Source organism: Salvelinus namaycush, chromosome 8 (assembly GCF_016432855.1).
Source record: "Salvelinus namaycush isolate Seneca chromosome 8, SaNama_1.0, whole genome shotgun sequence".
NCBI lineage: Eukaryota > Metazoa > Chordata > Actinopteri > Salmoniformes > Salmonidae > Salvelinus > Salvelinus namaycush.
Window position 1 is genome coordinate 17477679 of NC_052314.1, and position 72089 is coordinate 17549767.

Consider the following 72089-nt stretch of genomic DNA (forward strand, 5'->3'; position numbering starts at 1 on the left):
CATGTGACAAAGTTGAATTTGATAAACTCCCCAAATACAGGTGTGCCAAGCTTGTAGCGTCATACCCAAGAAGGCTGTAATAGTTGTCAAAGGTGCTTCAACAAAGTACCGAGTAAAGGGTCTGAATACTTATGTAAATATGATATTTCAGTAGTTTTTTAAAATACATTTGCCAACATTTCTAAAAATCTGTTTTTGCTTTGTCATTATGGGGTATGGTGTGTAGATTGATGAGGGGAAAAAACGACTTAATCAATTTTAGCATAAGGCTGTTACATAACAAAATGTGGAAAAAGTCAAGGGGTCTGAATAGTTTCAGAATGCACTGTATGTTCCACTGATGATGATACTGATGAACTACTGTAGCTTTGGACTGGCTATAGCCCTACTACCGCAGAGACACATCAATACTGTGAATGCTGTATGGCTCAGTTCCACTGACTTAATTTACTTTAGTTTGGTAAATATTTTCTTAAATCTTTCTTGAATCGCACTGTTGGTTAAGGGCTTGTAAGTAAGCATTTCACGGTAAGGTCTACAGTTCTGTACATTATTAGGGTATCATGCTTCCCACATATACATGTATTATGCCTGCACACTTTTTTGAAACTAATGTGAAAGTGAAACAAATAGTTTGCATTCTAGGCAAAGTCCTGCATACAGAAGAGCAACACAGAGAAAAGGGTACTTGATGCAGCAACGTGCATGATTAGTTGATTGATTGATTGATTGATTTCTTTATTTCAGTGTATTTCACACACACATTCCCACTATCCTTATTTGACAACAATCTTATTTTTTTTGCCGTGTAGAATTTACTCATGCAGCTGATTGATTAAATGGAGCAATGCATGGTCACCACTGCCGTAGGCTAATAAAGTTGATCCAGGTGACACCATGTGGACAATAAAGGTAATTGCACATTTTTGGGATGTACTGTTCTTCAAAGACAACCTAACATTTCACCTATCTGACAGAAAGAGTGAGCGCTTGGTTTCAACCCTATTGCCTTTATTTAACTGATAGTGTCAGTTCACTGATAACCTTAAAGAAGTAGCCTTACATCATGTAATGGTATATTTAAACAATGTACAGTACCAGTCAAAAGTTTGGACACAGCTACTCATTCAAGGGTTTTTCTTTATTTTTACTATTTTCTACATTGTAGGATAATAGTGAAGACATCAAAACTATGAAATAACACATATGGTATCATGTAGTAACCACAAAAGTGTTAAACAAATCAAAATATATTTTATATTTGAGCTTCTTCAAAGTAGCCACCCTTTGCCTTGATGACAGCTTTGCACATCTTGGCATTCTCTCAACCAGCTTCACGAGGTAGTCACCTGGTGGAAATCTGTCCTTTAGTCTGATGAGTCCAAATTTGAGATTTTTGGTTCCAACCACCGTGTCTTTGTGAGACACAGAGTAGGTGAACGGGTGATCTCCGCATGTGTGGTTCCCACCGCGAAGCATGGAGATGAAGGTGTGATGGTGTGGGGGTGCTTTGCTGGTGACATTGTCTGTGATTTATTTAGAATTCAAGGCACACTTAACCAACATGGCTACCACAGCATTCTGCAGTGTTACTCCATCCCATCTGGTTTGCACTTAGTGGAACTATCAGTTGTTTTTCAACAGGACAATGACCCAACACACCTCCAAGCTGTGTAAGTGATATTTGACCAAGAAGGAGAGTGATGGAGTGCTGCATCAGATGACCTGGCCTCCACAATCACTCGACCTCAACCCAAATTGAGATGGATTGGGATGAGTTGGCCCGCAGAGTGAAGGAAAAGCAGCCAACAAGTGCTCAGCATATGTGGAAACTCCTTCAAGACTTTTGGAAAAGTATTCCAAGTGAAGCTGGTTGAGAGAATGCTAAGGGTGTGCAAAGCTGTCATCAAGGGTAGCTACTTTGAAGAATCTAAAATCTAAAATATATTTAGATTTGTTTAACACTTTTTGGTTTACTACATGATTCCATATGTGTTATTTCGTAGTTTTGATGTCTTCACTATTATTGTACAATGTCGAGTACAGTAAAAATAAAGAAAAACCCTTGAATGAGTAGCTGTGTCCAAACTTTTGACACACTTACTAGCACTATTTTCGAAAAGCATGATTTGCTAAACTATCACATATGTTCATACAGTATTACGTTTTAAAAACAAATGAAATGTTCCATTTCAAATGCATAAATGAATGCATATTTTATTGTTTTCACAACATGCCTTAACATAACCTTATTCTGTTGTCATCAATCTCCTCACCTGTGTGGAAGGACTCCACTCAATACACAGGGTGGGGCGGAGCAAGTAGAGGGCAACAAAGCAAAGTTGAACCATAGGTAAACAGGCATAGTAGAACAGTAGGGTAGGCTGCTATGCAATAGCAACATAGATTGCAGACAGAGGCAGGTGCAACATCCATGAAATACCAGATGATTTGTTCTGGGATTAATCATTGATAATGCCTTGTATTGGCTACCTCATTCCATTTTCCACAGATAGGGAGGATAGGTTGGGCAGCTCCCCTGGGCTGTACCTCATACTGCCTCAGCTGAGCTTCCTCTTCCATGTACTCATCCCTGTCTTTGGATTATCACCTAATTTACTGTATTTGGCAGAAAGAAGGGAACTTTCCTTTTACTGTCCATTCACCATATCGTTCTCACTTCCCCTCCCTTTCTCAACAGTGGCTTACCACACCTTGTTCCCAAGGCAATGTGGAGCTCAGGCAATCTTAATATCTGATACCTGTTGGAGAGTGCATTAAAGTCCTGACTAACCGGTTCTGCCTGCTGAGACAAAAGATTGACATACAGAAAGTTGGATAGGGAGAGGAGTGACCGATACCTGTTGTGCCATTAATTTCACACCAAAAACACCTTTAGAATGATTCATATGTCTATTGACACTGTAATTATACATAAGAAATGTTAGTTTGAAATAGAAAAAATGATGAGTAACCTACTCCAAAAAAGTCTGAAAGTATTTATTCTAGGTTATGTCCCCGAGGGACTTCTCAATTTGGTGTTCTCCACTGACTGAGAGTGTTTCATCAAACTATATACTCTGCATATTCTACGGAACGCGTAGACCTATTCACGGATCTGCTTACTTGTTTTAGATGAACAGTTATTGAAACCTGGAAATACTCTGTCATGCTTCAACGGAAACTTCATGCAGTTAAACGAAATATATTAGAGACACGGGAAGAATGGATCAGGCGCAACGAAAGTCTGGTGTAGGCCTATCTGCTTTACAAGGCGTGTGACACATTGAAGGTAAATCATTTTGATTAAAACATATGACTTATTTGTTTTTAATAACTTCCATGTTTGTTCGTGACAAGAATTGTCATAGGTTTTCTAACGGGAAAGTTAATTGTGATTTAACGACCATAATAAAAAAGGCAATAAAAAAGTAGAGTAAAATCAATCTGTGTTTGATGATTGAGACTCATTTGTGTGTTTCAATGGTATAAAGAAGCAGTTTGAGAAACATGCAATGATCACTTTTCTGATTCTGAGGAAAAAAACACCACTCGTAATTTCCCAGTGCACAGGTGAACGACTATATTCGGTGCACTTGTCTGCCAACTTTATTGGGTTTAGCCTGAGAAATATAGAATGCCTATTTATAAATATATAAATGCCTATTTGCCAGCAGCATACCACCCTGCATACCACTGCTGGCTTGCTTCTGAAGCTAAGCAGGGTTGGTCCTGGTCAGTCCCTGGATGGGAGACCAGATGCTGCTGGAAGTGGTGTTGGAGGGCCAGTAGGAGGCACTCTTTCCTCTGGTCTAAACAAAGATCCCAATGCCCCGGGGCAGTGATTGGGGACACTGCTCTGTGTAGGGTGCCGTCTTTCGGATGGGACGTTAAACGGGTGTCCTGACTCTGAGGTCATTAAAGATCCCATGGCACTTGTCGTAAGAGTAGGGGTGTTAACCCCGGTGTCCTGGCTAAATTCCCAATCTGGCCCTCAACCATCACGGTCACCTAATAATCCCCAGTTTACAATTGGCTCATTCATCCCCCTCCTCTCCCCTGTAACTATTCCCCAGGTCGTTGCTGCAAATGAGAACGTGTTCTCAGTCAACTTACCTAGTAAAATAACAGATAAATAGATGTGTTTTTTTATTTTTATTTATCTACCTATTTTAGTGAGTTTGACATGGCGTGCTGGCAATGGTGCCGTCGGACCTGCGTTTGTTTCCTGGATGATGAAGAGAGGCAGACTATTGCTATTGACAAGGAGATTCAGAGGATTCTCCGAAAGCAGAAGAAGAGAGAACGCACAGAAATCAAAGTTCTTTTACTTGGTTAGTAGCTCCACCTTCTGTCTTCCTTTCTATGGACTTGAAATCTATTATGTTTATTATAGCCCACAGAACGGTCATTGCTCACCAGTATCATTGCTGTCATCACAAAATGTGAAGTTTTTCTTCCTTCACTCTTTGGTCTAATAACGTATTATTGTTGAATAAGGACAGACAAAATGAACAGGAATTTGAAGCCTTCTTTTCACCCATTTAAACCCATGATGAGAACAGCCAAATTAGGCATTTAACTACAAAAACAAACAATGTTTTGAGAAAGAATGTATTATATTAGATAGGCTACTGAGGACACCATGAATGGGAGTACAAAATCCATTTAGTGGGTAGGAATGTATGAGGTGTACACTTAGACCTAGATTTAATCAGATTAAATGTTAACCTGCGATAGAAGACACCTGCATAGCTGATGTTTTCAGGCAGGTCACTCAGGTGAGTACTGACTTGTATCACACAAGTCAGTATTAGACAGCCATCCATGTCTGAGGATGTCTGGAGATGACTTGGGAACCAGCCACAAGGGGCAACAGTGAGCGGTGTTACCTTCAAGTTGGCTTTGGTTTTGCTAGGGAGTAAAGCATCTGCCTATGGTTCCAAATGTTGTATGTTCGAATCCAGCAATAGAAAGTTGTTTTAAAATATTTGAGTTTTAAGCCTATCCCCAACCTTAACCCTTACCTTAACCATTCTGAGTCAATGCCTAACCTTAAGAATTCTGAGTTAATGCCTAAACTTAAGAATTCGGAGTTAATGCCTAAATGTAACTTTGGAACGATACAGAGAAGTAACCAAACACTTCGAAATTTGAAGTTTGGAACAACTTTGAAATCTTACATTTGAGAAACATTCTTCTTACCAAACCACATTACCTTTGTTTTTTAGGTGTTCAGAACAAGGTTAAGAGTAGAGAAAGCTTGTTGGACACTAAGAAAGCTTTGTTGTAGAGCATTTAACACAAAATCCGGGGAGGGGCCAGCTGAGTATAAGACTGTGTCATCTGCATATAAATGGATGAGAGAGCTTCCTACTGCCTGAGCTATGTTGTTGATGTGAATTGAAAAGAGTGTGGAGCCTAGGATCGAGCCTTGGGGTACTCCCTTGTTGACAGGCAGTGGCTGAGATAGCAGATCTTCTGACTTTATACACTGCACTCTTTGAGAGAGGTAGTTAGTAAACCAGGCCAAAGACCCCTCAGAGACACCAATACTCCTTAGCTGGCCCACAAGAATGGAATGGTCTACTGTATCAAAAGCTTTGACCACGTCAATAAAAATAGCAGCACAATATTGCTTAGAATCAAGGGCAATGGTGACATCATTGAGGACCTTTAAGGTTGCAGTGATACATCCATAACTTGAGCAGAAACAGATTGCGTACCCGAGAGAATACTATAGACATGAAGAAAGCCAGTCAGTTGTTTATTGACATGTTTTTCCAACACTTTTGATAAACAGGGCAAAATAGAAATAGGCCTATAACAGTTAGGATCAGCTTGATCTCCCCTTTTAAATTAAGGATGAACGTGGCTGCCTTCCAAGCAATGGGAACCTCCACAGAAAGGAGAGACAGGTTAAAAATGTTGGAGATAGGCTTGGCGATGATAGGGGCAGCAACCTTAAAGAAGAAAGGGTCTAAACCATTTGATCCAGATGTATTTTTGGAGTCAAGTTTAAGGAGCTCCTTTAGCACCTCGGACTCAGTGACTGCCTGCAGGGAGAAACTTTGTAGCGGGGCAGGGGAAAAAGAGGTAAAGCATCAGGGATAGTAGCATTAGAAAGGGTAGGAGATGAGGAAATGTTGGACGGGCAAGGAGGCATGGCTGAGTCAAATAGGAATCCTGACTTAATGAAGTGGTGATTAAAGAGCTCAGTCATGTGCTTCTTGTCAGTAACAACCACATCATCAACATTAAGGGACATGGGCAGGTGTGAGGAGGAGGGTTTATTCTCCATGTCTTTAACCGTTTTCCAAAACTTCTTGGGGTTAGACCCACAGAGAGAGAACTTAAAGTAAATAACTTTGGCCTTCCGGATAGCCTGAGTGCACTTATTTCTCATTTGCCTGAACGAGAGCCAGTCAGCCTGAGTATGCGTGTGCCGAGCCTTTCGCCAAATGCAATTCTTGAGGTGGAGTAACTCTGCAAGATCACGGTCGAACCAGGGGCTGAACCTGTTTTTAATTATCATTTTCTTTATGGGGGTGTGTTTGTTAACAATACCACTGAAAATATCAAAAAAGAAGGTCCAAGTGTCCTCGACAGAGGGAATCAAACTAATTCTATACCATTTTACAGAGGCAAGTTTATGAAGGCAGGCTTGCTCATTAAAGTTTTTTAGCAAGCGTCTATGCCAAATCAGGACAGGTATCACGCCCTGACCATAGATTGCTTTGTATGTTTCTATGTTTTGTTTGGTCAGGGTGTGATGTGGGTGGGCATTCTATGTTGTATGTCTAGGTTGTCTGTTTCTATGTGTTTGGCCTAGTATGGTTCTCAATCAGAGGCAGGTGTCAGTCGTTGTCTCTGATTGGGAGCCATATTTAGGTAGCCTGTTTTTCTTTGTGTTTTGTGGGTGGTTATTTTCTGTGTCTGTGCTTCACCATATGGAACTGTCTCGGTCGTTTGTCAGTTTATTGTTTTTGTTCATTGTTCACGTATTCTTATTAAAATGGATACTTACCACGCTGCGCATTGGTCCTCTTCTCATTCCAACGACGAGTGTTACAACAGGTCGTTTCACTGAGCAGCTATTACAAACACAGGCTGTAAAATCACTAAGGTCATTGCAGAAAACACAAGACTGATACCTATCAGGATTATTTGTGAGGATAACATAGGCTGCATGGGATTTCCATAGCCATTAAAACACGGGGGATTTATCATAATGCGAATCCATGTAGCCAATGGCAAATGTCCTCTTTAGATATAATAATGCATAGATATTCCCCAGCAAACCAGGAACATTCCCAGAACATTAGCTAAGATTCCCATTATATTCAAGTTAGGGTTTTATCTAACATTAGGATTATAACATCCCAAAAACATTCAGAGAATTCAGAGAATGTTTTTGATCAAATCTAATTATTTATCAAAAATGTTTTATATGAAATATCCTTGGAATGTTCTTGTAACATTCACAAAAATGTTGTAACAACCACCACAGAACATTCCCCAAAAGGGAGATTTGTTGTATAAAACATCTGCCTAATGTTGCAAGAACGTTCTTATAACACATTTAATCTGTTCGTTAAATGTTCCCGGAATGTGTCATTAGGTTGTGGAAACAGTCTGGTGGGAACATTGTGGTAACATCACAAAAGATATGTTCCCAAACCGTTGAGAAACAGACGCCTCACAAGTCCTGAACTGGCAGCTTCATTAAATAGTACCCGCAAAACACCAGTCTCAACGTCAACAGTGAAGAGGCAACTCCGGGATGCTGGCCTTCTAGGCAGAATTCCTCTGTCCAGTGTCTGTGTTCTTTTGCCCATCTTAATCTTTCATTTTTATTGGCCAGTCTGAGATATGGCTTTTTATTTGCAACTCTGCCTTGAAGGCCAGCATCCCGGAGTCGCCTCTTCACTGTTTTTTAGTTTATTTTACCTTTATTTAACTAGGCAAGTCCGTTAAGAACAAATTCTTGTTTTCAATGACGGCCTAGGAACAGTGGGTTAACTGCCTTGTTCAGGGGCAGAACGGCAGATTTTTTTACCTTGTCAGCTCAGGGATTCAATCTTGCAACCTTTCGGTTACTAGTCCACTCTAACCACTAGGCTACCTGCGTTTTGTGGGTACTATTTAATGAAGCTGCCAGTTGTGGACTTGTGAGGTGTCTGTTTCTCAAACTAGACACTCTAATGTACTTGTCCTCTTGCTCAGTTGTGTACCTGGGCCTCCCACTCCTCTTTCTATTCTGGTTAGAGCCAGTTTGCGCTGTTCTGTGAAGGGAGTAGTACACAGCGTTGTACGAGATCTTCAGTTTCTTGGCAATTTCTCACATAGAATAGCCTTCATTTCTCAGAACAAGAATAGACTGACGAGTTTCAGAAGAAAGTTCTTTGTTTCTGGCCTGTAATCGAACCCACAAATGCTGATGCTCCAGATACTCAACTAGTCTAAAGAAGGCCAGTTTTATTGCTTCTTTAATCAGAACAACAGTTTTCAGCTGTGCTAACATAATTGCAAAAGGGTTTTCTAATGATCAATTAGCCTTTTAAAATTATAAACGTGGATTAGCTAACACAATGTGCTATTGGAACACAGGAGTGATGGTTGCTGATAATGGGCTTCTGTACACCTATGTAGATACTCCATAAAAAAATCTGCTGTTTCCAGCTACAATAGTCATTTACAACATTACCAATGTCTACACTGTATTGCTGATACATTTTATGTTATTTTAATGGACAAAAAATGTGCTTTTCTTTCAAAAACAAGGACATTTCTAAGTGAACGGTAGCCTTTGAACGGTAGTGCAATTAGGTTGTGGGAACAGTGTGGGTACATTAACATTTTGTGTTTAGGTTCACAAAACACAAAATATGCTCAGTTGTGATGACATTCATACAATGTTTAAGTTACGTTACACAGGACATTACCTTTAATGTTGTAAGAATGAAATAGATCAGTTTTTATAATGTTCATAGCATAGTTGTTTTAGGTTTAACATAATATTCCATTGATGTTCACACAATATTCATTTTACCTTGTCTTGGACGTCCTCAGAACATTTCAAGAACATTTAGAAAATCTCATATGTAAGTTTTACCCAATATTACCACAACATGAAAATGATGACCATTATGTTTCTCTCCAGATTTAATGGCAATATGCATTTGAGGACTGTGTTTTAGAGACACGATGCATTTTAATTTAATTCATAGGACATTTTAACAGCATTTAATCATACAAACACAACCATGTTTTATGTTGATGATCTGCACATGTAGGGTTTGAACCTGCAATGTTTGGATCCTATGCCAGGTATTTTATCCTCTCCACCACCAGGGAATCTCTCTTTCCTTCTATTCTTTCAGTATATACAGTACATTATGAAAGTATTCAGAGCCCTTGACTTTTTCCACAGTTACGGCCTTATTCTACAATTGATTAAATAGTTTTTTCCCCTCGTCAATCTACACACAATACCCCATAATGACAAAGCAAAGCAGGTTTATAGAAATGTTTTTTAAAAATAAACAAAGAAAAAACGGAAATATCACATTTACATAAGTATTCAGACCCTTTACTCTGTACTTTGTTGAAGCACCTTTGGCAGCGATTACAGCCTCGAGCATTCTTTGGTATGATGCTACAAGCTTGGCACACCTGAATTTGGGGAGTTTCTCCCATTCTTCTCTGCAGATCCTCTCAAGCTCTGTCAGGTTAGATGGGGAGCGTCGCTGCACAGCTATTTTCAGGTCTCTCCAGAGATGTTCAATTGGGTTCAAGTCCGGGCTCAGGCTGGGCCACTCGGGCATTCAGAGGCATGTCTTGAAGTCAGTCCTACGTTGTCTTGGCTGTGAGCTTAGGGTCGTTGTCCTGTTGGAAGGTGAACCTTCACCCCAGTCTGAGGTCCTGAGCGCTCTGGAGCAGGTTTTCATCACGGCTATCTCTGTACTTTGCTCCGTTCATCTTTCCTTCAATCCTGTCTCCCAGTCCTTGCTGCTGAAAAACATCCCTACAGCATAATTCTGCCACCCCCATGCTTCACCGTAGGGATGGTGTCAAGTTTCCTCCAGATGTGACGCTAGGCATTCAGGCCAAAGAGTGCAATCTTGGTTTCATCAGACCAGAGAATCTTGTTTCTCATGGTCTGAGAGTCCTTCGGGTGCCTTTTGGCAAACTCCAAGCGGGCTGTTGTGCCTTTTACTGAGGAATGTCTTCCGTATGGCCACTCTATCATAAAGTCCTGATTGGTGGAGTGCTGCAGAGATGGTTGTCCTTCTGGAAGGTTCTCCCATCTCCACAGAGGAACTCTGGAGCTCTGTCAGTGTCCATCGGGTTCTTGTAAATCTTTTGTTGATCCTTGTAAATCCTTGTAAATTATATCATAAATTGGACTGGTGGAGATGGCACACATGCAACTAACAAAAATATATGGAAATGTCTGCTCTAGCCAAAATTACAACCAATTAATTGCAGCATTACCGTAAAAATGGAAGAGGCAAGTGGAAGTGGGAAAAAGTAAGAGCTTGTCTGTTGGCCCTGCATTAAAGACAAAAATGGGTTAAAGAAAATTGTGATAAATGCAAAAAGTATATCAGCTTAAACATAAGGACCAAAACATTGACAGCTGTGCCATATAGATTGCAAAATAGTTTGGCAGAGATTTTTGAGGTACTGAGTTCACGGCACATGGTTTATGAACTGATACACAAAACGAGGCCGGATTTAAAAAATGTAATTAAAACGTAAATGATTGTACAATGTTATACACTACATTCGTAAAGTATTCAGACCCCTGCCCTTTTTCCACATTTTGTATCATGGCTAAGGCAAAGACCCAGATGCAGACACAGGAGGTGGATAGTACGAGTCTCAGAGTTGATTATTTATTTTATTTATTTTATTTCACCTTTATTGAACCAGGTAGCTAGTTGAGAACAAGTTCTCATTTGCAACTGCGACCTGGCCAAGATAAAGCAAAGCAGTTCGACACATACAACAACACAGAGTTCTTTCCAGTCATTGGCAGCAGAGAACTGGAAGGAGAGGCGGCCAAAGAAAGAATTGGCTTTGGGGGTGACCAGTGAGATATACCTGCTGGAGCGTGTGCTACGTGTGGGTGCTGCTATGGTGACCAGTGAGCTGAGATAAGGTGGGGCTTTACCTAGCAGAGACTTGTAGATAACCTGGAGCCAGTGGGTTTGGCGATGAGTATGAAGCGAGGGCCAGCCAATGAGAGCATACAGGTCGCAGTGGTGGGTAGTATATGGGGCTTTGGTGACAAAACGGATGGCACTGTGATAGACTGCATCCAATTTGTTGAGTAGAGTGTTGGAGGCTATTTTGTAAATGACATCGCCGAAGTCGAGGATCGGTAGGATGGTCAGTTTTACGAGGGTATGTTTGGCAGCATGAGTGAAGGATGCTTTGTTGCGAAATAGGAAGCCGATTCTAGATTTAATTTTGGATTGGAGATGCTTAATGTGAGTCTGTAAGGAGAGTCTACAGTCTAACCAGAGACCTAGGTATTTGTAGTTGTCCACATATTCTAAGTCAGAACCATCCAGAGTAGTGATGCTGGACGGGCGGGCAGGTGCGGGCAGCGATCGGTTGAAGAGCATGCATTTAGTTTTGCTTGCATTTAAGAGCAGTTGGAGGCCACGGAAGGAGAGTTGTATGGCATTGAAGCTCATCTGGAGGTTAGTTAACACAGTGTCCAAAGAAGGGCCAGAGGTATACAGAATGGTGTCGTCTGCGTAGAGGTGGATCAAAGAATCACCTGCAGCAAGAGCGACATCATTGATGTAGACAGAGAAGAGAGTCGGCCCGAGAATTGAACCCTGTGGCACCCCCATAGAGACTGCCAGAGGTCCGGACAACAGGCCCTCCGATTTGACACACTGAACTCTATCGGAGAAATAGTTGGTGAACCAAACAAGGCAATCATTTGAGAAACCAAGACTGTTGAATCTGCCAATAAGAATGTTGTGATTGACAGAGTCGAAAGCCTTGTCCAGGTCGATGAATACGGCGGCACAGTAATGTCTCTTATCGATGGCGCTTATGATATTGTTTAGGACCTTGAGCGTGGCTGAGGTGCACCCATGACCAGCTCTGAAACCAGATTGCATAGCGGAGAAGGTACGGTGAGATTCGAATGGTCGGTAATCTGTTTGTTAACTTGGCTTTCAAAGACCTTAGAAAGGCAGGGTAGAATAGATATACAGTGGGGCAAAAAAGTATTTAGTCAGCCACCAATTGTGCAAGTTCTCCCACTTAAAAAGATGAGAGAGGCCTGTAATTTTCATCATAGTCTGTCAACTATGACAGACCAAAAAATCCAGAAAATCACATTGTAGGATTTTTTATGAATTTATTTGCAAATTATGGTGGAAAATAAGTATTTGGTCACCTACAAACAAGATTTCTGGCTCTCACAGACCTGTAACTTCTTCTTTAAGAGGCTCCTCTGTCTTCCACTCGTTACCTGTATTAATGGCACCTGTTTGAACTTGTTATCAGTATAAAAGACACCTGTCCACAACCTCAAACAGTCACACTCCAAACTCCACTATGGCCAAGACCAAAGAGCTGTCAAAGGACACCAGAAACAAAATTGTAGACCTGCACCAGGCTGGGAAGACTGAATCTGCAATAGGTAAGCAGCTTGGTTTGAAGAAATCAACTGTGGGAGCAATTATTAGGAAATGGAAGACATACAAGACCACTGATAATCTCCCTCGATCTGGGGCTCCACGCAAGATCTCACCCCGTGGGGTCAAAATGATCACAAGAACGGTGAGCAAAAATCCCAGAACCACACGGGGGGACCTAGTGAATGACCTGCAGAGAGCTGGGACCAAAGTAACAAAGCCTACCATCAGTAACACACTACGCCGCCAGGGACTCAAATCCTGCAGTGCCAGACGTGTCCCCCTGCTTAAGCCAGTACATGTCCAGGCCTGTCTGAAGTTTTCTAGAGAGCATTTGGATGATCCAGAAGAAGATTGGGAGAATGTCAGATGAAACCAAAATATAACTTTTTGGTAAAAACTCAACTCGTCGTGTTTGGAGGACAAAGAATGCTGAGTTGCATCCAAAGAACACCATACCTACTGTGAAGCATGGGGGTGGAAACATCATGCTTTGGGGCTGTTTTTCTGCAAAGGGACCAGGACGACTGATCCGTGTAAAGGACAGAATGAATGGGGCCATGTATCGTGAGATTTTGAGTGAAAACCTCCTTCCATCAGCAAGGGCATTGAAGATGAAACGTGGCTGGGTCTTTCAGCATGACAATGATCCCAAACACACCGCCCGGGCAACGAAGGAGTGGCTTCGTAAGAAGCATTTCAAGGTCCTGGAGTGGCCTAGCCAGTCTCCAGATCTCAACCCCATAGAAAATCTTTGGAGGGAGTTGAAAGTCCATGTTGCCCAGCAACAGCCCCAAAACATCACTGCTCTAGAGGAGATCTGCATGGAGAACTGGGCCAAAATACCAGCATCAGTGTGTGAAAACCTTGTGAAGACTTACAGAAAACGTTTGACCTCTGTCATTGCCAACAAAGGGTATATAACAAAGTATTGAGATACACTTTTGTTATTGACCAACTACTTATTTTCCACCATAATTTGCAAATAAATTCATTAAAAATCCTACAATGTGATTTTCTGGATTTTGTTTTCTAATTTTGTCTGTCATAGTTGAAGTGTACCTATGATGAAAATTACAGGCCTCTCTCATCTTTTTAAGTGGGAGAACTTGCACAATTGGTGGCTGACTAAATACTTTTTTGCCCCACTGTAGGTCTGTAGCAGTTTGGGTCTAGTGTGTCTCCCCCTTTGAAGAGGGGGATGACCGCGGCAGCTTTCCAATCTATGGGAATCTCAGACGATACGAAAGAGAGGTTGAACAGGCTAGTAATAGGGGTTGCAATAGTTTCGGCAGATAATTTTAGAAAGAGAGGGTCCAGATTGTCTAGCCCAGCTGATTTGTAGGGGTCCAGATTTTGCAGCTCTTTCAGAACATCAGCTATCTGGATTTGGGTGAAGGAGAAGTGGGGGAGGTTTGGGCGATTTGCTGTGGGGAGCGGAGGGCTATTGACCGGGGTAGGGGTAGCCAGGTGGAAAGAATGGCCAGCCGTAGAAAAATGCTTATTGAAATTCTCAATTATTGTGGATTTATCTGTAGTGACAGTGTTTCCTATCCTCAGTGCAGTGGGCAGCTGGGAGGAGGTACTCTTATTCTCCATCGACTTTACAGTGTCCCAGAACTTTTTGTAGTTTGTGCTACAGGATGCAAATTTCTGTTTGAAAATGCTAGCCTTAGCTTTCCTAACTGCCTGTGTATATTGGTTCCTAACTTCCCTAAAAAGTTTCATATCACGGGGGCTATTCGATGCTAATACAGAACGCCACAGGATGTTTTTGTGCTGGTCAACGGCAGACAGGTCTGGAGTGAACTAAGGGCTATATCTATTCCTAGTTCTACATTTTTTGAATGGAGCATGCTTATTTAAGATGGTGAGGAAGGCACTTTTAAAGAATAACCAGGCATCCTCTACTGACGGGATGAGGTCAATGTCATTCCAGGATACCCCAGCCAGGTCAATTAGAAAGGCCTGTTCGCAGAAGGGTTTTAGGGAGCATTTGACAGTGATGAGGGGTGGTCGTTTGACCGCAGAACCATTACGGATGCAGGCAATGAGGCAGTGATTGCTGAGATCTTGGTTGAAGACAGCAGAGGTGTATTTGGAGGGCGAGTTAGTTAGGATGACATCTATGAGGGTGCCCGTGTTTACGGATTTGGGGTTTTACCTGGTAGGTTCATTGATAATTTGTGTAAGATTGAGGGCATCAAGCTTAGATTGTAGAATGGCCGGGGTGTTAAGCATGTCCCAGTTTAGGTCACCTAGCAGCACGAGCTCAGAAGATAGATGGGGGGCAATCAATTCACATATGGTGTCCAGGCCACAGCTGGGGGCAGAGGGTGGTCTATAGCAAGCGGCAACAGTGAGAGACTTGTTTCTGGAAAGGTGAATTTTTAGAAGTAGAAGCTCGAATTGTTTTGGTACAGACCTGGATAGTAAGATAGAACTCTACAGGCTATCTCTGCAGTAGATTGCAACTCCGCCCCCTTTGGCAGTTCTATCTTGGCGGAAAATGTTATAGTTAGGGATGGAAATTTCTGGATTTTTGGTGGCCTTCCTAAGCCAGGATTCAGACACGTCTAGGACATTCGGGATGGCGGAGTGTGCTAAAGCAGTGAATAAAACAAACTTAGGGAGGAGGCTTCTAATGTTAACATGCATGAAACCAATGTTTTACGGTTACAGAAGTCAACAAATGAGAGCGCCTGAGGAATGGGAGTGATGCTGGGGGCTGCAGGGGTTAACTTCTACATCACCAGAGGAACAGAGGAGGAGCAGGATAAGAGTACGGCTAAAGGCTAAAATAACTGCTTGTCTAGTGCATTCGGAACAGAGGGTAAAAGGAGCAGGTTTCTGGGCGCAGAAGAATAAATTCAAGCCATAATGTACAGACAAGAGTATGGTAGGATGTGAGTACATTGGAGGTAAGCCTAGGCATTGAGTGACGATGAGAGAGGTTTGTCTCTAGTGGCACCATTTAAGCCAGGTGCGGTCACTGCATGCATGTGTGGGGGATGGAACAAAAGGGCTAGCTAAGGCATATTGAGCAGGGCTGGAGGCTCTACAGTGAAATAAGACAACAATTACTAACCAAAACACCAATAGACAAGGCATATTGACATTACGGAGAGGCATGTGTAGCCGAGTGATCATAGGGTCCAGTGAGTAGCTAGGCGAGCTGGAGGCACGGCGATTCAGACAGCTAGCAGGCCGGGGCTAGTAGGCTAGCAGATGGGCCTCAGGGGGACGTCGCAACGGGAGCCTGTTGAAAACACGTCGGACGGTTACGTCGGCAGACCAGTTGTGATGGATCGGCAGGGCTCCGTGTCAGCAGCATAGGGTCCAGGCCAATTGGCAAAAGAGGTATTGAAGCCCAGGAATTATCTGATGGATCTCTTCGGCTAGCTGGGAGATGGGCCTAACTGGTGCTTGCTTCGGGACAGGAACCCCCTCGGACGGTTACGTCGGTAGACCAGTCGTGATGGATCAGCGGGGCTCCATGTCGGTAGCAAAGGGTCCAGGCCAATTGGAAAAAGAGGTATTTGAAGCCCAGGAATTGCTTGATGGTGTGTCAATCAGAGCATGTGAGTGAAGTGGAGCTTGGAAATGCCGCTCATCACTCATGGAGTGCACCATGTCCTTTCCAACCTCTCCGCAAAAAAACGCTCATTGATCAAAGGAAAAAAACTGCAGCTCCAAATTCGCTCCAAGTGCGACACAATGGCTGGTAGGGACATAAAGCGCTCAGCATTTAAACAACACTTTGTTGTATTAAATCTTTATAGTCTATAAATTGTGCATATAGAATGTTACATACTGAGAATTAAATACAAATTTTAAACAAAAATTAACTTATTAGTGCCTTTCAGTTGTAGAATTAACTTCTAGAAACATGAGTTTGGCCCGTCTTTGGCTTCAGGCTCGTACGATGGTGCCTGGAGAGCAGGCCAGAAGAATATCCTCTCCTCACTTGCAGAGCCACTGGTGTTGCTAAACACCCTATTGGCCACTCTTGCCAGGCTGGGCATAGATGCAGAGTTTTTCTTTTTTTCGGGTAGGCCTAAAGGTTTTTAGGCAAAATAACCCAATCAAAACGTTGAGCTCCTTGAACGTAGGAATATGCCAGGCCTATTGGGCCAAAATCAATTATGGCCTATTGTATAGATAATAGAACAAAATTGAACAAAACGTTGAAGAGATCTGATTTTTAGTTTATAAATACTTTGCTACAATGAAACACTTAGTTATCTTCCCACCTCGTTCCTTTCTTTTAGCATGTGCACGTATTAAGTACACCATCATGCCTTGGGGATATGTTTCTTTTCAGATTCCACAATGATTCTTTAGTTGTGGACATTACATCACCACACTCCCTTTCTTGCTCTCGGTCCTCATCTTTGTAAGTCACCTTGATTTAGCACGTGCGTGTTCTATCAGTTTCTTTCTGAAAATATTTAGCGAACTCCATGACAGTAGCTAAAGCAAGGGTCTATAGCAGCACACAAGTAGACTACAAATGCATGCTGGGCCCAGGCAGGCCCTGAACTCATGAAGTGAGCGCTACTGGAGGGAAATTGGAAGGTGCGAGAAGGCTGGCCGCAGCCTTTAAGAACCTTGCTCCTCTCTCCAGTCAAATTGGGCATGCTCCGCTCCACTCCCATTCACTGGTGTCAATGCAATAGAATCCTACTCCGATGTGTTCTGCCTACAACAAAATCTCTTGCATAGTTAGTTTTATTTCGGTATGTTGCATTGAAAGTGGCTAATATTACGTTGATTTGATCACAATTGCCACAGTAAAGAGAAATGTTGAAAGTGTTAACAGGGAAAACACCTAGAAGTGGTCACCAACCTTTTCTGAGTCAAGATCACTTTCTGAGTCAAAATGCAAGTTGAGATTTAAATAATTTGCTTTCTATTTTACTGGGCTGATGTTGCCTGCATCTGATGGTCTGTCTCAGCAGAGGGAAAGAGCAGCAGATTGAGGGTCCGCCACTCAACAGCCCTCCGCTCTCCCTTTCCTCCACTGACACTAACCAAAAAGGGACACTGTCTTCAGCTGATGGCGAAACTCGAGTCATATCGCATTATTTCTGCCTCATGCACAAATTCATATTGTTACTCCTATGAACAGAGAAAGTGAAATATTCCTCGATATTAAAAAAGACCCAAGCCGCTAATAATAATAACAACGGAAGCATACAGATCAACTTTCCTACTCATTCATTACTGCTTTAGTGCTTGTTGTAGCGCTGAGTGGAAATAGGAAGAAAGCGCATTTTATGGCTAATACAAGCTCATAGCTGTATTCGTTGACAGTCTCTCTCTAGTCATAGTTTTAAACATTTTGAAATCTCACAGTATCAATTTTGCTGTAGATTTCTTATGCCTGCTACTTTACTGCAGACACGATAATCTGAGCCATCCGATTGGCCAGCGGTAAGCCTATAGTGCACTTGATTTGCTCTCTGGGCCCGGGTGCACCTACTGCCAACAAAAAAAGGAACACAAGGCTTTATCTTTGGGTTTTTTACAGAAATGTTTGGCAATTGACTACTTCCCACAATCCCCCGCACATTTCTCTGTGTTCCTTAATTTGAAAATGAATGGGGGTGAAACTTCTGCTGAATTTGTTTTTTGACCTGAAAAGGGCCTCCGCTTGACAACTCTTCGCTGCAAAAGACTGGCCGCTTCGAGGGCATAGGTGTGAACGTATTCTAGTAAGTATACATTTTGAAAATGAAAAAAAGAAACAATGTACTATTTATTAGCTGCTAGCTAGCATAGGAAGGCCACTGTGTGGGTTAATGAGCTGCTAGCTAGCTAGCTAGCCAACTATACATACTGTATAGCTAGCTAAGTGAAATATTATCAGCTAGCTAACTTCCTATTAGCTTGTTATCTTGATGTAGGCCTATTTATCATTGTAAATTAAAAACACATGCTCCAAATGCATTTGTAGATAACAACAACAATGGAAGAGGGTGAAAGGATTTGCTGCTCCAGCTGTCAGGAAAAGGACAGGACTACTAGTGCATTCTGAAAGTATTCAGACCCCTTCGTTTTTTCCACATTTTGTGACGTTACAGCCTTATTCTAAAATAGGTTAAATAAATAAAAATCCTCATCAATTTACACACAATATCCTATAATGACAAAGTGAAAATATGTTTTTCATATTTTTTGCTAATTGATAAAAATAAATAAATAATACCTTCTTTACATAAGTATTCAGACCCTTTGCTATGAGACTCGAAAATTGAGCTCAGGTGCATCCTGTTTCCATTGATCATCCTTGAGATATTTCTACAACTTGATTGGAGTCTACCTGTGGTAAATTCAATTGATTGGACATGATTTGGAAAGGCACACACCTGTCTATATAAGGTCCCACAGTTGACAGTGCATGTCAGATCAAAAACTAAGCCGTGAGGTCAAAGGAATTGTCAGTAGAGCTCCGAGACAGGATTGTGTCGAGGCACAGATTTGGGGAAGGGTACCAAAACATTTCTGCAGCATTGAAGGTCCCCAAGAACACAGTGGCCTCTATCATTCTTAAATGGAAGAAGTTTGGAACCACCAAGACTCTTCCTAGAGCTGGCCGCCCGGCCAAACTGAACAATCGGGTTTGAAGGGCCTTGGTCAGGGAGGTGACCAAGAACCCGATGGTCACTCTGACAGAGCTCCAGAGTTCCTCTGTGGAGATTGGAGAACCTACCAGAAGGACAACCATCTCTGCAGCACTCCACCAATCAGACCTTTATGGTGGTGTGGCCAGATGGAAGCCACTCCTCAGTAAAAGGCACATGACAGCCCACTTGGAGTTTGCCAAAAGACACCTGAAGGACTCTCAGACCATGAGAAACAAGATTCTTTGGTCTGACCTGCTTCAGAGCGCTCTGGACCTCAGACTGGGGCGAACGTTCACCTTTTCAACAGGAAAACTACCCTAAGCACACAGCCAAGACAACGCAGGAATGGCTGCCAAAGGTGCTTCAACAAAGTAACGAGTAAAGGGTCTGAATACTAATGTAAATGTGATATTTTTTTTAAAAATTTTAAAAAATTTTCAAACATTCTAAAAACCTGTTTTTTCTTTGTCATTATTGGGTATTATGTGTAGATTGTTGAGGAAAAAAACTATTTAATACATTTTTGAATAAGGCCGTAATGTAACAAAATGTGGAAAAAGTCAAGGGGTCTGAATACTTTCCGAATGCACTGTATATGGAAGGTAATTTTGAGGGAGGACATTATGAAAAGCTTCTCCAGTTCTAGTCCCTAGAGAGGAAAAATATGAAGAAAGTGAGATAATAGCAACATACTAGTCATGGTTGTCTTGCTAATTATAATATAATGAATCCTGTTTCTTTTTGATGTTTTCTGTACTCAGATATGGCGAGCTTTGAAAGTCTGTCCTCAGATGAAGTGGTCCCAATGCATGTCCCAAGAGACTGCTGGCACATTCTTGTATGCCATGGGTTGTATGTGTACTTATGTTAGCAAAGGTTGTATACAACAATACAGTTAAAAGTCACACACAATGTAGGCTACAAACCTATTACAACTGGAGCAGACCAATCCTGCTCCTGGAGTTATGCTGGGTGTGCAGGCATCTGTTCAAGCCCAGTACTAACACACCTGATACAACTTATCAAACCTAATGAGTTGATAATAATGTGTATTATTGCTGGGCTGGAATAGAAGTCTGCTCACCAGGTAAATCAGGGTGTGGAGCAAGGTTGGCCACCTCTGGTATGGACTAGTTTTTGTTCAACTGAAAGTATGCTTTAGTAATAATAGCCTACTTACTAAGATGCCTAACATGTACGAACAAGTTAACATATAATTTCAAAATGTACAAATAAACTGAGTTGATTCATTCATTGTTGATTCATTGAAGTAAAGTTAAACTTGTTTAAATTGTTAACTTAAAACTGTTATTCAAGATGAACTAGTGTCAATGTTCATTAATCACAGATCACAATTCTGCAATAAAAAGGGGTGAAGGGGATCTGTCTTTAATGTGTCTGTGTTTCTGTGTTCCTTTTTCAAATTAGCATGAGCTTTTTGTCCAGTTGTGAGCTCTCCAATCTGTTTTATTTGATTGTCACTCTGTCTCAGGATATCAGCCATGTGAACCCATTTTGCAGCTTATTATATTAGCATGCATCACCAATGCAGCCATAGGCCTGCAGTATAAAAACATTAGTGGCCTTATGGGCATGTGCAATGCGCCCTTGTCATTGTACATCTGAAGCAGAGAATAGCTAAACTCACACATTGTTTTAGGTACTAGTCTGGGAAATATTGCATTGAGAGACCTTTGTCCATAGATGCCACATATCAAGTTTCTTGCAGATCGGTCATTCGGTGCCAGAGGAGTAGCGTTTTAAGTGTTTTTCACAAAATGCGGAAAGTCCATAATGCCCGGACCTTATGGGTCCCTGAGGCAAATCTGTTCCTTGTAAGTAGAAGGACCTATGTACCGAATTTCATGACTTTAGGTTAAACGTTACCTTTCAAATTTTGCATTTTCAATTACTTGTTTTTGAGCCACCATCTGGCCAATCAATGTAATTTTGTAAATGCCAGATCTCTATGGCAAGACGCATCATTCACCCAAGTTTTGTCAAAGTCGTGCCAGTGCTGTCTTGAGATATCACATGTGATGAAAGTACGAACATACTAGCGGACAGAGACAGATCCACAGTCCCTTCCCTATTTCATCGTGGGGGACAATGATACCAGTAGATAATATATACAAGGCTAAGCATAAGCCAGATTTCGTACATGATTTTTCTGACATGAAATTGTTTAGTGCAAATCCAACCCTTGTATTCTAGGTACAGTACTGTACATGAAAAAAAGGAGCTAACAATTTGTAGGCTAATTCAAATGTCAAAATGGAAAATAATAGGGTGTGGGAAGCATTGAAATTCTACCGTGTTTATTTACTGAGAATGATTTTTGGATACAGTGACAAAATCAGAAGGTCAATGGGATGGAGGAGGATTGCAGAGGTTGTTGGTGTTGATGGTGGGTGAAGAGAGATTTGCACAACAATGTTTGCAAGTCAAAGCCACAATTTCCTTTACTCAAAGTACAATTCATGTGCATTTTACATGTAGGCCTATGTATTTTATAGGAAGTGAGCTATAATAATCAACGTCATGACACAGGTATAATGAAAGAGCCATAACTAAGCTAAAATATATGAGGATCATAATGTTAAGATACCATAATCCAATTGGTAGCATATTACATGGGAAATTGAAGTGTTTAATTTATAATGTGTGTTACAGGTGAATTCTACACTTCGGTGGGCAAATTTCACAATTTAATTAAGTCAACACATTCACAAATGGTGGCTTTGATCACAGTTTTGAAGTTTAGGTTTAGTTCATAGCTAGCTAGCAGCACAAGCAAACGTTGTGCCAATCTCTCTTCACCCACCATCAACACCAACAATCTCTGCAATCCTCCTCCATGCCATTGACCTTCTGATTTTGTCTCTGTATTCTAGCAAAATTACATCATATAGAATTGGAAAACCAGACACAGCGATGATTGGCTTTCCTCAATATATTTTGGGGGATTTGCTTGCCCGGAACAAATGACAAGTTAAACTACAGTATGTTTCACGAACGGAAGATTTTAAAGCAAACATCTGCTTCTCACTTGATTGGTTAACGGCAGTGGTGGCCGCGTGACATTTGCATAAGTTGACCAGAGCTTAACCTTTTCAACTGATCCGGTTCGAGCTCTCTCACACCTTCTGTCAAATAAAAACTCAACCATTTGAAGAAAGGGGAATAAAAGGTGAGGAACTAGAGAGATTATTAAATGTTATTACATTTATTTATTAGCCTGCACACAAACCCAGCGTTTTGACCTGAAGCCTTTGCAAAGGACTCTCTGGACAGGACAAGTCAGATATGGAATAAGTTCTCAAGTGTAATAACTGTATCATATCCAATTAATTAGGCTAGTGTAACGGATGTGAAATGGCTAGCTAGTTAGCGGGGAAGCGCTAATAGCGTTTCAATCAGTTACGTCACTTGCTCTGAAACCTAGAAGTAGTGTTTCCCCTTGCTCTGCAAGGGACGCGGCTTTTGTGGAGCGATGGGTAACGACGCTTCGTGGGTGTCAGTTGTTGATGTGTGCAGAGGGTCCCTGGTTCGCGCCCGTGTCGGGGCGAGGGGACGGTTTAAAGTTATACTGTTACACTACAATAAACTACCATCCTGACTTGACGGTGGCCTAAATCTGTAAAACCTGTCAACTTCACGAAAGCTTTAGTTTATGGTTAACTATGCATTCCTCTTAGGCGTTTACCTGAGGGCTGTTTCCTCTCATAGCAGGTTTGTCACTCAGCCTGGTCTCATAGACTAGACATAACATAGTAAACGTAAATTATGTTATGTCTACCCGTGAGTCCAGGTTATATCACTAGGCAGATGGCTGGTATCGCTTGAAAGCATGTGTGAGGTTTTGAAAGTTTCCAAATGCAAATTCGAATGGTGTAATGATGACTCTGACTCTCTTCAGTGTATCAACAACTTATTGTAACATTGCATTGTTTAATCATCTTCTGAGAAGTGGACATATTGTTCTCCTCTCTGACTGTCCACTGGGCTGTGTGTCCTCAGGTACGGGGGAGAGTGGGAAAACCACCTTCATCAGACAGATGAGGATCATCCATGGAAGAGGCTTCTCTGAGGAGGAAAGACGGGACTTCGCCAAGCTCATCTACCAGAACATCTTCACAGCTGTGAAGGCTTTGACCCGGGCCATGATTACCCTCAGACTGCCCTATGCCTACCCAGAGAATGAGGTCAGGGTCTGGTTACATACTGTTCATTCAAACTGGCCTAACCATGAGTGAAAGGCACCCTCTGTAGCATCTATCTATCTGCCCTCAGATGTATGACAGGTGGGTGCAGGATGTGGATGTCTCTGTCACCCAGCTGGACAGAGGCAATGTGGATGCTATCCGCCATCTCTGGGCCGACCCAGGCCTCCGGGTCTGCTACAGCCGCCGCAGCGAGTACCAGCTGTTGGACTCCACAGAGTAGTGAGTACCACCAGTATCTCTTGGTCTCGCTCTGTCTTTTTCTCTCTCTGTCTCTCTTGCCGTGGGACAGATTTACTAAGCATTTGCCCCAGGTGCAATATTTGCTAAGTTTGCACCTGCTTTTTTCAGTAGAGGCTGAAAAACTATGAAGTAGATGGTTTTTGCTTCCTTGGTAAGATGTACCTATGTAAATACAAAATGTTATACTTTAATAATCACAATGAATGAAAAAAACGATTGTTTCATTCACAAAACTGTGTCCCCATTGTACAGCACTGTGCATTGTACACTGTCCTTATCAACTGCAAAGTCCATGATGTCCATTGGAGGGGGCTAGTTCTCCACAAATACATGCACAACCAGATCTCAGCCATGTTAAAAACACATATTCACAAACAGCCATCTTGTCCGGCAACATTTGATTTCATTTTATAAATCAAATCAAATAGCAGAGAGAACAGTCTATGGCTTGGGTGGCTGGAGTCTTTGACAATTTTTTGTGCCTTTCTCTGACACCGACTGGTATAGAGGTCCTGGATGGCAGAGAGCTCGGCCCCAGTGATGTACTGAGCCGTACTCACCAGCCTCTGTAGCGCCTTTTGGTCTGGTGCCTTGCAGTCCGTTCCAAGCGGTGATGCAGCAAGTCAAGATGCTCTCAATTGTGCAGCTGTATAACTTTTTGAGGATCTGAGGGCCCATGCCAAATCTTTTCAGCCTCCTGAGGGAGAAGAGACATTGTCGTGCCCTCTTCACAACTGTGTGGGTGTGTGTGGACCATGTTAATTCCTTAGTGATGTGGACACTGAGGAACTTGAATCTCTCGACCCACTCCAATACAGCCCCATCGATGTCGATGTGGGCGTGCTCGTCCCTCCTTTTCCTGTAGTCCATGATCAGCTCCATTGTCTTGCTGACGTTGAGGGAGAGGTTGTTGCCCTGGCATTACTCTGCCATGTCTCTGACTTCCTCCCTATAGGCTGCCTCATCACCATCAGTGATCAGTTCTACCACGTCGTGTCGTCAGCAAACTTGAAGATGGTGTTGGAGTCGTACGCAGCTACACAGTCGTGGGTGAACAGGGAGTACAGGAGGGGACTACGCACAAACCCATGAGGGGCCCCCATGTTGATGGTCAGCGTGGTGGATGTGTTGTTGCCTACCCTCACCGCCTTGGGGCAGACCGTCAGGAAGTCCAGGATCCAGTTGCAGAGGGAGGTGTTCAGTGTTCAGTCACTGGGTCCTGAGCTTGGTGATGAGCTTGGAGGGAACTATGGTGTTGAATGCTGAGCTGTAGTCAACGAACAGCATTCTTACATAGGTATTGCTTTTGTCCCGTTGGGTGAGGGCAGTGAGGAGTGTAATACGGACTGCGTCATCTGTGGACACGGTCACAATACAGATCGTTTCTCAAAAGTACACTTTTCCACTTTCCACCCATTCTTGAAAGCTACCCAATAGTAAAGTTATTTTCCTTTTAGAATTAATGTACTAATTAAGTTGAAATTGAATAAATTGATACAGACAAAGTCAACAAGTTGATATCAGAGTAAATGATGCATCACATTACGAGAAAATGAAATAGGCCTAATGTTGGACTGCTATCTGTCCCTGCCCGTCTCCCCTCCTGTCCTCTCTCTCCTTCTCCCTGCTCTCTCAGTATTTACTCAGCTAGCTCTGAGTCATTATAGCAGCATGATAAGAAACATGCACACAGTCAGTCAACATCCAATAAATGACAGGTTGTGTCAACATAAACCATTAAAACAATCATCCCAACACAGTGGTAAGGACTCCATGTGCCTTTTTCTAATTTCCCAGCTCAATTCCTTCTGCACGACTCAATTTGTGTTGATTGTTGTTGTATGTAATATACAGTTGATATTACATGTCTCATGTACAGAATGAACTTGCTACTACCATTGTCATTACCATGGGAAAGATAATTGTATCACATTTTCGTGTTCTCTGTCTTTCTTTGTCTGTTTCTCTCTTTTTTTTGCCCTCTCCCTCTTTCTCGGCTTCTGTCCTTTCCAGCTACATGACAAATCTGGACCGCATATCAGCCCCAGACTACATCCCCACTGCTCAGGACATACTGCGAGTTCGATTCCCCACCACCGGCATCCATGACTACTCCTTCACTGTGGAGAAAATCACACTCAGGTGGCCACACCCTCACTCATATCACTCAGATCGCTCACCCTGGACTCACCCAGACTTCAAGGGAACTAATAGAACACCAGAGCTGCTGATGAGATCGTGGACTACGCTATAGGCTATCTTTGATATTGTCTGACTCTACCCTTGGCTGTTTTAGACACAGTGGAATTACAAGCATATACAATCACATTACACAGACAACTTGCTGGAAACATACACATTTATTTTTGTGCTTTTGAACGTGGCGATGTCATTGTTTTTTACGAAACCTTTGTGTTATTAATATGAAAGTTTCAGCTGTGTTCAGGTGGGGTGTTTTTCACCACCTGAACACAGAAAGGTTGGACTGTAATTTGTCTCTGTAATCAGGCAGGCAGGATACAGTGGGATAGAAATGGTGAGGTATCAATTATGGCCTTTTTTAGAGCCAAATGCTCTATGAGGCTCATTTGCATGGGGACTTGGAAACTGTGAAAAACAGGTTTGATGTGTGACAGAAGGAGAGAGAAGAAATAAGTCTCGGTATACACAGGAGGATATGCCTCTCAGCCTTTCTCACAGTGTTAGCTACACCTCAGACACTTCTAGCTCATTAACAACTCTGACCAGCTGCCTCGTCAAGACAAGGCCCCTGCCATGCGTGGTATCACAAACACCTTATTGATAAAGGTCACAATGGTGTGTTTGTGTGTGTGTGTGTTGAAAGATGCTCTAATAGGTGTTTCTAACTTTCTCTCTGGGTAGGATTGTGGATGTGGGTGGACAGAAGTCAGAGAGGCGGAAGTGGATCCATTGTTTTCAGGACGTCACATGCCTCATTTTCCTGGCTTCCCTCAGCGAGTACGACCAGGTCCTGGAGGAGAGAGAGGCCGATGTGAGTATCTGTCTGTCTTTCTGTCTGTCTGCCTGTCTGATTGTCTCGGCCTGCTTGTCTGTCTTACACGCTGGCTGCCTGCCTGTCTCTGTGTTTCTGACTGGCTGACTGCCTGTCTGTCTCTACCTGTCTGACTATCTGTCTGACTGCCTGCCTGCCTGCCTGCCTGCCTGTCTATCTGTCTGTCTATCTGTTTATCCTCTGTGTTGTCCTTGGCCTTCATTTCATGGCATAGTTTGTAAGTAAACATTGAAACCTCCGTTTTCTATCCAGAGGTTTTTCTGGCCATAGCCAACAGGTTTCACTGTTGCGTATCAAAACCTGCTGCCATACCACTATCTCTCCAACCCTCCCTCCCTCCCTCCTGACCAAGGCTCACTAAGCCGCTTATCTTTCCTGGCCACTTTTGAGTCTCTCTCTAAATTCATTAACCTCCACTGTGCCCCTGCCCCCATATTCTCTCCTCTCCCCCCTCTCCCTTCCCTCTCCCCCCATTAGAACCGTATGGAGGAGAGCTTGGCTCTGTTCTACACCACCATCCATTCCCCCTGGTTCCGCAACACTTCCATCATCCTCTTCCTCAACAAGACAGACATCCTCGCTGATAAGATCCAGGCGTCCGACCTGCAGAAGTACTTCCCAGGGTTCACAGGTAGGTCTACACACACACACGTGCACAAGCACACACACACACACACACACACACACACACACACACACACACACACACACACACACACACACACACACACACACACACACACACATCCTCTTCATCGAGGTAAATAGCAGTGTGATGATGGATGTAAACTCATTGAGTCACATCCTTTGGTGTTAGTTTTTCTTTCTCAGAGCGATGGAGTTGTAGCTAACTGCTGCTTCTGGCTGGAATAACAGAGACCTTATGACAGGGTTCCCCAACTGGCGGGTTTTTGCATTATTGTTGGACATGTAAAAAAAAACTGTAAAACCACCAGCAAATTAGCTCCAAGTGATTTTAGTTTTCAAAATCTGTTCCAAAGTATTCCCATGCATAATAGAGAGATACTGTATATGTGATTGTGTACATAAGTAAGCAAGGTTTGAAATGATTGTTTTTGTCAAATATTATATCTGTTTGGGCTTCTTGCGGTTAGTTTTCAGTCTACAAATTATTTGTAATTATGTTCCAGCCCCTTGACCATCCACGCTAGAATCTAGTTGATGCCCTGCCTTATGATATTCAAAAAAGTAGTTTAGAAAGTCATTTCAAACCTCTTTTGAAAGGGATTTCATAGGGTGAGTTCTCACAAGAATACATAACCATGCTGGCTATAGCAAAACCAGTAAACATAATGTTCTTTAAGTACCAAATCATTGTTTCTTAAGTGGAGGCACATCGTTAGTAAACTATGTGCCCACACCATACACATGAAATCAATCACACATTCAACCCTTGCTGAAACAATAATCCCTGCATTACATACACCGCATAGGTGCAGTGAAATGTGTTGTTTTACAGGGTCAGCCATAGTAGTACGGCGCCCCTGGAGCAAATTAGGTGCCATCAACAGATTTTTCACCTTGTCGGCTTTCGTATTCGAAACCAGCGACCTTTCGGTTATTGGTCCAACACTCTAACCGCTAGGCTACCTGACGCCCTGAGGTTAGGTTCATACATATTGGCCGTTTGATGTAAAGTTGCTATTTTAACTTTTTGTGCTATAACGTTGCGATGATAACATTATGTGATGGTTGCCTTAGAACATATTTAATGATTTTTGTACTTCTGTACTATCTTGGGATTTTATCCTTTGCTTTTCGTCTTTGTTTCTATTGGCCTCCAATTTCTCTCTCCCATTTACCCACACCCCCTGACCTCTTCTCTCCCCTCTCTTTCTCTCCTCCCTCATCTCCATCTCTTTCCTGCCCCCTGTCCTCCCCCTCACCCCACACCTGAAGGAAAGCGACGTGATGCTCAGGATGCTATGAAGTATATCCAGAAGATGTATACGCAGCAGACTCGCAGCCGGGACAAGAAGGAGAGCAAGAGGCTGTACCACCACTTCACCTGCGCCACCGACACCAACAACATCTGCAATGTATTCAATGCCGTCAAGGACACGATGCTCCTCGAGGTCATCAAGACCTATGAGATGAGCTGATGGGCCTTGGGGCCCGCCTGCCTGGGGAGCAACACTCAACCAACACTCAGGGCTGAAGAGACTCTCCCCCGATCCCTTCCTCGCTCACTTTTCTCCTCTCTACATCTCAGCGCTGGGGATGGGAACGCTTTCTGGCCAAACCTTCTTATTGTAGGAAGGAATCTCAGATAGAATGGACTCCTGAACACACACACGCACACGCGCACGCACGCACACACACACACACACACACACACACACACACACACACACACACACACACACACACACACACACACACACACACACACACACACACACACACACACACACACACACACACACACACAGTACAGGATCTGATCATAGGTTTTTTCCCCCTCTGGTTGTTATTGTATAATGTTGTGCATAAGGGCTTGGAGATGCAGTGCTCTACCAGTGCTTGAAACTGGACTAGAGATGTCATGAAGTACTGTGCCTCCATTATGTTAGTGATGACTTTAGCAGGTGGAGAGGAGAACTCTATAGTCCATATGTATCACCAACACCACCATGTTGATAGAAAATGCCTCTGCTCTAGAGATCCCTACAGAAGCTTCCACTCTATCTGTGTGTTGAATGAACGCTACTGTACACGTGTTGTAGTCCTTACATAACATAACACACCATTTACACTAATACGTTTACACTTATGAGAAGGTGCCACCAAAGAAGGCTTGTGTAACATTTTGTGTTTGCTTTGTCTTTTCATTTGTTTTATTGGTTGATAGCTGTATATTTCTCGCTGGATTCCAGGTGTGAGGTGTGATGAAGGCGGGAAATGTGAGAGTTGATGGGTTCCCCTGACACAGTATGTTATGCAATGCAATGCTGTACTACACTGTTAGGATTCTTGGTTTGGTTCATTGTGGATGTTCTTGTCTCTTCCCATAATGTGCTTGCTTTTCGACCAATCACTAACTGCTATACATTGAGTTCATATGGGAACAACAATACCAGTGAATCAATACATTGCCCAACAAATCAGAGTCCTTAAAGGGATAATTCAATGTGTCATTTTGTAATTTGGGTGGTTTCCTTATCCTGTAGCAGTCTATGTACAAGGTATGACAGTAATCCATGCTTTGGTTTAGTTTCCCTGGCACTGTTTCCAAATGCAAATGTTTTAGCATTTGTGGCACATCCCATTCAAGTCATGGGATTAGCAATTTTTGGCATCATGTTCAAATCATCTATAAGTGACTTTGGTGAGCTTCACAATACTTTAGGATAATTTGGACATAAATTATAATATTGGTCCCATGACAGATTTGTGCTACAAATGCTAAAATGTTGGCATTTGGAAAACGTGCAAGGGAAACTAAACCAAAGCATGGATTGCTGTCATACTGCATCTTGTACATAGACTGCTTACAAGGTAAGGAAACTAATGTGTCATTTTGTAATTTGGGTGAAATATCCCTTTAAGAGCAGGAGCCAAGTACAGGGTCAATACTAGCTGGCAGGCATGCTGCTGTTAATGCTATTAGGTGGTTGAGGGAGGCCAGTAGAAATGAAAGCCTGGTATCCTGAGCGGTTCAAGTCTTGCTACTGTCCAAAAATCAACAGCAAAAAAACAGAGTGTAGTTGTGATGTGAATGGTGATAGGCTACAGCCCACGGTAGGGCTTTGATTTGAGCGGTGGAGTTTCCTGATCATCTCTTCGGGCTGCGCTGCGGAGTGTCATCAAAGGTTACACGGCAAAACAAGGATTTAATCATTGTATTGATTATAAACATCTCTTTAGTTCTTTTACTCTGGTCCCCATATCCAAATTTATGTTCAGTCGATATTTAGCACAGTAGGCTCTGGCTGTGCTCAAATTGTTACTAGGTCGGTAGGATTTTATATTGGATATTATACTGGTGCTATTGAAGCGATATTGTCTCTATACATATGAGTGTAATATCCATTTCAATATGTGTGAGTGGAGCAGGGTAGAGTCTGTCTGATAATACAGGTATTAATATTCTAACGTGTGTGTGTGTGTGTGTGTGTGTGTGTGTGTGTGTGTGTGTGTGTGTGTGTGTGTGTGTGTGTGTGTGTGTGTGTGTGGAAAAGGACTTCAAAGTCAGATTAAAACCTCTTCCATTTAATTGAATTCAGTAATGACAAATCGACATAGATCATATAGTGTAGTATGTATCTATTTTATCAAGATTTCATAATATTGCTTTGGGACAGTGTGAATAATGTATACAGTATAAGGATATGACCTGTGTTTTCTAACTTTTGACTCAAATATTTTTTTGTAAATGATTTGGGTCTGAATGTGCAACTACTGTATATACTGTATCTTCCCCTGCAGAACTGAACATAAGCCCTGCTGTTGTGAAATATTAATTGTGTTCAGCTTATTTTTATATTAGACAACCTCATTAACAGCTACAGTGACTGGAGGTGTTGTATATCTTACAGACTTAAACATTGGGAGAACTCTTATTTGGTGCAAATATTTTGTATAGATTTGGGAAGAATTTGGGGGAAATATTTTCAGATTAGATTAAAGTGATGTTTTGACAAATATTCTGTTTTGTGTTTTTCTTCAGACTATGGTACTCATGGGAAATGTAGTGTACTGCTGCATAGCTTGCCTTCCTGTCACTTATGACTCCAAGGAGGAGGGGCTTAGCTTAACCTGCTTTTTTTCAAATAGTCATACAGGATCTTTAACCTGCTATTTATCATTTCAATAAAACCCTGTGTGCTTAAGGTGTGGCCTGAGAGAGAACCTGTAAGGACAGGTGTGTGGGTCCACAAACAGACAGCTAGCTGGCTTTGGATTTTATATTGGTGCAATTAAAGCGATATGGTCTCTGTACATATGAGTGTAATACCAATCTCATTATGTGTGTATGTATAAGATGGCTTCAGAGAAGAAGGCTGACGTTTTACGTGTTCCTATCCAATTATGTTTTTTGTTTGTTTCTTCGCGTTGTTTGTAACTTGTTTTTTTACTTATTTTGTACATAATGTTGCTGCTACCGTCTCTTATGACCGAAAATAACTTTGTGACATCAGAACTACAATTACTCTCCACGATCTGGCAGAATCCTTTTTTTCCTTTAACGAGTCCGACGAGCCCGATGTGAATGACATACTGCTTTCCCGGGAACAGGCCCAGGTCCCCGTCATTTGCGTGAAGAGAAGGCGGAGAAAAAGGGTCCGGAGGGCGGGCTGCCTTCTGAGAATTCGTAGGCGATCGAATAAACCCCCACTGCCTTTCATTCAGCTAGCAAACGTGTAATCTTTGGAAAATAAAATCGATGACCTACGCGCAGATTAAAATAACGGGACATTCAAAACTGCAATATCTTATGCTTCACGGAGTCATGGCTGAACGACGACATTATCAACATACAGCTGGCTGGTAATACGCTGTATCGGCAGGATAGAACAGCGGAATCTAGTAAGACAAGGGCGGCGGACTATGTATTTTTGTAAATAACAGCTGGTGCACGATATCTAAGGAAGTCTCAAGGTTTTGCTTGCCTGAGGTAGAGTATCTCATGATAAGCTGTAGACCACACTATCTACCTAGAGAGTATTCATCTGTATTTTTTGTAGCTGTCTACATACCACCACAGACTGAGGCTGGCACTAAGACCGCACTCAATGAGCTGTTTTCTGCCTTAAGCAAACAGAAAAACGCTCACCCAGAGGCGGCGCTCCTAGTGTCCGGGGACTTAAATTCAGGGAAACATAAATCGGTCTTACCAAATTTCTATCAGCATGTTAAATTAAATGAAACCAGAGGGAAAAAAACTCTGGACCACCTTTACTCCACACACAGAGATGCATAAAAAGCATTTGGCAAATCTGACCATAATTCTATCCTCTTGATTCCTGCTTACAAGCAAAAATTAAAGCAGGAAGCACCAGTGACTCGATCAATAAAAAAGTGGTCAGATGAAGCAGATGCTAAGCCACATGACTGTTTTGCTAGCACAGACTGGAATATGTTCCGGGATTCCTCTGATGGCATTGAGGAGTACACCACATCAGTCATTGGCTTCATCAATGTGCATCGATGACATTTTCCCCACAGTGACCGTACATACATACCCTAACCAGAAGCAATGGATTACAGGCAACATTCGCACTGAGCTAAAGGCTAGAGCTTTCAAGGAAATGGACTCTAACGCGGAAGCTTATAAGAAATCCCACTAAACGATATCATAACCGCCATTGATAAGAGACATTACTGTGCAGCCGTATTCATCGACCTGGACAAGGCTTTCGACTCTGTCAATCACAACATTCTTATTGGCAGATTCAACAGCCTTGGTTTCTCAAATGACTGCCTCGCCTGGTTCACCAACTACTTCTCTGATAGAGTTCAGTGTGTCAAATCGGAGGGCCTGTTGTTCGGACCTCTGGTAGTCTCTATGGGGGTGCCACAGGGTTCAATTCTCGGGCCGACTCTCTTCTCTATATACATCAATGATGTCGCTCTTGCTGCTGGTGATTCTCTGATCCACCTAACCTCCAGATGAGCTTCAATGCCATACGACTCTCCTTCTGTGGCCTCCAACTGCTCTTAAATGCAAGCAAAACTAAATGCATGCTCTTCAACCGATCGCTGCCCGCACCTGCCTGCCCGTCCAGCATCACTACTCTGGATGGTTCTGACTTAGAATATGTGGACAACTACAAACACCTAGGTCTCTGGTTAGACTGTAGACTCTCCTTACAGACTCACATTAAGCATCTCCAATCCAAAATTAAATCTAGAATCGGCTTCCTATTTCACAACAAAGCATCCTTCACTCATGCTGCCAAACACCCTCGTAAAACTGACCATCCTACCGATCCTCGACTTTGGCGATGTCGTTTACAAAATAGCCTCCAACACTCTACTCAACAAATTGGATGCAGTCTATCACAGTGCCATCCGTTTTGTCACCAAAGCCCCATATACTACCCACCACTGCAACCTGTACGCTCTCATTGGCTCGCACTCGCTTCATACTCACCGACAATCCCGCTGGCTCCAGGTCATCTACAAGTCTCTGCTAGGTAAAGCCCCGCCTTATCTCAGCTCACTGGTCACCATAGTAGCACGCGCTCCAGCAGGTATATCTCACTGGTCACCCCCAAAGCCAATTCTTCCTTTGGCCGCCTTTCCTTCCAGTTCTCTGTTGCCAATGACTGGAACGAACTGCAAAAATCACTGAAGCTGGAGACTCATATCTCCCTCACTAGCTTTAAGCACCAGCTGTCAGAGCAGCTCACAGATCACTGCACCTGTACATAGCCCATCCAACTTCCTCATCCCCATACTGTATTTATTTATCTTGCTCCATTGCACCCCAGTATCTCTACTTGCACATTCATCTTCTGCACATCTACCATTCCAGTGTTTAATTGCTATATTGTAATTACTTTGCCACCATGGCCTATTTATTGCCTTACCTCCCTTATCCTACCTCATTTGCACACACTGTATATATACTTTTTATACTGTATTATTGACTGTATGTTTGTTTATTCCATGTGTAACTCTGTGTTGTTGTATGTGTTGAACTGCTTTGCTTTATCTTGGCCAGGTCGCGGTTGTAAATGAGAAATGAAGCACAGCCGAGAGCTGCCCAGTGACACGAGCCTACCAGACGAGCTGAACTACTTCTATCCTCGCTTCGAGGCAAATAACACTGAAACATGCATGAGAGCCCCAGCTGTTCCGGAAGAACGTGTGATCACGCTCTCCGCAGCCGATGTTAGTAAGACCTTTAAACAGGTCAACATTCACAAGGCTGCAGGGGCAGATGGATTACCAGGACGTGTACTGTGAGCATGCGCTGACCAACTGGCAGGTGTCTTTACTGAAATGTTCAACCTCTCCTTGTCCGATTCTGTAATACCAACATGTTTTAAGCAGACCACCATAGTCCCTGTACCCAAGAACACTAAGGTAACCTGCCAAAATTATTACCGACCTGTAGCACTCACGTCTGTAGCCATGAAGTGCTTTGAAAGGCTGGTCATGACTCACATCAACACCATTATCCCAGAAACCCTAGACCCACTCCAATTTGCATACCACCCTAACAGAACCACAGATGATGCAATCTCTATTGCACTCCACACAGCCCTTTCCCACCTGGACAAAAGGAACACCTATGTGAGAATGCTATTCATTGACTACAGCTCAGCGTTCAACACCATAATGCCCACAAAGCTCATTAATAAGCTAAGGACCCTGGGACTAAACACCTCCCTCTGCAACTGGATCCTGGACTTCCTGACGGGCCACCCCCAGGTGGTAAGGGTAGGTAACAACACATCCGGCACGCTGATCCTCAACACAGGGGCCCTTCAGGGGTGCGTGCTCAGTCCCCTCCTGTACTCCCTGTTCACTCATGACTGAACTGCCAGGCACGACTCCAACACCATCATTAAGTTTGCCGATGACACAACAGTGGTAGGCCTGATAACCGACAACGACGATACAGCCTATAGGAAGGAGGTCAGAGACTTGGCCGTGTGGAGCCAGGACAACAACCTCTCCCTCAACGTGATCAAGACAAAGGAGATGATTGCAGACTGCAGGAAAAAGAGGACTGAGCACGCCCCCATTCTCATTGACAGGGCTGTAGTGGAGCAGGTTGAGAGTTTCAAGTTCCTTGGTGTCCACATCACCAACAAACTAACATGGTCCAAGCACACCAAGACATTCATGAAGAGAGCACAACAAAACCTATTCCCCCTCAGGAGACTAAAACGTTTGGCATGGGTCCTCAGATCATCAAAAGGTTCTACAACTCCACCATTGAGAGCATCCTGACTTGTTGCATCACTGCCTGGTATGGCAACTGCTCGGCCTCTGACCGTAAGGCACTACAGAGTGTAGTGCATACGGCCCAGTACATCACTGGGACCAAGCTTCCTGCCATCCAGGACCTCTATACCAGGCAGTGTCAGAGGAAGGCCCAAAAAATTGTCAAAGACTCCAGCCACCTTATACATAGACTGTTCTCTCTGCTACCGCACGGCAAGCAGTACTGGAGTGCCAAGTCTAGGTCCAAGAGGCTCATGAATAGCTTATCAAATGGCTACCTAGACTTCTTACATTAGCCCCCCCCCCCCCCTTTTTACACCACTGCTACTCTCTGTAGTTATCATCTATGCATAGTCACTTTAATAACTCTACCGACATGTATATATTACCTTAATTACCTCGACTAACCAATGATTCCGCACATTGACTCTGTACCCGTACCCCCCTGTATATAGTCTCTCTATTGTTATTTTACTGCTGCTCTTTAATTACTTGTTACTTTTATTTCTTATTCTTATTTGTACTGCATTGTTGGTTAGGGGCTCGTAAGTAAGCATTTCACTGTTGTATTCGGTGCATGTGACTAATACAATTTGATTTGATTTGAATATAACTCAGGACCTCAGCCTTGGAAGCCAGCTTGTCAATTTGTCGATTTGGTAGAGGAGGAAATGAGAGTTTAACATATTTTACAACAGACACTGTCTGTTCGCTTCTATATATTGCACCGTATCTGATGTTCTTTGATAATCTATTTTTATTACCTGCTTTTTGTTGGTTGCCTACTTACTGCAATAGTGCAAGTCTGCCACTCAAACAAAAAGTCTCCATAGGTGGAGAGTCTTATAACTACTTATGTAACACATATCAGGTTTCCGATTTGTTTTTGTAGCACTAGTTAATGATGTCATAACAACTCTATGGTTGTGTTGTAAATAAGCCTGGGGCAGAGATACAGTATCTCTCTACACAAATAGATTTACATAACCAAATACTGTATCAATTATTTTCCAATTGTTTCATTCTGAACAGAACCACCATTTTTTTTGTTCTGTACCACTCCTTCGACCAGCAAAATAAAGTTCTGAACCGGTTCGAACAAAAAATAAGTAACGGTTTATATCGTTCCTTTCTCTTCTTTTTTTAACTGTGAAATCAACAGTTTTTACATTTAGTTCATTAAATTACTTCGCCAATCAGTGCGGATGGAGAGGCTTGCTATGGACCGGGCAAGCTAGTGGTTTACATGCGTGATGGACAAACAAATATAGGGCGTGAGATGCAACTGAAATTTTGCGGGTTGGGAGAGAGGGTGGAGGAGGAGGCTTGGATTGAAAAGCTGGGCATCTTGTTATGCAAACTGGTTTCAGAGCATTTCATATGAATCTGTATGTAAATCTGAGATACTGCATTTAGTATGATATGTTACGTTTGGTATGGTATGTATTAATTTGTGAATTTGTGAACCCATTTTGTATGATATGCTAGGAATTACAATTCGTATGATATTTAACAAATTTGCTAAATGTACAATATGTTACAAATTTACAAAATGTACTATATGTTTAATAATTTCTTATGTAACCATACCAACTGTAACATCAAGTCTAGGTCCAAAAGGCTCCTTAACAGCTTCTACGACCAAGCCATAAGACTGTTGAACAATTAATCAAATGGCCACCCGGACTATTTACATTGACCCCCCCCCCCCCCCCCACACCCCTTTGTTTTTATGCTGCTGCTACTCGCTGTTCATTATCTATGCATAGTCATACCCCTACCTACATGTACAAATTACCTCGACTAAACTGTACCCCCGCACATTGACTCAGTACCGGTACCCCCTGTATATAGCCTCGATATTGTTATTGTATTGTGTTACTTTAAAAAACTTTTTTTTTAAACTTTAGTTTATTTAGTAAATATTTTCTAAACTCTATTTCTTGAACTGCATTGTTTGGCTTGTAAGTAAGCATTTAACGGTACACCTGTTGAATTCGGAACATGACAAATAAAATGTTATTTGATCATATGCATTTGAGTGTACCGGGTTTAAGTTTACTATGTTACGTCTAGTCTATGAGACCAGGCTGTGTTATGACATGTATTATGTTCTGAAATGCATTATCTAAATTATACCTACATAATTATACCTATGGAGGAACTTTGAATGTCCTCGAACCTCCGAGAGTTGGACCATTCTTAATCCATTCTTCTGTTTAAAAATCTCTCTCCCTTTCTTCTGAATCGCATTTGTAATGTCAGAGTAAATATACATAAAACACATACTGTACACTCAGACTGGTGATGGTGCTGTTACTGTGTTGAACTGAGGGAATGTGGGAGTGTGATCCAATGGTCCTGGTGACTGCCATTCTCACTCAGACAAGTTTACAGTCTTTCCCACGGCTGGGTGGCTAGTGTGTGTGTCATCCTCCCAGAGAGCGACAGTGTGTGTGTGTGAAACTAATTATTATTAAGTAACTGGTTCCACATCATTTTTTTTGTTTACTCAACTTTTCGGTCCAAGTGTTACCTGAACAAAAACAAAATTGTTGGCCCAAACTTAGCTTCAACTTCAGAAAACAGGCAAAAATTCAGCCAACTTAAAATGATGTTTGCTCAAATTTTCTCATGTGTCCATTCAACTAGAAATAATTAATTGGGCATCTTACCTAATAAAAGCTGTGGAACTAAACTCAACAAAAAAAGAAACGTCCTCTCACTGTCAAGTGCGTTTATTTTCAGCAAACTTAACATGTGTAAATATTTGTATGAAAATAACAAGATTCAACAACTGAGACATAAACTGAACAAGTTCTACAGACATGTGACTAACAGAAATGGAATAATGTGTCCCTGAACAAAGGGGGAGGGGGTCAAAATCAAAAGTAACAGTCAGTATCTGGTGTGGCCACCTGCTGCATTAAGTACTGCAGTGCATCTCCTCCTCATGGACTGCACCAGATTTGCCAGTTCTTGCTGTGAGGTGTTACCCTACTCTTCCACCAAGGCACCTGCAAGTTCCCAGACATTTCTGGGGGGAATGGCCCTAGGCCTCATCCTCTGATCCAACAGGTCCCAGATGTGCTCAATGGGATTGAAATCCGGGCTCTTCACTGGCCATGGCAGAACACTGACATTCCTGTCATGCAGGAAATCACGCACAGAACGAGCAGTATGGCTGGTGGCATTGTCATGCTGGAGGGTCATGTCAGGATGAGCCTGCAGGAAGGGTACTACATGAGGGAGGAGGATGTCTTCCCTGTAACACAGCATTGAGATTGCCTGCAATGACAACAAGCTCAGTCCAAGGATGCTGTGACACATCGCCCCAGACCATGACGGACCATCCACCTCCAAATCGATCCCGCTCCAGAGTACAGGCCTCTGTGTAACGCTCATTCCTTCGAAGATAAACGCAAATCAGTGAAGAGCACTTTTGCCAGTCCTGTCTGGTCCAGTGACGATGGGTTTGTGCCCATAGGCGACATTGTTGCTGGTGATGTCTGGTGAGGACCTGCCTTACAGCAGGCCTTCAAGCCCTCAGTCCATCCTCTCTTAGCCTATTGCGGACAGTCTGAGCACTGATGGAGGGATTGTGCATTCCTGGTGTAACTCGGGCAGTTGTTGTTGCCATCCTGTACCTGTCCCGCAGGTGTGATGTTTGGATGTACCGATCTTGTGCAGGTGTTGTTACACGTGGTCTGCCACTGCGAGGACGATCAGCTGTCCGTCTTGTCTCCCTGTAGCGCTGTCTTAGGCGTCTCACAGTACGGACATTGCAATTTATTGCCCTGGCCACATCTGCAGTTCTTATGTGGTCATGCCTCCTTGCAGCATGCGGCGCGTTCACGCAGATGAGCAGGGACCCTGGGCATCTTTATTTTGGTGTTTTTCAGAGTCAGTAGAAAGGCCTCTTTAGTGTCCTAAGTTTTCATAACTTTGACCTTAATTGCCTACCGTCTGTAAGCTGTTAGTGTCTTAACGACTGTTTCACAGGTGCATGTTCATTAATTGTTTATGGTTCATTGAACAAGCATGGGGAACAGTGTTTAAACCCTTTACAATGAAGATCTGTAAAGTTATTTGGATTTTTACGAATTATCTCTGAAAGAAAAAGGGACATTCCTTTTTATGCTGAGTTTAGTTAAACACACACAAACACACAATGCTTTTAACATAGCGTACAATGTCCCTGTGGAACGCTTTGGACACCTTGTAGAGTCCATGCCCTGACAAATTGAGGCTGTTCTGATGGCAAAAGAGGGTGCAACTCATTATTAGGAAGGTGTTCCTAATGTTTTGTACACTCAGTGTATTTTGTAGTAAGAATATTATTGAATATAACAGGATAAAATAAATTATATTTTCCCCACACAACTTGTGTCACAGGAAGGTGTGGAACCGCTGTCATATAAAGAAGTAATATTTTGAAACAGAGCCCAAGCCCATGCTTTTTTGATTCGCATTTCATCTTTCCTACCCTCACTCCACTTTGGTAGGGATTAGGCATTGGGTCTTACATTGAGATGTTTCTGATTAGTGAGAGATGAGCAAACGAGTAGATGAGCTATACCACCTCCACTTATTTGCCCAGCCAAATAGCCTATTCAGGAGTTCAGTGAAACAAGATCACATTGATGGAGACAAGTCAGTGAACCCTTATGAAAAAATATTGCAATCAGAGTGCAGTATGACTGCAGTATAAGTGCAGTATGCTGCAAATACTGCTTCCAAAATAACATTTTTTTTACTGCAGTAATTTTGCAGTGTAACTGCCATTAGAGTGCAGTATTACATGCGTCCAAAATACCACAGTTGACTGCAGTTATTGCACTTTTACTGCCATTTCAAAACTGCAATCATTTTTTGTAAGGGAAGTCACAGGTTTTTGGTCAGGAGTAGGCCTAGGCTCTAAGCGACTGCGAGTGAAGAGCAAAATAATCAACTTGTTAAACTACATAACGTGATGGCAAAATTTTCTTATAAATGAGCCAACTAGACAAGATGATAATGAGCAGCACTCAACTCAATTTAGCTAACAATCCCCCAGGCTTATTGTTGAAGCCTAACCAATATCCAAACGGAGATTCAGAGAAAACAAAAATCTGACATTGATTGATTCATCAAGACGAGACCCCACACTTAGCTCAAAGCAACGCGATGGCCCTGACCCAATCAAAACGATGCTAAAATGATCATCTAGCTGACCACATGCGGGTAGGCTGCTTCAACAGTTGGATGACTTTGGGAGTTTTAGCAAGCAACAATTTAATACATGCCTTCAATTGTACCAGCCTCATTTATTCCAATAATTTCGTACCTCAGTGATATTTATTCCCACAGTAATTCGTAGTTACTACGCTATGTGAAAAGATGGGAAAGTGACATGCCTAGCAACGTTTACAACTGCCAGGAGGATGGTTAACTGCCGCTGCCTAGCAACCATCAATAGTTTAAGAGGGTAGTGCGTGCCGCTGCCGCCTCAGCATTACGGCTCCGTTTCATACTAAGCCGTAGTCAAGAATTTACCGAAATGATTACTAGGTTATTAGGTGGAAAGAAAAGTTTCGGCTTTGATACCAGCAATACCTTAAAGATAAGGAAAAGACGGAAGAAATGAAGGTATTACGTGAATGTGTGTGTGTGTGTGTGTGTGTGTGTGTGTGTGTGTGTGTGTGTGTGTGTGTGTGTGTGTGTGTGTGTGTGTGTGTGTGTGTGTGTGTGTGTGTGTGTGTGTGTGTGTGTGTGTTTGTGCATCAGAGGAGGCTGGTGGGTGGAGATATAGGAGGACTGGCTCATTTTAATGGGTGGAATGGAATTAATGGTATGTATGAATTAATGGTATGTATACCATGTTTGACTCCGTTCCATGTATTCCACTGCAGCCATTGCAATGGGTCCGTCCTCCTATAGCTCCTCCCACCAGCCTCCACTGGTGTGCATGTAGGCGGGGGTTTTAATAAAAGGGAAATAGTCACAGTGCAATGTCAGCGCAGAGCTGCTTCGTCACACACATAAAAATAGTTAATCTTTCATACATTGCCAAAAGTACCAATGACATGAGATGATTTTGGCATATTCATGGCTGCCTGACATTTAAAGAGATTGATTTGTCTACTATGGCTGCAGTGCAAGCAGAAGCCTCATGTCTGTAGTGCAAGCAGAGGCGTCATGCCCATAGGGGGCACTGGGGCACGTGCCCCCTCAGATTTGTCCTTTTTCTTTTTTTAAAGAAGAAAACAATTATATAAGAGTATTTTTGTTGTTGTTGTTTCTCTGTAATACTATTAGCCACCTAGCAATATTATTAAGTTGGCTTTAGCTAGCCCAATCTCCCAACCTCATAACTAGCTACCAAGAAGCCATTTCAGGCTATCAATCAAGTTTGAGTAGCTATGGGATTTATAAATAAGGTGGATTTGATAGCAGGTGGGATGTACACAGCTAACTCATGAAGATGGATCTGTTTTTGTGAACATCACACTGACACACACACATACGCACATTCATCTTCTCCTGAAATACCATTGCTATTGATTGATCCCTCTTGGAGCCAAAACTAAGCACACACACATGACACAACCTTTTCCTAGCTCCCCTGTGGAGTGATGAAAGGCCTGTGTGAGGATTCCCCTTGTCTTTTTCATCCCCAGCCGCACAGAACACCCTTCTAGAACACAGGTATCTTTGTGATGTGTTGTAGAGAGACGAGGTAATAGCTCTGGCTGTTTGAGCTCTGGCTGTTTGCTGCCTTGTGGTTGTCTGTGTATTTCTGTGGGTATGCTGCTGTAGACTGGACAAGCTGATAAGAAAGTCAAAGCCTCCCATCTTCATTAATGTCTCAAAGCAGATACATAGAGCATCAATCAGCTTGATAAATAATAATATTCAAGAAAATGATATATCCTTTCAAATATTATTCTTGCTAATTGATAGAAATACAATTCTTAGACTGAAAAATTGCAATTTGTAGATATTGTAAATATTCTCCATTCACCCCCACAAAATAACATTTCAGATAATTTCCACAGAGTGAAGCAAATAAGCTTTTCTTCCACAGGTCTTTTTTCAATCATTTTCAGTGAATGGAAGAAAATTACAAATTGTTATCAACACCCAAAATGAATCAATTTGGCAGCATGGAATCAGCGCTGTGCTCTAGCCTTGGATACACCAGCTGGCTTGGGCTTTTCTACCGTGGCTTACCCCTCACTGAGACCAGAGCTGGCCTGCAGAGTGACGGAGAGCAAGGGGGAGTGGGAGGAACATCCATCTGAATACCCTGCACCGATAATCAACCAGAAACAGCTCAGTCTTTTGTTGACTAGGAGTCCAAGCCACGCAAAAGACAGGCTGTATGTCAATAACCAATTACTGGCACAGCTGTTCCTACATTGTTCCTCCTCTGAGCAAGAACAAAACCCCACTGAAACACCATCTTTAGAAAGAAAATATTCTCTTCTAATCGTTTCCAAAAGGTCTTGCTAGACCTTGTCCATCTACTAATACCCCCTTCTTTGTTTCTTCTATGGAGCCAAGCCTATTTATTTAACCAGGCAAGTCAGTTAAGAACAACTTCTTATTTACAATGACGGGCTACACCAGCCAAACCCGGACGACAATGGACCAATTGTGCGCTGCCCTATGGGACTCCCATTCACGGCTGGTTGTGACACAGCCTGGATTCGAACCAGGGTGTCTGTAGTGATGCCTCTAGCACTGAGCTGCAGTGCCTTAGACCACTGCGCAACTCAGGAGCCTATCAGGTCATTTTGTTTTGTTGTGGTACTTTTTTTCACCCCCTCTGCTCTGCAACATCAGTTGGAACTGCGTTAATTAAATAGAGAGAAAGGGCTGTGGGCCCTGGTTTATTAATGTGGAGGAACAGCGCTTCAAACTAAACTCAAAATGTTCCCAATTAAAATGAAGATGAATTGCAGCCCCTAGTCCCCTATTGCGCCTCTGTGGCTGAACCTCTGAGTGGGTCTCCAAGCTACTGCCGTTCAGACAAGCCATTAAAATCCTTAAGAGTCTATTGATGCACCCGTGCGTCAATCTGATTAACACAATAAAAAAATCCCCATCAAAATCCGTCAGTTTAAGCTAGAGATATGTTTTTTTTGCATGGGCTGCGTCTCAATTTGCCACATCCACCTATGTCGGCCTTCCGCATCTGTGGTGGAAAGTGGCAAAGCTACAGCTATACTTGTCAGACCAGGAAAACGTCTGTAACGTCCAAACGGTTTGGCTAACTAATATGACCACTCTATGGAAAGATAAGACTCTCACGAACATGATGGTGTTCTCCGTTGTGCACTATGACCACCACAAGTGTCAGGGGACTCGTCTGAAGGTAACCCATACAAATGAATGGAGGTATGGAGGTAGTTTTGTACCAACAAAAAGCAGGCGTTAAATATGTGTCCAAAAAATGTAAATATTTCCTGAGTTTTCTTATATCTCCTAAAAATAGGACAATCACTTCAAAACCTTATTACTGATGATTTGTGTTATCCAGTGCATTTCTATGGGCTACAGTAGTAAAGGCCAAATTCAATATAGATATACAGTACCAGTTAAAGTTTGGACACACCTACTCATTTTTCTTTATTTTCTTTTTACAATTTTCTACCAAAACTATAAAATAACACATATGGAATAATGTAGTAACCAAAAAAGTGTTAAACAAATCAAAATATATTTTAGATTCTTCAAAGTAGCCACCCTTTGCCTTGATGACAGCTTTACACACTCTTGGCATTCTCTCATCCAGTCTTGAATGCTTTTCCAACAGTCTTGAAGGAGTTCCCACATATGCTGAGCACTTGTTGGCTGCTTTTCCTTCACTCTGTGGTCCAACTCATCCCAAACCATCTCAATTGGGTTGAGGTTGGGTGATTGTGGAGGCAAGGTCATCTGATGCAGCACTCCATCACTCCTTTTTGGTCAAATAGCCATTACACAACTTGGCAGTGTGTTGGGTCATTTTGTCCTATTGAAAAACAAATGATAGTCCCACTAAGCACAAACCAGATGGGATGGCGTTTCTCTGCAGAATGCTGTGGTAGATATGCTGGTTAAGTAAGGCTAGAATTATAAATAAATCACTGACAGTGTCACCAGCAAAGCACCCTCACACCATCACAATTCCTCCTCCATACTTCACGGTGGGAACTAAACATGCAGAGATCATCTGTTCACCTGCTCTGCGTCTCACAAAAACACCGCGGTTGGAACCAAAAATCTCAAATTTGGACTCATCAGACCAAAGGACAGATTTCCACTGGCTAATGTCCATTGCTCGTGTTTTTTGGCCCAAGCAAGTCTCTTCTTATTATTGGTGTCCTTTAGTAGTGGTTTCTTTGCAGCAATTAGACCATGAAGACCTGATTCAAGAAGTCTCCTCTGAACAGTTGATATTGAGATGTGTCTGTTACTTGAACTCTGTGAAGCATTTATTTGGACTGCAATTTTTGAGGCTGGTAACTCTAATGAACTTATCCTCTGCAGCAGAGGTAACTCTGGGTCTTCCTTTCCTGGTGGTCCTCATGAGAGACAGTTTCATCATAGCGCTTGATGGTTTTTGGGACTGCACTTGTAGAAACTTTCAAAGATCTTGAAATGTTCTTGATTGACTGACCTTCATATCTTAAAGTAATGATGGACTGTCATTTCTCTTTGATTATTTGAGCTGTTCTTGCCATAATATGGACTTGGTCTTTAACCAAATAGGGCTATCTTCTATATACCCCCTACCCTATCTGTAACGAGTGCACTGACAGTCGGGAAGCAAGTTCAGGGAGTGAGTGTTATAATAAATAAATGAAACAATTAACACTTAACACAAACAACGCACCGACATGAAAACAGAGTCAATAACACCTGAGGAAAGAACCAAGGGGAGTGACATATAGAGAAGATAATCAAGGAGGTGATGGAGTCCAGGTGAGTGTCATGAGGCGCAGGTGTGCGAGACAATGGTGACAGGTGTGTGGGATAATCAGCAGCCTGATGACCTAGAGGCCGGAGAGGGAGTATACGTGACACTATCTTCTGTACACCACCCCTACCTTGTCACAACTCAACTGATTAGCTCAAATGCATTAAGAAGGAAAATAATTCCACAAATTAACTCTTTAAATTAACACTTTTTTGGTTACTACATGATTCCATATGTGTTATTTCATAGTTGTGAAGTCTTCACTATTATTCTAAACTTTTGACTGGTACTGTACAGGGGTCCTAAAATTCCAAATCAAATAGCTTAATGATCCATGTTATGACCATCTTAAAACAATCCCTCCCAGCTCTGCTCTAATATACAGTGCATTCGGAAAGTATTCAGACCCATTCACTTTTTCCACATTTTGTTAAATTACAGCATTATTCTAAAATGGATTAAATTATTTGTTTTACTCATCAATATACACACAATACCCCATAATGACAAAGTTGTAACGGTTCCGTAACTACAGACACTGGGAGATGGGAAGCAAGTGCAGGGTGAGGTTTTAATAATAAACAGACATGAAACTAAACAAGAACAGCGTCTGGACAAGAGAAACAAAACAACATCAATGCAGACAAAGGAATGAAACTGAGGAAGTGACAGATATTGGGGAGGCAATCAATGATGTGATGGAGTCCAGGTGAGTCCAATGAAGCGCTGGTGACAGGTGTGTGTAATAATGAGCAGCCTAGTGACCCCGAGTGCCAGAGAGGGAGGGCGGGAGCAGACGTGACAAAAGTGAAAACAGCTTTTTAGACATTTTTGCAAATTTACTAACAATAAAAAACAGAAATAACTTATTTACATAAGTATTCAGACCCTTTGCTATGAGACTCGAAATGGAGCTCAGGTGCATCCTGTTTCCATTGATCATCCTTGAGATATTTCTACAACTTGACTGGAGTCCACCTGTGGTAAATTCAATTGATTGGACATGACTTGGAAAGGCACACACCTGTCTATATAAGGTCCCACAGTTGACAGTGCATGTCAGAGCAAAAACCAAGCTATGAGGTCGAAGGAATTGTTCGTAGAGCTCTGAGACAGGATTTTGTTGAGGCACAGATCTGGGGAAAAATACCAAAAACATTCTGCAGCATTGAGGGTCCCCAAGAACACAGTGGCCTCCATCATTCTTAAATGGAAGAAGTTTGGAACCACCAAGACTCCTTCTAGAGCTGGCCGTCCGGCCAAACTGAGCAATTGGGCGAAGGGCCTTGGTCAGGGAGGTGACCAAGAACCCGATGGTCACTCTGACAGATCTCCAGAGTTTCTCTGTGGAGATGGGAGAACCTACTAGAAGGACAACCATCTCTGCAGCATTCCACCAATCAGTCCTTTATGGTAGTGGCCAGACTGAGCCACTCCTCAATAAAAGGCACATGCCAGCCCTCTTGGAGTTTGCCAAAAGGCACCTAAAGGACTCTCAGACCATGAGAAACAAGATTCTCTGGTCTGATGAAACCAAGACAGAACTCTTTGGCCTGAATGCCAAGCATCACGTCTGGAGGAAACCTGGCACCATCCCAATGGTGAAGCATGGTGGTGTCAGCATCATGCTATAGGGATGTTTTTCAGTGGCAGGGACTGGGAGACTAGTCAGGATCGAGGGAAAGATGAACAGAGCAAAGTACAGAGAGAGTCTTGATGAAAACCTGCTCCAGAGCGCTCAGGACCTCAGACTGGGGCAAAGATTCACCTTCCAACAGGACAATGACCCTCAGCACACAGCCAAGACAACGCAGGAGTGGCTTTGAGACAAGTCTCTGAATGTCCTTGAGTGGCCCAGCCAGGAAAGAATACTTTCCGAATGTACTGTACATGTCTGATCCTAGGGCTGTGGAACACAACATAAGGACACCTCCAGTCGGCAAACAGTATATTTGTCTGCAGTGTGTTATAAGAGATTATATACAATGTGATATTATATACCATGTTAACCACTTTGTTATAAACACATTTTGCACAAATACAGTGCATACCATTTGATTGATTGATTATAACTTCATGGTGTTCTTAAATTATAGGTTTAACCTGCAGATTATCACTTCATGTTATCCATGTTAGTTTATGTCATGTTAACTAATTGGTGGAATGGGATGTTCTAGATTAGGTTTATTCTTTATGACTTTATTATGCATCAGAAAGGCTTTATGTTATGGTATCACTCTCTATCACCACCAATCCTAAATTTACAATTTAAAAGACAAATATTTGAAACATCACCGTTTACCTCTTTAAGGATCTGGTGCAACAGTGTGTAACATTCTTATCTAGTTCATGCCCCTGGTAATGGTATATCCCTTCCCCAGACACACACTTCTGTCTCACTCACCTCCCACTCAAAACAAAGTAGTGGGTGAAGTCAGAGCAGCAGAGAGAGAGCGAGAGAGAGAGAGAGTGTTCTCTGTGTTTTCCTGTGTTCTGATGATGACGGCCCTGACTGCTGACACTTGAGCTAATGCGAAAGTAAACACAGGTCTAATTGTGCCACCAGGACATCTAACAGGCATCACATCCAGATCAGGTCAGCTTGATGGGAGGGAGAGAGAGTCTGTTTGTATGTGCTCTCCTTTTCGCCTCAGGGGACTATGTGTCTGTTCCTCTGTATTCTGTATCACTGATTCTGTCTAGAAACACATTATAGCTCTGGGCTTCCAGTAAACCAGGGATGAAAAGGTGGGTGTGTGGTGTGTGTGTGTGTGTGTGTGTGTGTGTGTGTGTGTGTGTGTGTGTGTGTGTGTGTGTGTGTGTGTGTGTGTGTGTGTGTGTGTGTGTGTGTGTGTGTGTGTGTGTGTGTGTGTGTGTGTGTGTGTGTGTGTGTGTAAAGGTATAACTGTCTGAGATAGTGATAGCCTCTCCATATCTGAGAGGGTGCTGGGCTATTTTGGATAACTCCTCCAATGTAATAGAAGTTATTATTGCACTCATCAGAGCATGCAGATAATGCAGATAAAACTGGCTTCCTGAGACAGCTCTTCAACAATGATGTCCAGAGTCTAATCTGAACAATTACAATTCCTTGAGAAATGAGAATGTGACTCTTTCTGAGTGAACTACTTGAATGGCAATTGACTTTTGGTACTTTTGGTACTCCGCAGATACATGCTCACACACGTATCTTTCTTTGATCAACATGATTATCTTGATTTGAATATGCACCTTATGTGAAGTAGTTGTTTGATGTGAACATGACACAAAAAGCACAAAGGTTCATATACAAAAAAAAATGATCAGTGTCAAGTGAATACAGAAACAATATCAAAATGTAACATTGTTACAATATCAATTTCCCAGTGATACACTACCTGGCCAAAGGTATGTGGACACCCCTTCAAATTAGTGGGTTCGGCTATTTCACTTGTTGCTGACAGGTATATAAAATCGAGCACACAGCCATGCAATCTCCATAGACAAACATTGGCAGTAGAATGGCCTTACTGAAGAGCTCAGTGACTTTCAAGGTGGCACCATCGTAGGATGCCACCTTTCTAACAAGTCAGTTTGTCAAATTTCTGCCCTGCTAGAGCTGCCCTGGTCAACTGTAAGTGCTGTTATTGTGAAGTGGAAATGTCTAGGAGCAACAACGGCTTAGCCGCAAAGTGGTAGGCCAAACAAGCTCACAGAATGGTACCGGCGAGTGCTGTAGCACATAGCGCGTAAAAATAATCTGTCCTCAGTTGCAACACACACTACCGAGTTCCAAACTGCCTCTGGAAGCAATGCCACTACAATAACTGTTTGTCGATTGGGTTTCCATGGCCGAGCAGCTGCACACAAGCCTAAGATCACCATGCGCAATGCCAAGTGTTGGCTGGAGTGGTGTAAAGCTCACCACCATTGGACTCTGGAGCAATGGAAACACGTTCTCTGGAGTGATGAATCATGCTTCACCATCTGACAGTTCGACGGACGAATCTGGATTTGGCGGATGCCACTCTCCATTCTCAAACATAATGGTGGCTGCATCTTGTTATGGGTATGCTTGTAATCGTTAAGGACTGGGGAGTTTTTCAGAATTAAAAAAAACGCAGGCAAAATCCTAGCACAGGCAAAATGTGGCGGTCAGTGCCGTTTAAGATGAGGGAGGACAAAAATGTTTCCATGAGCATGGCCTTATTTCTATTACAGCATATTGGATGACTGTCATTCATATTCCATTCATCCAGTTCAATGTAACATCAATAGGTTATGGCTACTACATCAATCTTAAATGTTCTCTGTACCCATCATGAGGTTGCTACAACCTAGCCTATAAATGAAGGTATACAATGTAGGTGCACACAGGTCCAGAGACCAATTTGAGGTGACAGACAGTGACAAATGGTAACTCGTTACTTTAGCAAATAGAACTAACTAATAGACAGAGGTGGGACCAAGTCATTGTTTTACAAGTCACAAGTAAGTCTTAGCACTCAAGTCCCAAGTCAAGTCCCAAGTCAAGACAGGCAAGTCCGAGTCAAGTCTCAAGTCAAGAACAACAAGTCCCAAGTCAAGTCTCAAGTCCTAAACTTTGAGTTTCGAGCCCTAAACAAGTCATAATGTGCTCTTCACCAAATGTAATACCATTTCATATTTTTAATAAGAGTAATAGTTAGTATATTAAATTTACGCAAATCATGAATGCTTTTAAAAATATATATATTTATTATTTTCCAAATAAATGTAATATTTCCATGGAAATACATGGGTAGCCATGAGACAGACACATCAATATGACAACAAAAACAAAATATTGTAGTGCTCTCTCTCTCTCTCTCTCTCTCTCTCTCTCTCTCTCTCACTCCAGATATACTCTAGACACCTAAAACAATCCTGCCATAAAGTTACAATCATTTATTAGAAAGTACATCAAAACAATTGCTACTGAACTTCAAGTAGGCCTACAATTTGAACACTGGCCTGAATGTCTGTGAAAAAAAATATCTTTGGGAGATAAAACTTGCACTGCACAACCCTACCTGCAATTGCTAGCTAAGTAAGTGAAAAAAATATATACGAAATCTCTCTCTCTCTATTTCTCTCTAGCTTCTCCTTCATTTTGGAAGAAATTAATTTGTTCAAAACTGTTCAGCTATTGACTTTCTCTCTCTTTGAGTCAACTACTCACTCCATTTTATGGACAGCAGTGCTAGCTAGCTGTAGCTTATGCTTTCAGTACTAGATTAATTCTCTGATCCTTTGATTGGGTGTACAACATGTCAGTTCATGCTGGAGGAGCTCTGATAGTTTGGAGGACGTCCTCCGGAAGTGGTCATAATTACTGTGGAAGTCTGTGGAAGGGGGTGAGAACCATGAGCCTCCTAGGTTTTGTATTGAAGTCAGTGTATCCCGAGGAGGACGGATGCTAGCTGTTTTCCGGCTACACCACAGAGTGCTGTTGAGGCTACTGTAGACCTTCTTTGCAAAATAGTGTGTTTTGATCAATTATTTGGTGACTTGTGATTATATTTAGTAAAGTTTTATCTAAAAAATATAACTTTTTAAATGTTTAAAAATATATATTTTTATGAAATTCACTGATGAGGATGGTCAGGGCTTTGGATAGTAACAGCACCCACACACACTCACTGTGCCCATCTTTTGTCTATCTCCACAAATGACACAGTCATTATAGCCTGTCATTACACCTGACTGTACAGAGAGAAGAGAGTCACAGTGGACTCAGAACAACAGATATTTGAATGCATATCATTTGCCAGAGCCAATTATGCACTCGTATGATAGCACACCTGGCTGCTCTATTGCAAATCCGGTCAAGCATCTGACTCAGATGATGAGAACACACGCTTGGATTACTTGATGAGTAAGAACCAGTATTTACCAGATCTTATCTTCAGCTTCACTGTTGATGATAAAAACATCTGATAAAAACACCTGATCCACTTATACCTCCCTCCTCTCTGTCTTTGTTCTCAGTTCATATCCAGTGGTTGGTGAGTGTGCAATTACCTTCTGTGGTGTTTTGTCTTTCACAATTTACCCTCCAATTTGCTTCGTAAAAGCATGTCTCTCAAATCTGTCAAAATTTGGGGGTACAGATGTAAGATCTTAGTTTGACCAGTATTGTTGCAGCAAAATAATCCTGCAGCAACAGGATTTGAATGTGTAGTCCATAATGTTACTTGATTGAAGTATTGCTACATGAAAAGTGTAATACTGTTAACATAACCATGTTTTAGCTCAGGTTTTCAGTGAATTGATGTAAATCACAAAGCTTATCTGCATTTCCTGCGGTGCAGGAAAATTCTCAGCAACAAAGCAGTGATCAAATTAAGATCCTTCACCTGTAGTGACAAGAAGGCTGTGGCCCGTGTGCGTCAGTGGATCAGTGGATGGTGAGTGCTAGGTGTCTTATTTACATATTGCATACTAATGGTTGTTTGATTAGGAGGGGTGAATGAGGCTGACCTTTCCTGCTGTGTAAAACCTGTGATGAGGTCCATTCTGTGAGCAGTGGAACTAATTGTACTGCAGGTACGCCATCATAACACACGCACGCGCACACATGCACACACACACTTGCTTTTGCACACACAGACACCTGCACACACCTACACACAGTCACACACTCTTAACCAAAACACACAAGCAGAGGTGTGAGCCCATCTTTGCAAAAGAACGATAATATTCCCATCACAAAGTAATTTTCAACTTGATGGAGCTGGGGGCAAGTCCCACTTGGTGTGCATTGTGAGCTCTATGCTGATTGTGGATGAGGAGTGCTGGGGGAAATTTAAAAACATGCTTTCAAAAGAGACATTACAGAACACTTACACTACCACTAGGCCTAATGATATTTTCCAGACTAGAGGAATGGCCTGCCAGACCTACAAGGCTATAGTAGTGTGAATGTGTGTGTGTGTCCATGTGTGTGTGTGTTCGTGTGGGTTCAGATCGGATTGCAACTCGGCTATTGAGGTTGAGGGCCATGGGGGTTGGATTAATCTCATCCAACAGTCTATTTACACTTGTTATTTTCCATGCACTGTAGTTCTCGTCTGGACAGATATGTGTCTGTCTACCACAGAGCAAAGATCCCTGTCTTATTCAGGCTAGAACTTTTGCAGATGAATCCCTTGCAGATTAATCGGTTCTGCGAGTATCACCCTAAAACCAAAGAACAAATACACTTGGCTATAATTCCTCAAATCCCCCTGTAACATTCCCAAAGAGGTGATACATGGAGAGCCCAGGTACTATAGGCTACTATTCACCCTGTTGCCCTGGATGGGTCAGGATGAACGGGATGGGAGCTGTGGTGAAGTGATGTTTGAGGTCCTGGAACGCCCAGTCAGCAGCTGGAGACCACGTGAACAGAACCTTGGGCGAGGTGAGTGCTGACACTGGCGGAAGCCAGGGTGCTGTAACCCCGGATAAAGCAGCGATAGAAGTTGGCGAACCCCAGGAAACGTTGCAGCTGCACCCTGAAAGTAGGCTGGGGCCAATCCACCCCCACTCTCACCTTCCCGGGATCCATTTGTACACTCCCTGCAGCGATGATGTAACCTAGAAAAGGGACGGTGGAGCGATGGAACTCGCACTTCTCTGCTTTTACAAACATCTGGTTCTCCAGGAGGCTTTGGAGAACTTGTCAGACGTGGAGCACATGTTCTTGGGTGGAGCGCGAGAAGATGAGGATGTCATTGAGGTAGACAAAGACGAACCGGTTCAACATGTCGCGGAGAACATCATTGACCAGAGCCTGGAACGCAGCAGGGGCTTTTGGTAAGGCCAAATGGCATGACCAGGTACTCGAAGTGACCGTTGGTCGTGTTGAAGGTGGTCTTCCACTCGTCCCCTTCCCGTATCTGCACCAGGTAGTAGGCGTTCTGTAGATCCAGTTTGGAAAACACGGTGGCCCCCTGGAGTGGCTCGAAGGCAGAGGAGATGAGGGGTAGCAGGTCTTCACCATTATGTCATTGAGACCCCGGTAGTCGATGCACGGCCGCAGGGTCTTGTCCTTCTTCTCCACAAAGAACCCTGCACCGGCGGGAGAAGAAGGAGGTCGGATGAATCCTGCAGCTAGGGAGTCCCCAATATAGGTCTCCATCGCCTTGGTCTCTGGTCCCGACAGAGAGTACAGTCGTCCTCGGGGCAGAGTGGTGCTAGGGAGAAGGTCAATCCCGCAGTCATAAGGTCGGTGCAGCGGAAGCGAAGTTGCCCGGGCATGTTGAACACCTCCCGGAGGTCCAGGGCGACTTCCGAGCCCCCAGGAAGACGTCCCGGGGCAGGTTCTGCTGACTTCAGGCAATGGAGGTGGCAGAACGGGGGGGATTGTGTCACTGGAGCCAGGAGAATCTCAATACCACAGGAATCTGAGGAGACTTAACCTTTTCCCACGTACCAACAAACGGGTGTGATCGTTCTATAGTGGTCCCTGTTGTGTATGATCAAACCGGTGTGATTAGAACACTTGATTAGAGCGCTTATTTAGAACGTCCATTTTCGATTGACGCAACAATCAGCATTTGAGCTGGCCACACTTTTTTTTCACATAAACATTTTGCATAAACACAGTCCTTACAAAGTTATGTCCAGAATGTGACCAGTTTTTGGATGCAATGTTCAGACATTCACAGATGTAGCTACAGCATAACACAATCATCCAAACCAGAAAATGTAGGCTACATTTGTCCTAGCTGAGGAAAGATTGACGTAACACAAGCAATCATATTTTTTTAAACTCCCGGCTGACAGAAACTACAATATGAATTAGCTAATAGCAATTACTATTTATAATTAATCACATCACGGGTGAGATCACCATTGATCTAAATAATTGAATAAAACACTTTCTAGAAATCGAAAGTAATCCGATGATGGGTAGTTTGTGCACGCCGGAATGTTTATTTTTTCACATCAACCAAAGATAATAAGAGGAGACAAGATGAGTTTGGTCTGTTTATACGTCTACAATCATCCACTTCCCTTCATTCACTTCCGGAAAAAGATGAGTGAACCATTCCTTCACCTCATTATAACATCTTTGGTCTGACAGATGACACCCAGAATGCATTGAATAATGTCAACAAACATGGTGCCACACATAGCTGGCAAATAGCTTAGCTCATTATCATCAGTACAACCTTCAAAAAAGTATTTACACACATCATAGGTGTCCATTACAATAGATGCAATAATCGGAATGCATTATCTGTTACAAGTACTTGAAAACATGTGAATAAAACTGTAAATACATTATGCTCCAAACATACTGTAATGACCTGACTAGATCATAAAGGAACAATTGTCCAGACAGAGGATTGAGTTTACAAATGTATGGTTTATTAACCCAACTTCACACAGGCTACTGTTTAACCGTAGCCTATGCCAAATAAATGAAGGATACCATATAAAACAACCGTGACCTTCTCTGTGAAGGCCAGACGTAAGAGAGAGAACAATGGCTAAACCTGGTCTTAACTTCCAATGCTCCATCCCCCTGCCCAACCCCCCGCGAACACTGGGTACTGGTAAGTACAACACAACCAACTAATAGCCTAACACATAACACACAGCTGTCTGTGCGGGTCGCTACAATACATACCGTATGCACCTACAGTAGAAACGACAACACGATATACAGAAAATAAGGAACTTGCTATCAAAGAGCGCCCATCCAGCGCTTTAATGTCCATGGGAATGGAGAGGGGCTGAGTGGGGATGCCCAGCTCAGAAGCCAGGGTAGAGTCCAAAAAGCTCTCATCGGCCCCAGAGTTGAATAGGACCCGGAGCGATCTCGACTGGTTCCACCACAGCAAAATGGCATGAAAAGGGATGCGAGTAAGGGAAGAAGAAAAGTTTCCCATATGTCCCACCAGAGTACTCGCTCCTGACAGTGAGCCTGGTTTTAGTGGACATGTGGACACAAAATGACCACAAGTCCCGCAATACAGGCAACTCTTGGTTTGGAGCCTGTATAGCCGTTCAGCTGGAGACAACCCAGCTCTGCCTAGTTGCATATGCTCGGGAAGAGGTGGATCAGCAGTCTTCGGCGACTGTCGGGGGAAGTTGGGTAGCCTCGGGTTCTCTCGGAAACGGGGCCGTCGGGGACTTCTGGGATGCCTCGGAGGCAATTTGGAATCCTTGGACGGGCGAGTACAATCGAATCTCCTCTCTCTCCTTCGTTCCCGTAGTCGCCCATCGATCCTGATGGTCAAGGCGATGAGGAATCAAAATCCATCGGTAGTTCCCGGGCTGCAAGCTCGGTCTTCACTTCCTCCAATACTCCGTGCAGGAACATGTCGAACAGCGCTTCCGTGTTCCAGGCACTCTCCGCTGCCAATGTGCGGAAATCCACCGTATAATCTGCAACACTGCGGGATTCCTGCCGAAGCTGGTGTAGCTTCCGGGCAGCCTCTCTCCTGGACAATGGGGCATCAAAAACCTTCTTGACCTCCACCACGAACTCCTCCAGACTGAAGAATATAGCCGGCTGTTGTTCCCATACTGCCGTAGCCCAGGCGAGAGCCTTCCCGGACATCAGCGTGATGAGGTACGCTATCTTAGAGCGGTCCGAGGGGAAGGAGGAGGGCTGAAGCTCAATGATGAGGGCACACTGAGCGAGAAATGCCCGACTCTCCATCGAAGCATTCCGGTGGAGGTAAGCGGGGTTCCCGGGAAACTGGGATGACCAGTGAGGCGGCGCCGCTAACAGCTGGGCTACTGAGGGGCTGTGAGATTACCGTCGTGGTAGACAACCCGCAGAATTGCTCCAGCAATGAGTTCAACGCTTGGTCATGGCATTCGGCCAAGGTCTGGACCCCTTCCACAAGGCCACGAAGCAACTCCTCATGACTACCAATGGTGGCTCCTTGGGAGGAGATGGCGTTGCGAAGCTAGTCCGTGTCTACTGGGTCAGTCATGGCCAGTTCGTACTATCACGTTTAAGGTAAGACCCAGGTGCAGACAGTGTCGAAATAACAAAAGTTTATTATTCGAACAGGGGCAGGCAAAAGGACAGGTCAAGGGCAGGCAGAGGTCAGTAATCCAGATAGGTGGGGGAAATGTACAGGACGGCAGGCAGGCTCAGGGTCAGGGCAGGCAGGAATGGTCGAAACCGGGAAACAAGAAAATAGGAACTATAGCAAAGACAGGCGCAAGGGAAAAAACGCTGGTAGGCTTGACAAACAAAACTAACTGGCAACAGACAAACAGAGAACACAGGTAAAAATACACAGGGAATAATGGGGAAGATAGGCGACACTTGGAGGAGGGTGGAGACAATCACAAGGACAAGTGAAACAGATCAGGATGTGGCAACAAGTACAATAATGTGTGAGATAATGACATTTCACTCCATCGTGTGAGATGTAATTAATTCAAAATTAATTGAGGATAGAATGGTGGCTGGAGGAGCAATCGTTCCCAATCAGAGGAATCATCAAAATGCAAATACTGCTGGCCTCTCGTTGACTCACTATCTTATGTCTCCTCACTGGAGTCAGGGTTCAGGAGTTATTTTACACAGAGAGAGAGAGAGAGAGAGAGAGAGAGAGAGAGAGAGAGAGAGAGAGAGAGAGAGAGAGAGAGAGAGAGAGAGAGAGAGCGAGACAGAGAGAGAGAGAGAGACAGAGAGAGAGAGATGTGGTCATTTAAACTTTGTGTAAGAGGGTCAAAGGGGGAATATTCAGCATTACTAGCTGATTAAACAATATATGGTTCCACTGTATTAGTAACGAAACATGTCATGTGAATGGGTAGAAATATTTTCACATAGATTTTTAGTCTCGTCTTGATTTTTAGTCTCTGAAAGTAAGGACAATACAATGTGAGTGAATATGATCTTCAGAAAATTGGGCAGATAAAATATGCATAAACCTGCAGCCAGTCCACCCACAGCCATCTCACTCTCTCCTTCTCTCCTTCCCTCCCTTTCTTCTCTCCGGTGTATCAGTCACACAGTGAAGCAGGACGAGCTGTCTGGGTGAAGACAACACCAGGGAAAAGCAGAGGCAGCAGAGGCAGCTGAAAACCTTTTATCAAAGGTTTAAACTGTAATAAAAACAGAAACATTCAGTCTGAAGGTTTGAGACAAAGGTATTACAGAAGATAGAGATGGTTATAATGGCAGATCTAAGTTCATGCATAAATTGTGGAGAAAGGTGGGCAGGTGGGAAAATTCTGTTGGGAAGTGAGCTGGCAGCCGGAAGGTTGCTGGCATCAAATCCTAGATGCCATTGCCTACTGTTGTGCCCTTGAGCAAGGCCCTTAACCCCCGAAAATAACTGCTCCACGGGCGCCCAGTGTGGCAGCCCCCCTCTCCAATATGTGTTTTGAGTCAAATTTAGTTCATAATTAATGAATTAATAATTAACAAATAAAGTAGTCTTCATTTATGAGGAGTCATTTCAGTTGCAGATCATATCATATAGATTAAATTTACGTCAAACATCTACTGTAGAACTGAAAGCCAACTTACACTATGCTTATTCTTGATTCCCTGACATAGGCTACACTCTTAGAAAAAAGGGTTCTACTACGGGGATAGCCAAAGAACCCTTTAAGGTTCTAGATAGCACCTTTTTTTCTAAGAGTGTATCTATCCAGTGACTCAACTCATTTCTAAAGTGTATGAAACGCCATGACATTCAATCATCTTTGTAGAGTTCCACAAGTGGCAAGATACATGCATACCAATGTTCTGATGTAAATGGGAATTTACATACGCACACACACACGCATACACCCCAGTGGTGGACAGTGACGTTTACGATGAGCATGGTCTTATTTCTATTACAGCATATTGGATGACTGTCATTCAATCCCATTCACCCAGCTCAATGTAACATCGATAGGTTTAGGCTACTACATAATACTGACATTTTCCCTATACCCATCATGACATTGCTACAACCTAGCTTATCAATGAAGGTTTATAACAGGTGCACAGGTCAAGAGAAAGATTTGAGTAATCAAGGTGACAGAGAGTGACACATGCAATACCACCTTGCACACTCTTGCCCGTATCTAGCTGATCTAGGGTGTAATAATTAGTCCAACAGTTGCAAACAATAGTTTCTATTGGACAAATTCAGGTGTTTATCCCGGTTTCGTTTGATTCCATTTAAGAAACACTTTCCAAAAGAATCGGCAGAATAAATACAACCCTGATCACATGCAAACACAGTTCACTTTCATAGCAGCCACATACAAACAGTATGATCATTTTGCTCATTGTAAAATTCCTTGTCGCGTCTACGAGTTCTCCTAATCTCACCTTTTCCCTTCGCTTGTGGACTTCAGTGCACAACACAAAACTTTCCAAGCCAAACCTTCATATCATACCCACTAACCGCTACATACAACCTACATTGTTGTCACTCACCACATTAGCTAACGTCATAGTCAACATAGCTACTCGAACTAACGCGTTAGTAAACCCGCTACAATCATGCAATACATTGTACAGTCAGCAAGCAGTTTAGCAGTTACACTAGCGGGCCCCAGTAGCAATACATTTATTAAAAAAATATATAGTATATTTTTGTACATTTTATTTAACTAGGCAAGTCAGTTAAGAACAAATTCTTATTTACAATGACGGCCTACACCGGCCAACACTGGGATAATTGTGCACCAGCCTATGGGACTCCCAATCATGGCCGGTTGTGATACAGCCTGGATTCAAACCAGGGTGTATGTAGTGACGCCTCTAGCACTGAGATGCAGTGCCTTAGACTGCTGTGCCACTTGGAAGCTTACCCAGCTAGCTAACACAACATCCCTTTCTGTTTGAGCTATGTGTTTGAGTAGGCTAAACTAGCTAGCTGCATTTGCTAGCTAAGTGAAAGTGAAAAAAATACAACAAAATATATCTCTCTAGCTTCTCCTTAATTTTTAAAGAAATGGATTGGTTCAAAACTGTTCAACTATTATCTTTCTCTCTCTTTGAGTCAACTACTCGCCACATTTTATGCACTGCAGCGCTAGCTAGCTGTAGCTTCTGTTTTCAGTACTATTCTCTGATCCTTTGATTGGGTGGACAACATGTCAGTTCATGCTGAAAGAGCTCTGATAGGTTGGAGGACGTCATCTAGAAGTTGTCATAATTACTGTGTAAGTCTATGGAAGGGGGTGAGAAACATGAGCCTCTTAGGTTTTCTATTGAAAATAATGTACCCAGTGGAGGATGGTAACTAGCTGTCCTCCGGCTACACCATGGTGCTACCCAACAGAGTGCTGTTGAGGCTACCGTATACCTTCATTGCAAAACAGTGTGTTTTAATAAATTCTTTGGAGACGTGAATATATTTAGTGTAGTTTACATAAAAAGGATAACTTGAATTTTTCACAATTTCTATTTTTACGAAATTCACTGAGGAGCAATGTTCCCTCTAAGCTGCGCGCGGGCGCACAGTAGCCTCGAGACTGCCATGCAGCTCCCTCTGGACTGCCACGCAGAGCGCAGAAGAAATAGCAGCCCATGAAGAGAAGCACGAGTTTGAACTTCAAGTTTAACATTTCCCTTTACTGTGGGAATTGTGATCTAATCAACGCAATATTAGCCACTTTCAATGCAACATACTGAAACAAAACGAACTATGCAAGAGATATTGTGGTAGGCAGAACACATAGGAGTAGGATTCTATTGCGCATGACACTATACAGCCCTTACTCTATACAGACCACATGACTCAGCCCTTACTCTATACAGACCGGTGTGGCCTGGCCAGTCAGAGCTGCAGTAGGCCAACATATATGGATATGTGCCATTTATTTTGAACTGGACTGTGTTTACAGCTGTGGTCATGAGCAGATGTACTTGTTTTGAGATCAAAGCAAGAGTTGTATGTAGCCACGTGTGCACATTTTGTTCATATCCTTTGCTAGTTAGTGAGTTCTTAGCATAGTTACAGATAATTTGTAGTCAGCAAGAGGTTAGTGACTGCTTCCTACAAGAGCATAAATGTGTACATTTCTAGACATCTTTGAAAAGAGTGTCAGGTAAAAATGGATGAGCTCCAATCAAGACGATCCTACCAACGGGACATTAAAAACTGTATTATTTTATGTTTCACCGAGTCGTGGCTGAACGACGAAATGGATATCAAATCAAATCAAACTTTATTTGTCACATGCGCTGAATACAACCAGTGTAGACCTTACCATGAAATGCTTACTTACAAGCCCTTAACCAACAGTGCACTTCAAGAAGAGTTAAGAAAATATTTACCAAATAAGCTAAAGTAAAAAAATAAAAATAATAAAAAGTAACACAATAACATTACAATAACGTGGCTACATACAGGGGGTATCAGTACCGAGTCAGTGTGCGGAGGTACAGGTTAGTTGAGATAATTTGTATACTGTATGTAGGTAGGGGTGAAGTGACTATGCATAGATAATAAACAGCGAGTAGCAGCAGTGTGCAAAACAAATGGGGGGGGGTCAATGTAAATAGTCCGGGTGCCATTTGAGTAATTGTTCAGCAGTCTTATGGCTTGAGGGTAGAAGCTGTTAGAAGCTGTTTTGGTCCTGGGCATGGCGCTCCGGTAGAGCCTGCCGTGCGGTAGCAGAGAAAACAGTCTATGACTTGGGTGACTGGAGTCTCTGACAATTTTATGGGATTTCCTCTGACACCGCCTATTATATAGGTCCTGGATGGCAGGAAGCTTGCCCCAGTGATGTACTGGGCCGTATACACTACCCTCTGTAGCGCCTTACGGTCAGATGCCGAGCAGTTGCCATACCAGGCGATGATGCAACCGGTCAGGATGCTCTCGATGGTGCAGCTGTAGAACTTTTTGAGGATCTGAGGACCCATGCCACCAAATATTTTCAGTCTCCTGAGGGGGAAAAGTTTTGTCGTGCCCTCTTGGTGTGTTTTGGACCATGATAGTTCATTGGTGATGTGGACAACAAGGAACTTGAAACTCTCCACCTGCTCCACTACAGCCCCGTCAATGTTAATGGGGGCCTGTTTGGCACGCCTTTTTCTGTAGTCCATGATCAGCTCCTTTGTCTTGCTCACATTGACGGAGAGGTTGTTGTCCTGGCACTACACTGCCAGTTCTCTGACCTCCTCCCTATAGGCTGTCTCATCGCTGTCGGTGATCAGGCCTACCACTGTTGTGTCGTCAGCAAACTTAATGATGGTGTTTGGAGTCAGCAAACTTAATGATGATGTTGGATTCGTGTTTGGCCACGCAGTCGTGGGAGAACAGGGAGTACAGGAGTCGACTAAGTACACATCCCTGAGGGGCCCCAGTGTTGTTGATCAGCGTGGTAGACGTGTTGTTGCCTACCCTTACCACCTTGGGGCAGCCTGACAGGAAGTCCAGGATCCAGTTGCAGAGGGAGGTGTTTAGTCCTGGGGGCATTAGCTTAGTGATGAGCTTCGTGGGCACTATGGTGTTGAACGCTGAGCTGTAGTCAATGAACAGCATTTTCACATAGGTGTTCCTTTTGTCCAGGTGGGAAAGCGCAGTGTAGAGTGCGATTGAGATTGCGTCATCTGTGAATCTGTTAGGGCGGTATACGAATAGGAGTGAGTCTAGGGTATCCAGGAGGATGCTGTTGATGTGAGCCATGACCAGCCTTTCAAAGCACTTCATGGCTACTGACGTGAGTGCTACATGGTGGTAATAATTTAGGGAGGTTACCTTTGCTTCCTTGGACACAGGGACTATGGTGGTCTGCTTGAAACATGTTGTTATTACAGATTCGTCAGGGAGAGGTTGAAAATGTCATTGAAGACACTTGCCAGGTACGCGCATGCTTTGAGCATGCTTTGAGTACACGTCCTAGTAACCCGTCTGGCCCCGCGGCTTTGTGAATGTTGACCTGTTTAAAGGTCTTGCTCACATCGGCTTCCGAGAGTGTTGTCACACAGTCATCCAGAACAGCCGGTGCTCTCGTGCATGCTTCAGTGTTGCTTGCCTCGAAGTGAGCATAAAAGGCATTTAGCTTGTCTGGTAGGCCTGCATCACTGGGTAGCTCGTGTCTGGGTTTCCCTTTGTAGTCCGTAAAAGTTTCCATGCCCTGCCACATCCGGCGAGCATCAGAGCCAGTGTAGTAGGATTCAATCTTAACTTCTCTAGGGTAGGGGGCAGCATTCGGAATTTTGGATGAAATGCATGCCCAAATTAAACTGCCTGTTTCTCGGGCCCAGAAGATATGATATGCATATAACTGGTAGATTTGGATAGAAAACACTCTAAAGTTTCCAAAACTGTTAAAATAGTGTCTGTGAGTTTAACAGAACTGATTTGGCAGGCGAAAACCTGAGAAAAATCCATTCAGGAAGTCGTTTTTTGTTTTGTTTGTAGTTTTCTATTCAATGCCATTACAGTATCCCTTGACTTAGGACTCAACTTGCAGTTCCTAGGGCTTCCACTAGATGTCAACAGTCTTTAGAAAGTCCCTAAAGTTTCACAGAGCTTTTTCTTGCGCACAACCGAGAGAGTGCGTTTCTTGTTTACATTTTATATTGACGACGTTATTGTCCGGTTGAAATAGTATCGATTATTTAGGCTAAAAACAACCTGAGGTTTGAATATAAACATCGTTTCACATGTTTCTATGAACTTTACGGATACATTTTGGATTTTTTTGTCTTCCTGTTTTGACTGCGTTTGAGCCTGTGGATTACTGAAGAAAACGCGGAACAAAACTGAGGTTTTTGGGTATAAAGAGACTTTATCGAACAACAGGAACATTTATTGAGTAAATGAATGTCTGCTGAGTGCAACCATATGAATATCATCAAAGATAAGGGATTCATTTGATCTCTATTTCTAAATTGTGTAACTGTTCTACTTGGCTGGTTACCGTCTCACCGTTTTGTTCGTGCGTTTTCTTCAGTAATCCACAGACTCAAACGCAGTCAAAACAGGAATCCAAAAAAAATCCACATTTTATCCGTAAAGTTCATAGAAACATGTCAAACGATGTTTATATTCAAGCCTCAGGTTATTTTTTGCCTAAATAATCGATAATATTTCAACCGGACAATAACATCGTCAATTTAAAAGGTAAACAAGAAACACTCTCTCGGTCTCGCGCATGAAAAAGCTCTGTGACACTTTAGGGTCCACTCATTCAGACTGCTCTTACTTCCTCATTCTTCAGAATACAAGCCTGAAACAATTTCTAAAGACTGTTGACATCTAGTGGAAGGCATAGAAACTGCAATTTGAGTCCTTGTCAATGGATACTGTAATGGCATTGAATAGAAAACTACAAAACCAAAAAATAAAATACTTCCTGAATGGATTTGTCTCAGGTTTTTGCCTGCCAAATCAGTTCTGTTATACTCACAGACACTATTTTAACAGTTTTGGAAGGAGGGTTTTCTATCCAAATCGACCAGTTATATGCATATCATATCTTCTGGGCCCGAGAAGCAGGCAGTTTAATTTGGGCAAATTCCGAATGCTGCCCCCTACCCTAGAGAAGTTAACTAACCATGCTATTTGTTTGTTTTTTCGCTTTGTTCGTAACTTGTTTGGTACATAATGTTGCTGCTACCGTCTCTTATGACCGAAAAGAGCTTCTGGACATCAGAACTGCATTTACTCACCTCAGATTATACGAATAATTTTTCTTCAATGAGTCGGACGGGACGGATATTCTACAGACACCCAACCAGGCCCAAATCTCCATCATTCGCAGGAGAAGGAAACGAAATTTCGCTGAAAAGGGTGCCTTGTAATGATCAGGCGACAAGTGGCTAATCTGTCTTTGCCTTCCATCCTGCTAGCTAACGTTCAAGCGCTTGAAAATAAATGAAACGAACTGAAAGCACGTATATCCTACCAACAGGACATTAAAAACTGTAATATCTTGTGTTTCACAAGTCGTGGCTGAACGACGACATTAAGAACATACAGCTGGTGGGTTATACACTCTATCGGCAGGATAGAAAAGCAGCCTCTGGTAAGACACGGGGCGGTGGCCTATGCATATACTGTATGTAAACAACAGCTGGTGCACGATATCTAAGGAAGTCTCGAGGTTTTGCTCGCCTGAGGTAGAGTATCTCATGATAAGCTGTAGACCACACTGTCTACCTAGAGAGTTTTCATCTGTATTTTTCGTAGATTTCTACATACCACCACAGACTGATGCTGGCACTAAAACCGCACTCAATTAGATGTTTACCATCATAAGCTAACAAGAAAACACTCATCCAGAGGCGGCGCTCCTAGTGGCAGGGGACTTTGCCGGGAAACTTAAATCAGTGTTGCTTCATTTCTATCAGCATGTTAAATGTGCGACCAGAGGGAACAAATTCTAGACCACCTTTACTCCACACACGAAGACGCATACAAAGCTCTCCCTCACCCTCTATTTGGCAAATCTGACCGTAATTCTATCCTCCTGATTCCTGCTTACAAGCAAAAATAAAAGCAGGAAGCACCTGCAGACGCTAAACTACAGGACTGTTTTGCTAGCAAAGACGGGAATATGTTTCGTGATTCATTTGATATCATTGAGGAGTATACCACATCAATCACTGGTTTTGTCAATAAGTACATTGATGATGTCGTCTCCACAGTGACCTTACCAGAAACCGTGGATTAAAGGCAACATTCGCACTGAGCTAAAGGGTAGACCTGCTGCTTTCAAGGAGCGGAACTCTATCCCGGAAGCTTATAAGAAATTGCGTTAAGCCCTCCGACGAACCATCAAATAAGCAAAGCATCAATACAGGATTAAGATCGAATCGTACTACACCGGCTCTGATGCTCGTCGGATGTGGCAGGGCTTGCAAACTATTACAGACTACAAAGGGAATTAGAGCCGTGAGCTGCCCAGTGACACGAGCCTACCAGACGAGCTAAATAACTTCTATGCTCGCTTCAAGGCAAGTAACAAGCATCAGCTGTTCTGGATGACTGTGATAACGCTCTCCGCAGCTGATGTGGGTAAGACCTTTAAACAAGTCAACATTCACAAGGCCGCAGGGCCAGACGGATTACCAGGCTGTGTACTCTGAACATGCGCTGACCAACTGGCAAGTGTCTTCACTGACATTTTCAACATGAATCTGTAATACCAACATGTTTCAAGCAGACCACTATAGTCCCTGTGCCAAAGAACACTAAGGTAACCTGCCAAAATGACTACCGACCCATATCACTCACGTCTGTAGCCATGAAATGCTTTGAAAGGCTGGTCATGGCTCACATCAACACCATTATCCCAGAAACCCTAGACCCACTCCAATGTGCATACCAGCAGGGAAACAAGGTGACAGCTTCCCAGTGACTACCGTATCTCACCTTCTTTTCATGTCTCCCTTCTCAGGCTGGTGGTTCCTGCTCCCATGGCTGATGCTGTCCCCCACGACACCCCTCCGCCCCCCCCTCAAGGGAGCTCCCGCCTCTGCCGTCAGATCCCTACTGGACTCCCGACGTCGTGGGGGTCGGCTCCAGTACCTGGTGGACTGGGAGGGATACGGCTCAGAGGAGTGGTGTTGGGTTCCGGTGGAGGAGATTCTGGATCCCAACATCTGTGATTTCCATCTTTGCCGCCCGGACCAGCCCGCGCCTCGTCCACGGGGCCGTCCCTCTGGCCGGCATCGTCCTGTGGCTGGAGATGCGTGTCGGGGGGGTACTGTCACATCTACTCCCGCTCCTCCCCTCCGGTGTTCAACGTCGCCGGTTTACTAATCACTGGTCCTGGGAACCACCTTTACGCACACCTGCGAGTCATCAAGCACACCTGGACTCCATTAACTCCCTTTTATTTGGCACTCCTTTAAGTTACTTCACCAGGCATTATTGTTTCTGTTCATGGCTAGACGCTACTCCTACGTTGTATAGTTCTGTTATATTAAATTTACCACCTGCTTCTCGACTCCCAGCGTCTGTTACAATAAGTATTCAGACCCTTTGCTATGAGACTCGAAATTGAGCTCAGGTGTATCCTGTTTCCATTGATCATCCTTGAAATGTTTTTTCAATTGATTGGAGTCCACCTTTGGTAAATTAAATTGATTGGACATGATTTGGAAAGGCACACACCTGTCTATATAAGTTCCTACAGTTGACAGTGCATGTCAGAGCAAAAACCAAGCCATGAGGTCGACGGAATTGTCCGTAGAGCGCTGAGACAGAACTGTGTCGAGGCACAGATCTGGGGAAGGGTACCAAAAATGGCTTTAGTATTGAAGGTCCCCAAGAACACAGTGGTCTCCATCATTCTTAAATAGAAGTTTGGAACCACCAACTCTTCCTAGAGTTGGCCAACCTGAGCAATCGGGGGAGAAGGGCCTTGGTCAGTGAGGTGACCAAGATCCTGATGGTTACTCTGACTAGGGTTGTGGCGGTCACGGAACTTCATCAGCCGGTGATTGTCAAGCAAATAACTGTCAGTCTCATGGTAATTGAACATTACAACATACACGTTTGGCATCTCCTGGCTTCCACACACAGTCTACAAGCCACTAATGCAGACCTTTTGGTGCATCTAATAAATCCATGTATTATAACCTACACATTATTTATTTTAGACGTTCTTAAGGAGCACGATATGAAGAAAATGTAGTCTATTTGAGAAGAACAAAATAGCATACTCTGAGTTGTCACTATGTTAGGTCCTGATCTGGCTATGCCAAATGGCTGTGGGCTACACTAGTTCATTTATCAGACAAGATTTGCTTAAAATTCTGTGGCATTATTCTATATTTTATAGTATGAAGAATACAATTGAACAAGGCTGAATAGAACATAAATATTTTCTCAACGATTTGAAGGAGTGCGCACATGCGCCTATTATGTGTTGAGAGGTTAACAAGGCAATAAGTACTCCTATATGCTTAATTTAGAGGTAATGTAACTTAAGTTGTTCTACAAACGTTGGGCTTTATCTTTTGATTTTTTATAAATTGTAAGGGTGCATGATGCGACTGATGATTTGAAAAAAGTTGCTTGAAAGGCATGAGCTCTGCTTTGTTTTTTTTCTGTAATGTCTGCTTCCAAACACGTAGATCCCCTAAACGCAGCTCACTTTCCAGATCCCAATCACCTGAATTCTGATCACCTGTTCACACACCTGTATGTCATTATCACACACTATTCAGTTCAGTTCTTTGCACCCCATCATTGTGAGGTATTGTTTGTTTTGTGACACACTTCTATTCGTAGCTCTGTTTTTCCCGTAATTTAATCCTCCTGTGTATGATAGTTTTTGCCTGCCTCACTAACGACGCCTTTTGCCTATTCCCTGCCTGTACTGTTGCCTTTTGGACCCCTGTGTATGACCTTTTGCCTGCCCCTGGACCCAGCTACCTGCATCCTCCTGTGGTCCTTTACAAATAAACACCTGCTGCACCCTGCGCTTGAAACCAGCTGTCTGTCTCCCATCGTGTTCATTACACAGGTTGTACACACTTAGTCTCTCATTCACAATTTGACAAGCACTTGATAATGTTTCGAATTTCACGGCGGCATCCCCTTTGTGGCCATAATGCACCATTAAAAAAATCCATGCCTTTTGCGACCAGTGGCTGCTGTGCCCTTGGCCCGGAGTTCTGTGTACCCTTTTCCCATGTTCCTAAGCACCTCTCACTCACATGGCTCTCCATCATGTGATCGGGTCTTTCTCACAGGCTACAAGTGAAGATAGACACATCGGCGACGCAACTGCATGCATCCTTATCCACTTCCCAAGGTGCATATTGAAGATATTGGAAGTGTCCACATTTACTTTTCGTCAGCCAACAAGATGAGTAGGCCTAATGAACAGCATAGCACTAGCCTATGTCATTCTACTATCCCCCATAGTACAAAAGTCAACTTATTATATTCTGTGCGAGAAATTAATATTTCAAACATAGTCTGGGACAGTTGTGGGATGCAATAGATCCCAAATCAATAAAACCACTAGCATCAAAAAAACTTTTTTATGCAATGTGGCTGACGCAACAGATCAGAACATTTAGATTAAAATGTTGATAAACTATTAGGCTATTTTTTCACATTATAAGCCCAACAATATGCACATTACAGTGGGCTATAAGCATGGATGTTCCATTTGCGGCAAAACACAATTATCAAAAGTGACCGCAAATGTGATGTAATGATTTTATTATAAAGGTGCATTTTCATGGTGAAAATTATCTTCCCTAAACTTGAAACTCACACGTTGCTAATATATGCCAGTTAGGCTCTAAACCTCTTGTAAAGCAGATTAATGTGATTAATTTTAAGAAGTTATTTGGACACTTTAGTTGTGACACAAACCTTCTCAAAACATATAGGAATATGGTCTAGGCTACATGAGGTGTGTGACTATGATTTCAAAAAGTTGCAAAAAAAAGGAAGTTTCTTATGCTGGGCATCATTCACACATGATAATATATAATTCACAAGTGATAGGCTAGTATTGTCACCCATCAGACTATTCTTGATTTAATCTTGTCTTTACATATACTAAATAATATGTGTGAAATTTGTTTTGATTTAGAATGGACCATTACCATGCACGTCTCGAAACAGAGGCAGCGGGAAAAAATGCATGTCATCTATGCACTTTTTTTGTTGAATACATTTGCATTCATGTTAGAGTGATTAGAGGGACAATAGAGTGCGGTGAGTACCAGGCAGTTAGCAAATTTGGTAGGTTACTAATAACCATAAGCAGCATCAGTGCTTGGAGAAGCCTAATTACTGTGACTAAATGGTCACGTGAAATTTGACTGCCTTCATGACTCATGACCGCCGGTGTGGCGGTAATACAGTCACCGCAACAGCCCTAACTCTGACAGAGCTCTAGAGTTTCTCTGTGGAGATGGGAGAAACTTCCAGAAGGACAACCATCTCTGCAGCACTCCACCAATCAGGCCTTTATGGTAGAGTGGCCAGACGGAAGCCGCTCCTTAGTAAAAGGCACATGACAGCCTGCTTGGAGTTTGCCAAAAGGCACATAAACACTCTCAGACCATGAAAAACAATATTCTCTGGTCTGAACCAAGATTGAACTCGTTGGCCTGAATGCCAAGCGTCACGTCTTGAGGAAACCTGACACCATCCCTACAGTGAAGCATTGTGGTGGCAGCATCATGCTGTGGGGATGTTTTTCAGCGGCAGGGACTGGGAGACTAGTCAGGATAGTGGCAAAGATGAACGGAGCAAAGTACAGAGAGATCCTTGATGAAAACCTGCTCCAGAACGCTCAGAACCTCAGACTGGGGGAAGGTAAACCTTCCAACAGAACAACGAATCTAAGCATACAGTACAACCAAGACAACTCAGGAGTGGCTTCGGGACAAGTCTCTGAATGTCCTTGAGTGGCCCAGCCAGAGCCCGTACTTGAACCCGATCAAACACATCTGGAGAGACCTGAAAATAGCTGTGTATCAACGCTCCCCATCCAACCTGACAGAGCTTGAGAGGATCTGCAAAATCCCCAAATACAGGTGTGCCAAGTTTGTAGCATCATATACAAGAAGACTCGAGGCTGTAATCGCTGCCAAAGGTGCTTCAACAAAGTACTGAGTAAAGGGTCTGAATACTATTGTGTTATTTCAGTTTTATATTTTTAATAAATTAGCAAACATTTCTAAAAACCAGTTTTTGCTTTGTCATTTTGGGATATTGTGTGTAGATTGATGAGGGAAAAAAACTATTTGATCAATTTAAGAATAAGGCTGTAACCTAACAAAATGTGGAAATAGTCAAGGGGTCTGAATACTTTCCGAAGGCACTGTACAGTGCATTCTCTAATTGAAAAACCATAGGTTTACTTATAGTCAGGCAATTTCTAGCCTACCTTGAAATTACCTTTTCATGTTCATTCTACGAGAGGCAACAAGCTCATTCTAAAAGGTCAACACATTTTATCTTCAAACACAAGTTCACTATTAAACTTCTCAACTGTTTGGAATGTTCAAAAGTTCAAACTCAGGCCTCCCTGGAAATAACTTTCGACTTCAAACCCAATTTACTTCAAACCCAATTTAAAAGTTCAACAAGTTCATACACACAGCAGATCACTACCAAATCTCTAATGATACACTAATTATCCTGAGAACATCCGGAGAACGTCCTGAGAGGATGCCATTAAGATGTCAACAAGAGGACAACCAAAAGGACACATCATAACATAAGAATCTACTGTCAATTAATTTTGACATGCACCGTCTACTTTATTCTCTCTCACACACAAACTGCAGAAGGCTCAACTCCACAGGGTAACCATATAGATTCTTCTCCGCTCTGCTGTTTATGTTATGGTTAAAAAATAATATTTATTTAAGTTTTTTATATTTTACAATCATAAAATGTTCACATACAGTTGAAGTTGGAAGTTTCCATACACTTAGGTTGGATTCATTAAAACTCGTTTTCCAACCACTCCTCCTAGTTTCTTGTTAACAAACTGTAGTTCTGGCAAGTCGGTTAGGACATCTACTTTGTGCATGACACAAGTCATTTTAACAACAATTGTTTAGAGACAGATAATTTCACGTATAACTTACTGTATCACAATTCCAGTGGGTCAGAAGTTTACATACACTAAGTTGACTGTGGCTTTAAACAGCTTGGAACATTCCAGAAAATGATGCCATGGCTTTAGAAGCTTCTGATAGGCTAATTGACATAATTTGAGTCAATTGGAGGTGTACCTGTGGATATATTTCAAGGCCTACCTTCGAACTCAGTGGCTCTTTGCTTGACATCATGGGAAAATCAAGAGAAATCAGGCAAGACCTCAGAAAAAAAATTGTAGACCTCCACAAGTCTGGTTCATCCTTGGGAGCATTTTCCAAGCGCCTGAAAGTACCACATTTATCTGTACAAACAATAGTACGCAAGTATAAACACTATGGGACCATGCAGCCATCATTCCGCTCAGGATGGAGACGCGTTCTGTCTCCTAGAGATGAACGTACTTTGGTGCGAAAAGTGCAAATCAATCCCAGAACAACAGCAAAGGACCTTGTGAAGATGCTGGAGAAAACCGGTACAAAAGTATCTATATCCACAGTAAAATGAGTCCTATATCGACATAACTTGAAAGGCCGCTCAGCAAGGAAGAAGCCACTGCTCCAAAACCGCCATAAAAAAGCCAGACTACGGTTTGCAACTGCACATGGGAGCAAAGATCGTACTTTTTGGAGAAATGTCCTCTGGTCTGAAACAAAACTAGAACTGTTTGGCCATAATGGCCATTGTTATGTTCGGAGGAAAAAGGGAGGCTTGCAAGCCGAAGAACACCATCCCAACCATGAAGCATGGGGGTGGCAGCATCATGTTGTGGGGGTGCTTTGCTGCAGGAGGGACTGGTGCACTTCACAAAATAGATGGCATCATGAGGCAGTAAAGTTATGTGGATATATTGAAGCAACATCAAGACATCAGTCAGGAAGTTCAAGCTTGGTTGCAAATGGGTCTTCCAAAT

The 72089-nt window shown here is 42.9% G+C and overlaps 1 protein-coding gene across 1 annotated transcript; it reads left to right on the top strand.

Moving 5' to 3' along the window:
- The first annotated feature begins 4186 nt into the window (after nt 1-4186).
- On the top strand, nt 4187-28965 carry LOC120051806 (guanine nucleotide-binding protein subunit alpha-11-like). Its single transcript, XM_038998692.1, has 7 exons — nt 4187-4334; nt 23318-23502; nt 23591-23742; nt 25777-25905; nt 26647-26776; nt 27275-27428; nt 28718-28965. Exons 1-7 carry the CDS (start codon nt 4187-4189, stop codon nt 28918-28920), a joined length of 1101 nt encoding a protein of 366 aa, XP_038854620.1. The 3' UTR covers nt 28921-28965.
- The last annotated feature ends 43124 nt before the right edge of the window (nt 28966-72089 follow it).

What these genes read in the sequence shown, in the direction of transcription:
- LOC120051806 (XM_038998692.1), top strand. Translation starts at nt 4,187, where the DNA reads ATGGCGTGCTGGCAATGGTGCCGTCGGACCTGCGTTTGTTTCCTGGAT. An exon ending in AATCAAAGTTCTTTTACTTG is followed by an intron (nt 4,335 to 23,317) that starts GTTAGTAGCTCC and finishes GTGTGTCCTCAG; the next exon opens with GTACGGGGGAGAGTGGGAAA. An exon ending in TGGAGGAGAGAGAGGCCGAT is followed by an intron (nt 26,777 to 27,274) that starts GTGAGTATCTGT and finishes TCCCCCCATTAG; the next exon opens with AACCGTATGGAGGAGAGCTT.